This window comes from Vigna unguiculata, chromosome 9 (assembly GCF_004118075.2).
Source record: "Vigna unguiculata cultivar IT97K-499-35 chromosome 9, ASM411807v1, whole genome shotgun sequence".
In the NCBI taxonomy this organism is placed as follows: Eukaryota; Viridiplantae; Streptophyta; class Magnoliopsida; order Fabales; family Fabaceae; genus Vigna; species Vigna unguiculata.
This window is the reverse complement of record NC_040287.1, coordinates 20,686,049-20,758,137: the sequence shown is the minus strand read 5'-3', so window position 1 is coordinate 20,758,137 and position 72,089 is coordinate 20,686,049. Positions and strand designations below refer to the sequence as shown.

The following is a 72,089-nucleotide window of genomic DNA, read 5'->3' as shown; positions in this document are numbered from 1 at the left end:
TAATCACCCAACCACTCCCAAGGTAAGTCCCTTTCGCGTCTGTGACTGAATCGGGTCCACAGACTAGGACCTCCTGCTACTCCTCTCGACATAATCCATTATGCTCTACATGAGCCTTAATGGTTATTAGAGTGTCAGGATACCAACCAAAACTGAGTCCTTATGTCCTTACATACACTAAAACATTCCTCTAAGAATTTCCCTTAAAATCCTAATTCAACCACATCTTCTTCATATTCCAACTTCATGCAATTTCACCACACATATTACCAGTCATAACAATTCATGCATATCATAACTAAGTTCACATTTTAACATTCAAACATAGCTTCATCCATTAGAAATAGAGAAATAACACTCAACTGCAGGGGTTCTCGCCTAAGCTAGAAGGTCTCGCCCAGGCGAAAAGGCTCTCTCGCTTAGGCGAGTCATTCTCGCCTAAGCGAGGCTCAAAACAGAGAACAACCCAAACTCTGGGCGAATTCTCGCTCAGGCTAAGCTGTCTCGCTTAGACGAGAGTGACTCTCGCTCAAGCAAGACTGGCTCGCCTAGGCAAGATCTCGCATAGAGACAAGATCTCGCTTAGGCGAAAATACCAGATTCCCAATCTGTTCTCACATGCAACAATCCATGAATCTAGCATAATCGAATCATACTCTCAATTACATAGTTTAAGCACTCATACAACACTCAATCATGCAATTCAAAGTCATCAGAATGATTTCTATATGAAATTCAAGCAAAACAGTTAGCTTCCCTTACCTATTATCTTCTTTAGACAGCTTTATAATCGTCAACGCCTTAGAAACGTCAACGCCTTAAAAACGTCAACACCTCTAACTCCACAGGATGCTCTATCTACACATAGAAACATCACAAGAACGATCACGACATATCGTTATAATCACTTATCAGCAGAGACTCATACTGATGATTAAAACGTTGCATGCAAGCGGAAGAGGACTTGCATGCAACAGAAAATAGAAAAGACTAAAAAAGAGAGCAGAAACTTAACTTACGCGAATGGAGAAACTTATCAGTCCAATTTGAAGAGCTCGTCGAGAGGATCAATCCTATGGTCTCGGTTCTTCAATCAGACGACCAAAGAGACAGAACCTCTAGAGAGAAGTCAGAGAACTCTAGAAAAGTGGTTTCTAGAGAGATGGTGTGTTTTAAAATAATAAAACTCGTTTCTAACAATTCTATTTATACTAAAACCTTTTAATATTAAAATAATTGAGTCTCACTATTTTTAAACCACTATCACTATTAAAACGTCATTTTATAGGGTCTTACAGATGTATCATTTAATTTAATCTTTCAATGTTTATTACTTGACGTTATTGCATTACATTAATTGAATTTTATGTTCTAGTTATATTTTTCATCTTTTTACATCTTTAAAAGAATAACTTGTTATATCTTGAAAGAAAAAGAAAATCTTTTATCTTAAAAACATAATTTGATGAGTTTTAAATGATTTTTAATTGAAATCTTGTGCTATAGAAAAAAAAAAGTTAATAAAATATTACTAAAGTATCATTTTCTAAAATTTTAAAAATAGAATCAACTAAAAAGCTTATAGTATAATTATATTTCAAAAATGAGAAATATTTAAAAATAGATAAATATTTTAAAAATATTTTAAACTAAAAAATAAAAATAAAAAAGTTACTTTTTTTATTTTATTGGATAAAAATTTAAATTGTTTTAATTGAAATCTTGTGATATAGAAAGAAGATAAGAAAAAATATTAATAAAATCAAGTTTTCTAAAACACTCAAGGGAGAAATATTAAAAACAAAAGAAAAATCAAAAGTCTTATAATAGAATTATATTAAAAAATATGAGAAAAAATAAAAAAATACAGAAGTATTTTCAATATATTTTAAATTCAAAATAAAGAAAAAGTATCTTTTTTAATTGTTTTGATAAATTTTTTTAGTTTCATAATTGAAATATAATATAATAAAAGAAAAGATAATGAAATATTAGTAAAATTATCATTGTCTAAAAAATAAAATATATAAATATATAGAAATATTGAGAAATATTCAATCATAAATACATATTTAAAAAAGCATTTTAAATTAAAAATAGAAAAAATGATTATTTTTTATTAAATTTGATAACATTTTAAGTTTTCTAATTGAAATATTGTACTACAAGAAAGTCCTAATTACTTATAACTGATCAATTATTTAAAAGAAATTATTGTAGAGGTGGTTAAGCGTATATATTAGTTTTTAAAATGCTATATTTGATTTGTTCATTGTTAGGCTACGTCAATAATATTTTAACCTAATTGTACTTCAATCGTGGTAAGTTAGATTATAACACATTCTTTGCAATTGTTAAAAAATGAGAACAAAGTGGTGTATCATTTAGTTTAAATTTTTATTTTTTATTACTTGAAAATAATTTGTAATTTTATTGATAATTAAGAAAATATTATAGAATAAAATATTATTATAATAATGGTTGTGGTAATCATAATATATAAAACTTATTTATAAAATAAAATAAAAAATACCAAATTGGATGTATCTTTTAATTTAATTTTTCAATGTTTATTACTTGACGTTATTGCATTACATTGATTGAATTTTATGTTCTAGTTATATCTTTTATCTTTTTACATTTTTAAAACAATAACTTGTTATATTTTGAAACAAAAAGAAAATATTTTATCTTAAAAACACAATTTGATAAGTTTTAAATGATTTTTAATTGAAATCTTGTGCTATAGAAAAAAAAAAGTTAATAAAATATTACTAAAGTATCATTTTCTAAAATTTAAAAATTAGAATTAACTAAAAGGCTTATAGTATAATTATATTTAAAAAAATGAGAAATATTTAAAAATAGATAAATATTTTAAAAATATTTTAAACTAAAAAATAAAAATAAAAAAGTTACTTTTTTATTTTATTGGATAAAAATTTTAATTGCTTTAATTGAAATCTTGTGATATAGATAGAAGATAAGAAAAAATATTATTAACATCAAGTTTTCTAAAAATAATAAGGGAGAAATATTAAAAAAATAGAAAATTTAAAAATCTTATAATAGAATTATATTAAAAAATGAGAAAAATTTAAAATACATAAGCATTTTCAAAGTATTTTAAATTCAAAATAAAGAAAAAGTATCTTTTTTAATTGTTTTGATACATTTTTTTAGTTTCATAATTGATATATAATATAATAAAAAAAATAAGATAATGAAATATTAGTAAAATTATCATTGTCTAAAAAATAAAAAATATAAATATAGAAACATTGACAAATATTCAACGATAAATACATATTTAAAAAAGCATTTTAATTTAAAAATAGAAAAGATTATTATTTTTTATTAAATTTGATAACATTTTAAGTTTTCTAATTGAAATATTGTACTACAAGAAAGTCCTAATTACTTATGACTGACCAATTATTTAAAAGTAATTATTGAAGAGGTGGTTAAGCGTATATATTAGTTTTTGAAATGCTATATTTGATTTGTTCATTGTTAGGCTATGTCAATAATTTTTTAATCTAACTAGTCTCTGACCTGTGCATATGCACGGGTCTTTTTTTTTGTTTTTTGTTTTAAATAGTATAATTGATATTATATTTATTTTTTATAGAAAATGTGTAATTAATTTTTAAATAAAAATTTTTAAAACATAAGAAATAAAAAATACACATTTTTTAATAGTAACCTGTACGTTCCTTTTTTTATTTAAATATAATATAAAATTATCTCATAAAAATATGATATTATAGTTTTATAAATTTAATAATAATATTTATAGGTTATGGTCATTGTAATAGAAATATTTAAGTAAAATAAAAATAAATATTATCAATTTTGATTAAATAAATATTTAAAAGTAATACTATACTAATATTTATACTATTACTAATACTATCAATAAATTTAATAATAACAAACAATCATATATAATCATAATATTAATATATTATATATTAATATTGTTAATAATACTAAAATAATAATAACAATAAAAATATAGTAATAATTTTACTATTACTACTAATGTTAATAATTTTTACAATAACAAAATATAATAGTAATAATACTAATAGTAATACTAATAATTTTACTCCTAATTTAAGTATTAATTTTTGTATATTATAGTTAATAATTTTTCTAATTACTTCTTTACTCATAATAATAATAATAATAATAATAATAATAATAGGAGTAAATATTTTTTTTGATGTAATAATAAATCAACAACAAAAGGAATAAAAAAATGCAAGTAATTAGAACATAATCATGTAGTAAATATCAATAAAATGGATGTCTAACTATAATAATAATATCTCGTATTGATAAAAATTAATATAATAATACACAATTACATATATAAAGATACATGGTCTCCTATTTTGTTTTTACAATTTTACATCATCTCTTAATAAAAAAAATTAGTCTTTAGTTCTATTATTGTACTAATTTTAGTAACTACGTTTTTTAATTCAGCTAATTACTCAGATGTAAAGATAAATCAACAACAAAACAAATAAAAATGCAAGTAATTAATATATAATCCATAATAGATAAAAGTAAAATGTGTATCTAAATACTACAATTCAAATAATAACACTAAGATTGATATTAATATGATAATAATAATGTAAGGCCCGTTAAGATTGCTCCTTATCTTTCAGCCCTAAACTAAAAGGGTTGTCCTGGTAAGTGGGCCTAAGGGCTGGCCCAGTAGATAAAACCATCATTCGTTGCCCTAAGCCTCACTTTTCACTCATTTTCACACAACTTAGGACATAGTCTCAAGGGTGAATCATTTGTTTTCTCAATATCATCCTGATGAGCTGGGACAACCCACGAGGTGGTGTTCTTGGATTAAAAAGAGATGATTCCATGGTGGCGTGTGAGGTATGGACCAAGCTAAATAGTGGGGGCAGAGCTTCATGTGAATCAAAGACATCTGACGAGGGAAAGTGGATGATAGACGAAAAGGATCTCAGTGGTAAAGGAGTTATAGACGTGAGGTGAAACAAGTACCATAGTTTTGACCTTGGTGTGATAAAGTTTCCCTCTGCATTGGTGCCTGAAGAGGAACTTGAGGCAATAGTCCCTAATGGAATGGTTTCTACCGCGAGTCTGAAATAAATAAGGAGGTAGAGGAGATGTTGGAGAAGTAGTGGCTTATACTAAGTATAACCACAAGGATGATGGCAAAGTTGGTGAACATTGGAGGAGAGGTAGTGGTGGAATAGATTGTTCAAGGGAAAACGTTAGATAAGGGAGGATTGGCTTTTTGGACCTATGGTTGTAAAGAGTGGAAAACATGATGAAGGTAAGGCAATCTCAAACATGTTAGCTGTGTCGTCAAGGTTTAACGACGAGTATCCAAGTTCGAACAGAGTCTTTAAAATGTGCAAGAAAGGGTATTGACAAAGGTTGTAGTGCCTAACAGGACGCATAGTTAGGAAGGATGGATGCAATGTTGTGAAAATGGGACGCTAAGACTATAAAAAGGTGAGTCCAAAAGATTTTACAAGTTGCATAGAAGTTTTGAAAGAAGGTTTCTCGATGATGATTGATTCCTTGTCACGGCAGACATTAAAGGGGCGTCATTTTGAGTAAACAAATGAGTGGCCTTCTGTGGTGATCAGAGTAGCGCAGCAAGATGATGGCAAGTGATACTTATGAGGGGTAAAAGGTGCGCGGAAAGAACTATGTTACTTATGAACAACAAATGTGTCGTTCTTATGAGTATCAGTTAAGGATGTTCAGTGACCAGTTAAAGTTGGAATTATGGAGTTGCTCAAAGAAAGTTGTGCAAGAGAAGTAGGAGATGGTTTGAGTTATGATTTCAAGTTAGGGTGCCAACTTGGAAGTGGGGAAGTGAGAGTAGATGTTTAGCCAGAGAAGGGAATTCAAGATCCTTGATTTGACGAAGTAAGAGTGAGAGTTGGTTGAGAACCATAAGTGTTTGGGTTGGGAAGAGAATGTGTGAGCGGATTTCATTAGTCTCGTCATCTGACTAGCACTAGTGAATCTCTCAACAAGGTTCAGAAAAGCCGAATCGGAATATCTTAGTTTGAGGTGTATCGTGGAGTTGCGTGGTACGAACCAAACTAGAAATTTGAAGTCAATGGAAGTTATGGTTCTGAGGTTTTGTGGAATGTTGCCTATAAGTTAGGGGGGATTAAAGATGAAAATAGGATGCCGATGCGATATGGTGAAGGAAGCAGTTGAAGGTTTAAATGGGAAGAAGATGTAGGAGTCTCGATATACATAAAAGTGGTCAAAAGTGTTGATGGTGTGGCAGTAGGCCAGCACTCAAGAGTGATCAAGTCAGTGGAGTGATGCATAAAGGAGTGAACAAGGTGATGTGAAGTGATAACGAACGTGCTTTGGTTGGAGACTTAAGGTCATCTGAGACGTTGATAAAAACCTACAAGAGGTAGCGGAGAGCATATGGTAAGTGAGTCAGTATGTCAGATACAAGTTAGTGGGGCATGCATGGAGGAGCATTTCGATTTTAAGGCTGGAGGATTCAGAGTGCTTCGAGAGTAGTGACTAATTTAATCTACATAGTTGGACACATATCGCTTAGCACATAGGCAAAGTTTCCAGTGACTATAGGTGTGGGAGTCGTTATATATGTCGTGTTTGAGTAGTGGTTCCCAGAGGAGATAAGGAGAACATAGCTCCTTCCTATCTCATCGATGAATTTTCGAGGACGAAAATTTTTCTTGTTGGGGAGAATGTAAGGCCCGTTAAGATTGCCCCTTATCTTTCAGCCCTAAACTAAAAGGGTTGTCTTGGTAAGTGGGCCTAAGGGCTGGCCAGTAGATAAAACCATCATTCGTTGCCCTAAGCCTCACTTTTCACTCATTTTGACATAACCTAGGTCTACAGCCGTCAACCCCTCTGCTAGGGTTTGTTCACTGTCACGTTGAGCTAAGGGAGATTGCTATTCCATCCCCATAGTTCGTCTTTAGAGTTGTTGTAACCGTGGTCGTGCCGCCAGGATCTCTACTAAGCTTTTCCAGGTACGGGGAAGTTAGAGTTTACGAGTCTTGAACGATTTTCTTGCTGGTTTGATGTTTGTTGGGTATTGCAAGAACTGTATGTCTATGATGAATGTGTGAACGATCTTGGACTATTGCTTGGGTATGGATATGTGACTGTTGCAGGAAAGGCAGTGGCGAGATCTCTCTATCTCGCCTAGGCTAGGGTAACTCGCCCAGGCGGAGGACTCTGGTTTTGTGCCAGGCCAGTCTCGCTCAGGCGAGAGCCACTCGCCTCAGCGAGGAGGAGTGAAGGCCTGGAACGCTGTTGTGGTCTAGCTTAGGCGAGGGACGCCATTGTTAGACGAGAGGTTGTCTCGCCCAGGCGAGCCAGGACTCGCCTAAGCGAGCCTACGAGGAAATCCCAGCATTTGTCGCGATCTCGCCTAAGCGAGATACACCTCTCACTTGAGCGAGGGCTCTTGGCTTGAGCGAGATATGCTGCAGGTTGGATGACTCTCTTAAATTGGTAATTAGATTGTTGGTTATGATGTGTTATAAATTGTATAAATGATTATGCATGTTGGGAGGAGATTATATGTGGGGGAATTGTGAGCTTGGCATGATTTCTACATGAATTGTACATGAGAAGTTGGATACATATGTATGTGCGTGTGGTCACAAACCTGGCATGAGCAACAATAGATCTTGATGGTTGGTAAACCTTTGGTATGGTTTTGGTATGAGGAGAAACACTTTACTCATGATTGGGAATAACGAGTTGGTAATGATTCAACATATGGGAAATGAGGATTTGGTTATGGATTTTGGTTTGAAATCTTATGTGCAACGTATGTGTAAATTCTTGGCTGTTTATGTATGTTGGTTCGTGTCAGTGCTTAATTCCTTGGAGTCTCTAGGTGAGACTTTCGGGGTTGCGCCTCAGTGGTCGGGACGTAATTCCATGGCCCCTGTTAGTGGGTGTCCATGGTGGTACCCCATCTATATAACTAGGTAAGGATTCAAGGTAAGGTTGCATCCTGATGCTCTAAGGGGTCAGTTAGTCTCACTTAGAGCGGACTGACTCTTATGGTGAGAGTAGCAGGAGGCCTGAAATTCATTAAGGGCTAACCTTATGGTGAGGGAAAATTGATTCATCGTAACACTTGTAACACATAGCTTAGGGGTGAGCAGAGGAATCCACCACAAGTGCGGGCATCCGCTGAATCCGACCAAGTTATACGTATCCGGATGAGTCGAGTCGAGTCGTAGTGTATTGATTGAAAGTCATAACATGCCTGGTTGATGTATGGATAATGAATGGTGAGAAATATATTTTGACTGTATGATAAAAATGTTGTTGGCTCTAGCTTACCTGTTTATTGTATGGTTGTCTTGTATGTGGTTCTTCTTTCTTGCGATGATCATCAATCTAATTGATGGGAGCAGATGGGCGAGGTTCCAGAGGTCAGCAAGGAAATGGAGACTCCGCTGCATAGTCCGCGTGGACTAGTTTATATTTTCTGTATGAGTTCATCTAGGGTTGCGACCCACGAAATAGATGGTTTTAGATTTATATATTCTTAGTTAACTCTTTATCCCGTTTTCTTTTGGGCATCGTGGTGTGCCATGGATCGCTGGAGCTTGGTTTCAAACTCCCGGGCTGCGCTTGTATGTTATTTTATGCGACACTACATTTAATTTCGCTTATAAATTAAATGGGTTGTTACAAATAACACTAATATTATTTAAAATAAAAATACAAATAATAATAATTATTATTATCATATTAATATTAATACTAATGCTAATTATTATTTTTTAAATTTAAATGATTATTTATAATAAAAAACCACATTTTAGTTTTATTATTTTACTAATTTTAGTAACTACTTTTTTGGATTCAACTAATTACTCAAATGTAAAACAAACCAACAACAAAGCAAATAGCAATGCAAGTAATTAAAATATAATCTCGTAGTATATAAAATAAGATGTGTATCTAAATACTACAATCCAAATAATAAAAATATAATCTTGTGTCAAAACGGAAATAATATTAATAATACTAATATTATTTATGATAAGTATAATACTAATAACTGTAAATAATAATAATAGTACTAATACTAATAATTTCACTACTAATTTAAGTATTAATTTTCGTATATTATAGTTAATAATTTTTTTATTACTTCTTTACTCATAATAATAATAATATACAATAATAGTAATAACTATTTTTTTTGAATTAATTAATCCGATGTAATGATAAATCAACAACAAAAGGAACAAAAAAGTGCAAGTAGTTGCAACATGATTATGTAGTAAATATAAATAAAATGGGTGTCTAACTAAAATAATAGTATCCTGTATTGATAAAAATAATAATAATACACAACTACATATATAGAGATACATGGTCTCCTATTTTATTTTTACAATTATATTCTCTTAATTATTATTTTTTACATTTAGATGATTATTGATAATAAAAAAATTAGTCTTTAGTTCTATTATTTTACTAATTTTAGTAACTACTTTTTCTAATTCAACTAATTACTTGGATGTAAAGATAAATCAATAACAAAACAAATAAAAAAGCAAGTAATTAATATATAATCCTAGTACATAAAAGTAAAATGTGTATCTAAATACTACAATTCAAATAATAACACTAAGATTGATATTAATATAATAATAATAATAACACTAATATTATTTAAAATAAAAATACAAAAAATAATAATAATAATAATTATTATTATATTAATACTAATACTAATTATTATTTTTTAAATTTAAATGATTATTTATAATAAAAAAACTATATTTTAGTTTTATTATTTTACTAATTTTAGTAACTACTTTTTTGGATTCAACTAATTACTCAAATGTAGAGACAAACCAACAACAAAGCAAATAAAAATGCAAGTAAATAAAATATAATCTCGTAGTATATAAAAGTTAAATGTGTATCTAAATACTACAATCCAAATAATAAAATTGTACGTAATTAAAGTATAATCTTGTGTCAAAATTAAAATAATAGTAATAATACTGATATTATTTATGATAAGTATAGTACTAATAACCGTAAATAATAATAATAGTAATAATAATAATTTTATTAATAATATTAAAACTAATAATAATAATATCATTAATAATAATAAATTTTTCTAGTTTTTTTTTCATAATATATAAAAAGATTAATAAATTATATATTGATATTATAAGTAATACTATACTAACATTTTTACTAATACTAATATTATCAAAAAATTTAATAATAACAACAATCATATATAATCATAATATTAATATATTATATGTTAATATTGTTAGAAATACTAATAATAATAATAACAATAATAATAACAACAATAATTTTACTATTACTAATAATGTTAATAATTTTTATAATAACAAAATATAATAGTAACAATACTAATAGTAATATTAATAATTTCACTACTAATTTAAACATTAATTTTCGTATATTATAGTTAATATTTTTTCTAATTACTTCTTTACTCATAATAATAATAATAATATATAATAATAGTAGTAACTGTGAAACCCCTTAATTAAACCATCTTTTCTCTCTCACTGTAAACATCCAGTAACACAACAACTTCCACCCTCCATCTCTGCTCTCAAGTTCTCCTGTTCTGGTTCTCTTATTTGATCAATTCCCTCACTAAAATTCCTTGCATTCTGTGACCAAATTCTGGAAGATCAGACTCAACGGAACCCTCTGGTGCTTCATCCCTCAGCTCCTTTCCTCCTCGATAGGTTCCACTTTCCGTTGTAGTTCAACTCCAGCTAGAATCCCTCTTGTTGTCTCTGAATTTTGGGTTTAATTATGAGTTTCCCTGTTCTTTATGTCTTGATGATGAACTCCTAGGTTAATTTGAGATCTCTGCCTCCTTGGTACCCATTTCCAACTTCACCAAGCTCAAATCTTAGCAAAAGAGGTAAGGGAAGCTAACCTTCACTTAATTTTCAAGTAATTAGGATCCTTGTATGTTTGGATGGGATAATTCTTAGCTTAATTTCCTTTTTGAACTACCTGTGGTGTGAAATTGGATTGTGGTATGAATTTCGTAACTCTGCATGTGAAGAACAGTGTGGAAAACCTAATAATTTCACCTAGGCGAGTGGCTCTTGCCTAAGCGAAAGTATTAGGGAGTTGCCTCTGATTGTTGCGCGAAGTCTCGCCTAGGCGAGCTGGGGTCGCCTGAGCGAGATATCTTCTCGTCTAAGCGAACCAGCCTAGCCTGAGCGAGAACTCGCTCAGGTGTTCAAGTTGCCCACTGTAAGGGGTCTTGCCCAGGCGAGAGTAGTCCACCTAAGCGAGATTACTCCCTAGTCTAGGCAAGATTCACTAGCTTAAGCGAATTTCACTGCAGGGTTATGTTTTCTTCTCTGTTTTAAATGCACAATAGTTGTATTGATTGAGATAAGATGATGTTTGCTTACAGTATGTTGGATGATAATGATTTGTAGTATATACATATAATTGTATGATGAAAGTTTGAGGAATGAGAATTGTGAAGGGATGAGATGAACTAGGATTTCATGGGAAATCCTAGGAAAAGTACTTAGTGTGTGTAAGCATTTAAGGACTCAGATTTGGTTGGCATCCTGACGCTCCAATAATCCATTAAGACTCATGTAGAGTGTGATGGGTTATGTCGTGAGGAGTAGCAGGAGGTCCTAGTCTATGGACCCGATCAGTCATAGACGCGAATGGGACTTATTTTGGGAGTGGTTGGGTGATAACCCCTTGAGCCTAAACTCCGCAGAGTTTAGGAACCTTCACAGGTGCAAGCTACCAAGAGATCCAATGTGCTTACATAATCCGAATATTGAGTTAGCGTCGGGTACTGATGTGTCTTGTAGAGATGACTTGAATTAAATTGTGATATGTGTGAAATTGTTTATCTGTTTTATTCATGACATCTCTCATTGTATGAATTGTTAGCTTACCCTTCTTGCCTGGCATGTTTTTCCTTGAATGTCTTCTTTTGCGATGATCATCTACGACTTGGTGTGAGCAGAGAAGAATCCAGGTGATGGTACTCCTCCCTCGGACCGGATCTGAGCTGTGGCTCCCGGTGTTCATTTTGTTTTTGGACTCGTGCTTTTAGAATAGAGCATTTTGGGATGTATAAGTTATATCTTTCTTTAAGTTGCTTCTGGGAGTAGTACAAAGGTTTAAAATCAAGTTACTTGGGATGACTGTATTAAACTCTTGTATGGCTTTTCTGACTATCTGCTTTGCTCTATCATAATATGATATTTTGTTTAGTAGCTGAAAAGACTATTAAATGGGATGTTATAGTAACTATTTTTTTGAATTAATTACTCCAATGTAATGATAAATCAATAACAAAAAAAACAAAAAAGTGCAAGTAATTGGAACATGACCATGTAGTAAATATAAATAAAATGAGTGTCTAACTATAATAATAATATCCTGTATTGATAATAATAATAATAATAATAATAATAATAATAATACACAACTACATATATAGAGATAAATGGTCTCCTATTTTGTTTTTACAATTATATTCTCTTAATTATTATATTTTACATTTAAATGATTATTGATAATAAAAAAATTACTCTTTAGTTCTATTATTTTACTAATTTTAGTAATTACTTTTTTTAATTCAGTTTATGTTCCTACAGAGAACAAATAAGATAAGTCAGGCACAAGTGTCACTCTTCAGTTGGCCTCTCCCCGGTTGATACATGTCAGCTTGAACCCAGGAGGGGTTACCTGCAGAAGAGTCTCCGAAGCTCAAGTAAGTCAAAGCTCTCAGAGAGTCAAATCAGTGATTAATGAATGCGTACCTTTAATTACATGGGTCCACGCGCGTATTTATAGAGCATTAATGATGTCTGATTATCTCATGAGCCCGGCCTTGACTTGGGCTCTAGCTTGGGCTATGAGTGGGCCTAGGCCCTAACCCAGGCCCTTAAAACCTATTGAACGCGGGGGCTTCTATTTCACTAAGTTTATTGGAGTTGTCGGCCTGGGCTTTAATCTTACCGGGTTTGCTGGAGTAGCCGGCCTAGACGGGCTACCTACCTTGACGATGTGTGTAGGTTAGAAACGATACAAGTTAGGCTGACTCGGCCTAGGCTGAATGCTTGGCTGCCTTAGTACATGCATTGTTTACTTATTTGTTCGAGTCAGGCTAGGTGTGGTACACCAGTCCCCCAGCCTTGTCCGATGGGAGTTGTCGGTCAAGGGTGATATGTGTTGGTTGTGTTGGTATGCTAGCGGAACCGGCTAGGTGTGGTACACCAGTCCCCCAGCCTTTAAGTTTGATGAACAGTGTTAAGGCTAAAAAATGGTAACCGTCAGAAGGTAGGTGAATGGTGCCAGGGGTCCAATCAAGGAATTTTGGCGAAAGGCGGCTACAGGTGGGCGGTTGTTGACGTTCGTGATCAATCGTCTTTATTCAGGTGGTCCCATCTACTGAACTCTTGGTTAAACTGCACACCTGTTATCTCCAAGGGTGTTAGTGGGGACATTGTTTCTCTGGAGAGGGTTAGTGCTATCGACCGGGTATGCCATGGGCAGGAGGGGGCTACCGAAAAGTTTTTCTACATGTATATGTGCCACTTCTCTCAACTTCATGTGTGATTGCCGCTAGACGATTTTACTATGGGCGTATTGCGGGCATTGAATGTGGCACCTACACAGCTACATCCGAATAGTTGGGCCTATTTGCAGGCTTTCCGCATTTTGTGCCAGTCTTTATACTTGGAGCCCACTCCTTACGCTTTCTTGTATTTTTACGACACCAAACCTCGGCGACCGGCTACTTGGCTATCCTTGATAAGTCGCCCTAGCATCTACAAACTGGATGCCTTCTCCCAGTCTTTCAAGCATTTCAAGGATGGGTACTTCAAGGTCGTCGTCAAGGAAGGAGGCAAAGCTCACTTTTTGAATGCGGATGGGAGTACCAAGTTTCCCTTTAGTTGGACCAGCAATCCTTCCCGGTATAAAGACATGGGGATGGAGGAGTTGTCGGCTGGTGATAAGGAGGTGGTGGGAATGTTGTTGAAGTTTGTCGATAAGTTGCCCACTAAGTGCCTAGTTAGGGTTTATAATTCGGTGCACCCGATAATAGATATTCGAAGGTATCTGTTTATTACTTAAGTTGTGTTAATAATGCTAAGTTGTTTTGATTCGAGTTGTGATGTGTTATTGTAGGGCATATGGCGCAGTCTGGAAAGAAGAATATGGCGCTTTTTCAGACGTTGAGGAAAGAAATGGCCGCTAAGGCCAAGACGGCTGGGAAGACTGATGTTCCCAACTTACAAGAATCGGTGGTGAAGGTGCACGTCCACGGTGGGACAAAGAGGAAGGCTGAGCTTCCGCCTCGACCCGGGAAGGGAAAAGATGTGAAGAAAGTAAGGGCGGACCTACTTGGAACGGGGTCGGCTAGCGGGGCGGGGTCGGCTAGTGGGGAGAAGGGGCCGGAAGCTGGGTTGATCGAGCTGCCGGAGGTATTCGTGAGGAAGGATATCTCGATTACTGTAAGACCCGGGAAAATTAAATAGTTATTTAATTAATTATTTAAATAGGACGGGTAATGAGAACATTTAAAGTAATAAATGTGAGGAACTATGACGTGGAGAAGTACTAGCTCAAGTGGTTAAGAGTACTTTAATTGGGTGTAAGGACTTGGGTTCGAGTCCTATGTGTGCCACTTGGGTGTTATTTAAATTATGCGTTTTGTGTGTTTATATGTTGAATGCGTGGGGATGATGATAAATCCTTAGAATTATAGGAGTCATCATGAAACATGTGTTGGTTGAATGGTTTGGCATTGGTTTGCTATGTGCATGAGTATGGGTTCAAACCTTGTTGAGAATTAAATAATTCCTTTTTGCCAATTTTTCCTTTGGCATGAATGTGAAAGGGTTAGAAACCTAGCAGCCAATGGAGAGGTAACCTAAGGGCTGGAAAATAGAGGGATAATTAAACCTTGGTCTAGCCTTAAGTGTAATTTTTTTATTAAAATTTGTGTAAGGCACTAAAAGGGTAATTAAGAGAGAGTAATAGTGAGAGAGGAAAAGAAATTAGAGGGCAGAGACTGAGGGTTGAGTGTGAAGGTCTGGGAGAAGGTTTCAGAGGTCATTGTCACGGTGGAGAGCAAGGAGTGGAGTGCAGGCCATTGTGAGAGTGCAAGTAAAGGACAAGGGTGGTGGTGGAATTAAAAGTCATATCCAATCCGTGTTTGGAGCGAGGATCAAAGGTTAGGGGAGTTGCTTATTGTGTTTATATTTGTGATCGAATGATTTTATACTGCCATGTGTAAATGTATGAATTTTGACCTAAAAGTGTTGTTTCTGCTATGAACTGCCTGGCGGTGCGATTGAGCTGCCAGGCGATGTATGCTGTACTGACACTGTTTGATTGAACTGTGTTGTATGTTGTTTTGTGTTGATTGCAATTAACTGCTATAATTGCGAGGTTGTAAAAGACCCTGATGTTTCTGGTGTTGGCACGCATTAGATTGTCATTGGGGTAGAAATCGTGAGGTAAAGGAGGGAATTCGATGGCTATTGAATTTAGTATATGATGATATGTCTGGAAATCTAATGGGATATAATGAGTGATATGATGGAGAGCGGGTCTAATAAAATTATGCGAAACTGATGATCATTGTTAGAAGCAAAAGCGAAAATCAAATTCTGGAATTTTCGTGTTGAGCACGGGTGCAGAAATCTGGGTATGGTACCCATGATCTGATGCACCGCCTGGCGGTGGATAATTGGCCACCAGGCGACAGTGTTTTATCAGAGTGGTGTGAGAAATCTGGAGTGCGTTGGGTGGAAAATAAAACATGAGAGAAGTATAAAGGAAATGTAGGGTGGATTGATGATCGAATAGGGGAAAATGTGAGCAAGGGTTGGGATTAGGAAATGCTAGGTATTGGAATGTTAGTCAAGGATGAAGGGGGGATGGAAGAAGGCAAAAAGAGGGAAGAAGCATATGAATTGGGTATGAGAGAAGTATGAGACCGGGGAGTTAACAAGAGTATGCGGTATATTTAGGGGTGTGATAAAAGGTAATTGTAATGCTAGCAGTTTCCTAGGATGGAAGAAGTGGTAATTATATGTCTAAGATCTTGTTAAATTAAAGAGAACTTAAATGAGTGGATTGATCGGGGTAAAAGCACATGTATTTGGTTACATATGATAGTTGTAAATTCACCTATGCGAGGGCTTGATATTGGGGTTCTCATGTGAACTTTGTAAGTGAGTTAAATGGTAGATTGGATTAATGGGGTGTCATAAACCAGAAAAGTACTGTTCTGGTATGGTGCCTGGCGGTACACTGATACCCTCCAAGCGATGGATTTAACAGGAGAATGCACTATACTGAGGTGCGCCTGGCGGCACTTCGAGCTCCGCCAGGCGGTGACGAGGAAAAAGGGGCACTGGCACAACGTTGGCGCCTGGCGGTGAGTGGATACCGCCAGGCGGTTTGGGACAGTTTCGCCTGGCGGCGTGTGGGCCGAGCCAGGCAGAAATGCTGCTGTCCTTTGGTTGTTTGGTGTGTTGATTGAGCAATGCTTCTACACTTGGATCGGGAGATGCTGTGCCATGAGCGAGTAGGTTCATGGATGGTGTTTGACATGTGATGATATGAGCAGGGAGGTTCATATCCAGTTACTCTCACGTGGGGATACGAGTGAGGTAGGTTCGTGTGTTCCGTGCTCACGCTGAGAGATGCCACGTGCGGGGAGGTACGGGGCTGGTGGATCACATGTGTTGGACTACGAGCGGGGAGGTTCGTAGAGGCAGGACCACGAGCGGGCAGGTTCGTAGAGGCAAGACCACGAGCGGGCAGGTTCGTGTGAGCATCATGTTCCCGAGTCCAAGGCTAACAAATTGTATGATTTGAAGACTGATAAGTCTTGGGGTTAAGGTCTTGGCCAAGAATTATATATAATGAATAAGATGGGTATATGATCTATCTTGTGTTTTATATGCTTGTTATTTTATTTTCTCAGCTCACCCTTTCTGTTTGTGTGTGGCGATGATCATGTAATTCGTTACACGGGAGCAAATGTTGATACAGGTGGTGTTGAGGATGTTCCGATGGCGGAGTGAGGGCTAGCATGGGATTAGAGCTAGGATTTTCTCTTATATGTATTACTTTATGTTTTTATTATAAACACGAATAATGGGAACTTGTAACACTCGACTGATTATGTTATAAGTTTGGCGCGTGCGTTCATGAAATTAAATTTTCCCGCGTTGGGATTTTTATCGAGACGACTATTAATGTAATTATTTCTTTTATTATTTATTGTTTTAGTAATATTCCCTAGGGATGTTACAATTACCCTCCCAGATACCATTGTAAATTCTATTGACAACATGGATGTTGAGCACATTGTGAGAACAATGGTGGAATTTGGGAGCAAGGCTTTAGTTTTGAGCCGGCGTGTGGGGTCGCTTTATAGGAGGGATGTGAAGGAGGGTGGCCGGGAAAAAGTGGAGGAGTTTCAGGGGAAGGTGGGTAAGCTGGAGGAGGAAAAGGCTGCGTTGGAGAAGGCAAAGGAAAGTTGGGAAGTGGAGAGGAAAAGGTAGGCAACATGGAGGGTTCGTTGCTTGGATTCTGAAGAAAAGTTGAATAAACGGATAGGGGAATTGGAAGAGGACTATGATGACTTGAAGGAAAAGTATGATAGAGCTGTTGGTGAGCTTGATGATCTGAAGAACAGCATCATTCAGGAGCACATCAAAGGTTTTGAGAAGGGATTGCGGCAGGCGGCCTTCTTCCATCAGGATGTGGACGTCACGGATTCAAAGTTCGATGTGAATAAGGATGTTGTTGACGGAAAGTTGGTGAAGGAGGACGAGAGCAGTGCAGATGAGGAGGCGGAGGAGAAGGTGGTAGAGGGGGAGAAAAGAGCAGGCGATGCCGAGGAGGTGGCACATGATGCAACAGAATAGGATCTCGGTTTTAAATGATTCGAGAAAATTATTTGAGCCTATGTCTGTAATATTTGGTACATTGGTACATTCTTGCACTTATGTTTAAATGCGATCAAGGTTCTGTATGTTATTGTGTATGTCGGGTTTTAATGATATGTGGTGTACGTGTGATTTAACCGATTGTATGTTAGGGGTGTTCGACCCAGGCCGCTTACTTGTGGTAAGGGTGGGGAACTTAAACGAATTAAGCACAAGTTAAGGGTGTTCGATCCAAGCCGCTTACTTGTGGTAAGGGTGGGGAACTTAAACGAATTAAGCACAAGTTAAGGGTGTTCGACCCAGGCCGCTTACTTGTGGTAAGGGTGGGGAACTTAAACGAATTAAGCACAAGTTAAGGGTGTTCGACCCAGGCCGCTTACTTGTGGTAACTGTGGGGAACTTAAACGAATTAAGCACAAGTTAAGGGTGTTCGACCCAGGCCGCTTACTTGTGGTAAGGGTGGGGAACTTAAATGAATGCAAATGGAAAACACATAGAAAGTCGTATAGTTGGGAACCCTTCTTTTTATTTATTGAATAGGGGTGCCTCGTTAAAAGCTCCTTGGCCAAAACCCTCCTTAGGGAAAAAAGACCAAGTGAGGAAAAAGAGTACACCCGGGGTTACAAGTATTGGTTAGATTACAATACACATTAAGCTGAAGTAGAACTTGAGGTGGGATACATTCCAAGTGTTGGGAATCTCTTCCCCAGATAATTGTTCTAGGCGATAAGCTCCTCCTCCTGCATCTTCTCGTATGCGGTACAGGCCGTCCCAATTGGCGAAGAATTTGCCATCCTTCTTCCTGGCATTGTTGGCCATTCTCCATACTAGGTCCCCGATGACGAATGACCGTGGACATAGTTTTGCATTATACTTCTTGGCAGCTTGTTGTTTTGCAGATAAATTGCGTATCTGGGCTTCTTCTCTGAGTTCGGGTAGAAGGTCGAGATGTAAGGCCATGTTTTGGTGATTGTGGATTGGGTCGTATAGTTCTCGGCGCAGGGACGGTTCGCCAATTTCTACTAGTATCATGGCGTCTGCGCCGTAGACTAGGCTGAATGGGGATTCGTTTGTTGATGATTGGGGGGTGCATCTGTAAGCCCATAGTACTTCTATTAGTTCTTCGGGCCATCGGCCTTTGGCGGTATCCAATCTCTTGTGCAGCTCTACGAGGATGACTTTATTTGCCGCTTCTGCTTGCCCATTGGTTTGTGGATGTTCTACAGAACTTGTGATGTGTTTGATGCCTAGGCCAGTGTAGAATTTGGCTAACTTGTCAATAAATTGTCGGCCATTGTTTATGATAATGAAATGTGGTACGCCATATCTGCATATAATGTCCTTCCACACAAATTGTTGGACTTGTTGGACCGTGATGGTAGTTAGCGGCTTGGCTTCGATCCATTTAGTGAAATAATCGACGGCTACAATTAGGAATTTTACCTGCCCCTTGCCGGGTGAGAAGTGGCCGAGGATGTCCATTCCCCATTTAGCAAATGGCCATGGGGACAGTATGTGATGTAGTTGTTCCTGTTTCTGGTGAATAAGGTTGCCATGTTTCTGACATGGCTTGCATTTCCTGACATGATCCTGGCAGTCTGCTTCTATGGTCGGCCAGAAGTATCCGGCTCTGAGAACTCTGGTAGCCATGGTGCGTGCACCGGAATGATAACCACAAATTCCTTCGTGTAGCTCTTTGATGATATATTGGGCTTGCTCTGCCGTGACACATTTAAGTAGGGGTTGGCCATATCCGCGTTTGTAGAGGTCATCGCCTATCATGGTGTACCTAGCGACTTTAGCCAACCAAGTTTTGTCCGCGTCGAGGGGGGGTTGCTGGTTTTGAGGTATTGAATGTAGGGGGTGGTCTAGTTTTGGCTTTGGGAGGGGGTGACATTGTTGGTTGGGGTGTGGGTTAAATTTTGGCAAGTGTGTGTGATGGAAGGTGTGGACAGTGTTTGCTGTAGTAAGGATCGGTGACGGTTTTTAAGCTTGGTGCTGGCCAATTTGGAAAGGATGTCGGCCCTGACGTTGTCGGTTCTTGGGATGTGTTCGACGCAGGCTTGTTCGAAGGCGGATTGAATGACTGCACGGACCAAATGGTAATATTGTAGAAGGATGGGGTCTTTGATCTGAAATTTGTCATTTAGATGACCTACAGTGAGTTTGGAGTCGGTTTTGCACGTTAACTTCTTGACACCTACTTCGCGGGCTAGGGAAAGGTCGGCGAGGATGGCTTCGTATTCGGCTTGGTTATTTGACGTTTTGAAAGCAAAATGAAGTGATTTTTCGATGAGGATGTCGTTGGTGCCTTCTAAGACGATGTCGGCGCCGGCACCCCTTGGATTAGAGGAACCATCTACGTGAAGTGTCCACTGGTCCTCTATGGGTGTTTGTTGTAGGTCGTTGACGAAGTCTAAAAGACACTGGGCTTTGATGGGGTCGTGGGGTTCATAGCGGATGTCGAATTCTGACAGTTCCACGGCCCATGATGACATGCGTCCGGCTAGATCCGGTTTTTGTAATATTTTTTGGATTGGGTAGTCGGTCTTAACGGTTAGGTGTGGTTTTGGAAATATGGGAGGAGGCGGCGCGCCGCGTGGACCAAGGATAGGGCCAGTTTTTCTACCATTTGATATCTGGTCTCGGGATCTTGCAATGCTCTGCTCACGAAATACACAGGATGTTGTGTGCCTTCTATTTCTTGAACAAGCGCGGCGCTGATGGTATAGTCGGTGGCTGTGATGTATACCAGCAGGGGTTGACTGGTGTCCGGCTTGTAGAGGATAGGTGGGGAGGTTAGGGTTGTTTTTAGTTTTTGGAAGATTTGTTCACAATCATCAGTCCACCTGAACCGGGTGGATTTCTTTAGGAGTTGGATTATGGGTTGGGTTTGTTTGGCTAGTTTGGGTAGGAAACGAGAGATGGTTGTGAGACGGCCAATGAGACGTTGGACCTCCTTGACAGTAGTGGGGCTGCGCATTTCGATGATAGCTTTGCATTTTTCAGGGTTGGCTTCTATGCCGCGTTGGGTTAACATAAAACCAAGGAATTTACCCCGGTCAACGCCGAATATGCATTTGTCGGGATTGAGGCGAAGGTTATATTGGCGCAGCGCGGAGAACACTGCTGACAGGTCTTCAGCGTGTTGGTGATGACTTGGGGACTTGACAACCATATCGTCGACGTATACTTCGACACAGTGCCCTGTTAGGTGGTTGAACACCTTGTCCATTAGCCGTTGGTAAGTTGCCCCAGCATTTTTGAGGCCAAAGGGCATGACTCTATAGAAGTAGTTGGCATCGTCCGTGATGAAGGCGATTTTGTGCATATCTGCTGTGGCCATGGGAATTTGGTTATACCCTGAATACGCATCCAAAAAACTAAGCACCTTGTTTCCTGCCGCGCCGTCCGCAAGTCGATCAATGTTGGGTAAGGGGTAGGTGTCGCGAGGGCAAGCCTTGTTCAAGTCCGTGTAATCTACGCACATCCGCCATTTGCCATTGGTTTTCTTCACCAAGACAACGTTAGAAAGCCAAGTGGTGTATTGAGCTTCTTCTATAAATCCTGCGCTCAGTAGCTTGTCGGCTTCGACCTTGGCTGCTTGCCGACGCTCTTCACCAAGCTTGCGTTTTTTCTGGGATACATAGCGAGCTTCTTTATAAATGGATAGTTTGTGGGATGCCACTTGGGGGTCCACTCCAGGGAGGTCGGCTGCCGACCAAGCGAAAAGATCTGTGTTGTTGATAAGGATAGGTGTGATGGTGGCACGTTCGTCAGAGTTTAAACCGGTGTCTAGGTTAATAGAGTGACCATTGGGAAGTTCTAGAGGAGAGGTGTCCTCAACTGGTTTGAGGCGGACATCCCGGCCTATTCTAGGGTCAAGGTCCTCGCCTGATAGGGCTATGCTGGAACCAGGGGGTCGTTCAATATGGTTGGTTTGTTGGGTTGGGAGTTGTGGTCGCAAGCTGGCCATGTAGCATTCGCGTGCCAAGCGCTGGTCGCAGTGTATGGTCAGGATATCGCCGGATGGGGCAGGGAAATTCATGGCCAAGTGAGGGGTGGAGACGACTGCGCCAAGGGTGTTGAGGGAAGGACGACCCAGGAGGATGTTGTAGGGTGTTGACGCGTCGACGATAAGGAAGTGGATTGGGATGGTTTTGGTCTGGGTTCCATCCCGAAAGACGGTGTGGAGGTCAATGTAGCCCCGGGTGGATACCTGTTCGCCAGAAAAGCCATATATTGGCTCGTCAAATGGGACCATGGTGGTGTTAGGGAGTTGGAGTTTTTGAAAAGTGGCCCAGTAGAGGATATCAACAGAGCTGCCCTGATCAACTAGGACTTTCTTAACAGCGTAATTTTCGATTTCAACAGTGATGACCATGGGGTCATCTTGTTGGTGGTCGAGGCCGTGGAAGTCATCATCTGTGAATACGATAGGAGGCATATGGCGCTTGTGGTGGGAGTGGGTGATGTGGTTGATGGATTGTATATGGCGGAGGTGTCTTTTTCTGGCAGACGAGGTGGAGCCTCCGCTTGCGAAGCCACCAGAGATGGTGTTAATGGTGCCTCGTAAGGGGGGTCGGCAGGGGTGATGTCGGTGCGGGCGGGCTCTGGCTCTTGATTGTTGGGTTGGGTGGGGTGTCTGTTGTGATGGGAGTCATGTGGTGGACGTCTGTGGTCGGGTCGAGGGGGGTGACGAAAGTGGCCAGCACAGACCAGTTCTTCTATTTTATCCTGGAATGCTTTGCATTCTTTTGTAGTGTGGCCATGGTTGCGGTGGTAACGGCAGTATTTGGTCATGTCGGCGTTGGGGGGTGTAGTTGTCTTGCGTGGAGGAGGGATTAGATCAGCTTGGAGGGCTTCGTCAAGGATGCGGGAGTGGGCTACTGTAAGGGGGGCATACCTGGTGAAGCGAGGTTGGCGGGGTTCACGTGAGCGGGTATCAGGACGTGGGTTAGGATGTGGGGTATGATGTGGGGTGGGGTTGGCGGGGGTGGCTGCATAGTCGTTGCAGAATTTGGTGTGTAGGATTTGCATTTCCTCCATGCGGACATAGTCAGCTGCACGCAACTTGAGCTCGTGCATGGAGGCAGATGGGTGGAGATAGACGTTGTTGGCGAAGGGGCCGGGTTGTAGGGTAAGGGCCATGCACTGGAGGATCATTTCTTGATTGAGGTGTGGTGTGCGAAGTGTTGCCTTACTGAAACGATCTATGAACGCTCTGAGTGGTTCATTTTGTTCCTGTTTGATGCCTAGGAGGGATATGGTGGTAGTTTGATGTGGGCGGCTGCCGGCGAAATGGGTGGAGAACATGTGGGAGAGGACGTCGAAACTGGCGGAAGGGTTTTGAACCATTCTAGGGCAGGGCCCTTAAGGGTGGTGGGGAAAGCTTTGCAAAAGACTACGTCTTGAGATGTGTATAGGGCGACATGGGTGATGTAGACTTTAAGGTGTTCGTCAGGGTCGGTTTCGCCAGTATAGCGATCCAGAGTGAAAGGTTCCCACTAGGCTGGAAGTGGGGTGTTGGCGATAAAGTCCGTGAATGGGTAACGGTGTCTGGGCTGGTGAGGAGGGAGCAGGTGAGGTGGAACGGGGTGGTTGATCATAGCGGGAAAGGTAGAGGTGATGTTGTGAGGGGGAATGTGGGTTGTCAGAAGGTATTATGGGTTATAGGGTGGAATATGTGTGGTGTGTAGGGTGGTGAGTATGTTGTAGGGATCTGGGTGGTAGGGAGGGTAGCGGCGAGGGTTGGGGGTGCGGTAAGCCCCGGTTGACCAGATGGAAGGTGATGGGGATGGGTAGAGGGAACGGGTGTTTGTTGGGTGGTGGTGAAGGTGTGAGGGGTGGGATTGTATTCATTTTCTTCCTCTGTGGGCTGGAAAGCCAGAGACTTCACAGCTTCAGAATTTTCTTTGGCTTTTCCCTTCAGATTGGGATCAGCCTCGATCCTTCGCCTTAGGCGAGAGTTCTCTTGCCTTAATGCCTCAATTTCATCCGCGCTGCGTTTCTTCAAATCCGGGAGTTCCTGTTGCACCTTTGCTTGGCCATCTAGGATGGCAGCCAGATCAGGGGTGATGCTAGAAGGTCCAGAGGGACCAGTATTCGCTTGCTTGTTCACTCCAGCTCTGCTATGGGTGGAAACCATCTTCAGAGAGAAACGGATACTAAAGGTGTTCGTCTCGTGCCCCACGGTGGGTGCCAATTGTTCCTGCATAGAACAAATAAGATGAGTCAGGCACAAGTGTCACCTTACCATGTAGTCCGCTATCTCTTTAGTTGGCCTCTCCCCGGTTGATACATGTCAACTTGAACCGAGGAGGGGTTACCTGCAAAAGAGTCTCCGAAGCTCAAGTAAGTCAAAGCTCTCAGAGAGTCAAATCAGTGATTAATGAATGCGTACCTTTAATTACTGGGGTCCACGCGTATTTATAGAGCATTAATGATGTCTGATTATCTCATGGGCCCGACCTTGACTTGGGCTCTAGCTTGGGCTATGAGTGGGCCTGGGCCCTAACCCAAGCCCTTAAAACCTATTGAACGCGGGGGCTTCTATTTCACTAAGTTTGTTGGAGTTGTCGGCCTGGGCTTTAATCTTACCGGGTTTGCTGGAGTAGCCGGCCTATACCGGCTACCTACCTTGACGATGTGTGTAGGTTAGAAACGATACAAGTTAGGTTGACTCGTCCTAGGCTGAATGCTTGGCTGCCTTGGTACATGCATTGTTTACTTATTTGTTCGAGTCAGGCTAGGTGTGGTACAGTTTATTACTTTGATGTAAAGATAAATCAACAACAAAACAAATAAAAATGCAAGAAATTAATATATAATCCGTAGTAGATAAAAGTAAAATGTGTATCTAAATACTACGATTCAAATAATAACACTAAGATTGATATTAATATAATCATAATAACACTAATATTATTTAAAATAAAAATACAAATAATAATAATAATTATTATTATTATATTAATATTAATACTAATACTAATTATTATTTTTTAAATTTAAATGATTATTTATAATTAAAAAACTACATTTTAGTTTTATTATTTTACTAATTTTAGTAACTACTTTTTTGGATTCAACTAATTAGTCAAATGTAAAGACAAACCAACAACAGAGCAAATAAAAATGCAGGTAATTAAAATATAATCTTGTAGTATATAAAAGTAAAATGTGTATCTAAATACTACAATCCAAATAATAAAAATGTAAGTAATTAGAGTATAATCTTATGTCAAAATTGAAATAATAGTAATAATATTGATAATTTTATTAATAATAATATCATTAAAACTCATAAGAATAATATTATTAGTAATAATAAATATTTCTAGTTTTTTTTCATAATATATAAAATGATTAATATATTATATATTGATATTATAAGTAATACTATACTAATATTTTTACTACTACTAATATTATCAATAAATTTAATAATAACAACAATCATATATAATCATAATATTAATATATTATATGTTAATATTGTTGATAATACTAATAATAATAATAACAACAATAATTTTACTATTACTAATAATGTTAATAATTTTTATAATAGCAAAATATAATAATAATAATAATACTAATAGTAATATTAATAATTTCACTACTAATTTAAGTATTAATTTTCGTATATTATAGTTTAATAATTTTTCTAATTACTTTTTTATTAATAATAATAATATATAATAATAATGTTAATAATACCAATAAAAATATATAATAGTAACATATAATAATAATAATAATAATTATTATTATTATATTAATATTGGTTATAATTTTTTACTATCACTACAATTAATATTTACAATAATAATATTATAAATAATTACAAATAATAATACTTATAAAAATATTACAAATAATAATATAACTTATAGTTGAAATCATAAATAAATGAAAAAAAGAAAACAAATTGGTTTTCGTAGGATTTGAACCAGGATCCTTTTATTACACAGTTTTAAAATGACGAAAAAACTAAATTTTATGAAAAAAGACACTTGTCAATAAAAGAAAATGGGTAATGTAGTAATTGGTGGTATCTTCTTTTTTTAATATGTAATAGAATGTACTTCAATTGTGGTAAGTTAGATTATAACACATTCTTTTCAATTGTTAAAAAAGAAGAACAAAGTGCTGTATCATTTCATTTAAATTTTTATTTTTTATTACTTGAAAATAATTTGTAATTTTATTGATAATTAAGAAAATATTATAAAATAAAATATTATTATAATAATGGTTGTGGCAATCATAATATATAAAACTTATTCATAAAATAAAATAAAAAATATCAAATTGGATGTATCATTTAATTTAATTTTTCAATGTTTATTACTTGACGTTATTGCATTACATTGATTGAATTTTATGTTCTAGTTATATCTTTTATCTTTTTACATATTTAAAAGAATAACTTGTTATATCTTGAAAGAAAAAGAAAATCTTTTATCTTAAAAACACAATTTGATAAAAATTTAAATTGTTTTAATTGAAATCTTGTGATATAGAAAGAAGATAAGAAAAAATATTAATAACATCAAGTTTTATAAAAATCTTTAGGGATAAATATTAAAAAAATAGAAAATTTAAAAATCTTATAATAGAATTATATTAAAAAATGAGAAAAAATTAAAAAAATACAGAACCAATTTCAAAGTATTTTAAATTCAAAATAAAGAAAAATTATCTTTTTTAATTGTTTTGATAAATTTTTTTAGTTTCATAATTGAAATATAATATAATAAAAAAAATAAGATAATGAAATATTAGTAAAATTATCATTGTCTAAAAAATAAAAAATATAAATATATAGAAACATTGAGAAATATTCAACCATAAATACATATTTAAAAAAGCATGTTAAATTAAAAATATAAAAGATTATTATTTTTTATTAAATTTGATAACATTTTAAGTTTTCTAATTGAAATACTGTACTACAAGAAAGTCGTAATTACTTATGACTGACCAACTATTTAAAAGAAATTACTGTAGAGGTGGTTAAGCGTATATATTAGTTTTTAAAATGTTATATTTGATTTGTTCATTATTACGCTACGTCAATAATTTTTTAACATAATTGTACTTCAATTGTGGTAAGTTAGATTATAACACATTCTTTTCAATTTTTAAAAAAGAAGAACAAAGTGGTGTATCATTTAATTTAAATTTTTATTTTTTATTACTTGAAAATAATTTGTAATATTATGGATAATTAAGAAAATATTATAGAATAAAATATTATTATAATAATGGTTGTGGTAATCATAATATATAAAACTTATTCATAAAATAAAATAAAAAATACCAAATTGGATGTATCATTTAATTTAAGTTTTCAATGTTTATTACTTGACGTTATTGCATTACATTGATTGAATTTAATGTTCTAGTTATATCTTTTATCTTTTTACATCTTTAAAAGAATAACTTGTTATATCTTGAAAGAAAAAGAAAATCTTTTATCTTAAAAACATAATTTGATAAGTTTTAAATGATTTTTAATTGAAATCTTGTGCTATAGAAAAAAAAAGATAATAAAATATTACTAAAGTATCATTTTCTAAAATTTAAAAAATATAATTAACTAAAAAGCTTATAGTATAATTATATTTCAAAAACGAAAAATATTTAAAAATAGATAAATATTTGAAAAATATTTTAAACTAACAAATAAAAATAAGAAAGTTACTTTTTTTTATTTTATTGGATAAAAATTTAAATTGTTTTAATTGAAATATTGTGATATAGAAAGAAGATAAGAAAAAATATTAATAACACCAAGTTTTCTAAAAAACTTAAGGGAGAAATATTAGAAAAATAGAAAATTTAAAAATCTTATAATAGAATTATATTAAAAAATGAGAAAAAATTAAAAAATACAGAAGCATTTTCAATGTATTTTAAATTCAAAATAAAGAAAAAGAGTCTTTTTTAATTGTTTTGATAAATTTTTTTAGTTTCATAATTGAAATATAATATAATAAAAAGAAATCACATAATGAAATATTAGTAAAATTATCATTGTCTAAAAAATAAAAATATAAATATATAGAAACATTGAGAAATATTCAACCATAAATACATATTTAAAAGAGCATTTTAAATTAAATATAGAAAAGATTATTATTTTTTATTAAATTTGATAACATTTTAAGTTTTCTAATTGAAATATTGTACTACAAGAAAGTCCTAATTTCTTATGACTGACAACATTTAAAAGAAATTACTGTAGAGGTGGTTAAGCGTATATATTAGTTTTTAAAATGCTATATTTGATTTGTTCATTGTTAGGCTACGTCAATAATTTTTTAACCTAATTGTACTTCAATTGTGGTAAGTTAGATTATAACACATTCTTTTCAATTGTTAAAAAAGAAGAACAAAGTGGTGTATAATTTCAGTTAAATTTTTATTTTTTATTACTTGAAAATAATTTGTAATTTTATTGATAATTAAGTAAATATTATACAATAAAATATTATTATAATAATGGTTGTGGTAATCATAATATATAAAACTTATTCATAAAATAAAATAAAAAATACCACCTTGCATGTATCATTTAATATAATTTTTCAATGTTTATTACTTGACGTTATTGTATTACATTAATTGAATTTAATGTTCTAGTCATATCTTTTATCTTTTTACATCTTTAAAAGAATAACTTGTTATATTTTGAAAGAAAAAGAAAATCTTTTATCTTAAAAACATAATTTGATAAGTTTTAAATGATTTTTAATTGAAATCTTGTACTATAGAAAAAAAAAGTTAATAAAATATTTCTAAAGTATCATTTTCTAAAATTTAAAAAATACAATTAAATAATATTTAAAAATAGATAAATATTTTAAAAATATTTTAAACTAAAAAATAAAAATAAAAAAGTTACTTTTTTATTTTATTGGATAAAAATTTAAATTGTTTAAATTGAAATCTTGTGATATACAAAGAAGATAAGAAAAAATATTAGTAACATCAAGTTTTCTAAAAATCTTAAGGAAAAAATATTAAAAAAATAGAAAATTTAAAAATCTTATAATAGAAATATATTAAAAAATGAGAAAAAAAATACAGAAGCATTTTCAAAGTATTTTAAATTCAAAATAAACAAAAAAGTATCTTTTTTAATTGTTTTGATAAATATTTTGAGCTTCATAATTGAAATATAATATAATAAAAAAATAAGATAATGAAATATTAGGAAATTTATCATTGTCTAAAAAATAAAAAATAAAAACATATGAAAACTGTAAGGCCTAATTGTTTCTGCCCATTATTTTATAGGTTGTCTAATCTTATGGGCCTAAGGGGGTTTGGGCCAATTCGATTTCTGACCTAAAGTGCCCAAACCCTAACTTGTGCTCACTTTTCGTAAAAACGAATCCTTCACTTTTCTTTGAGGTGCTGCTGCCGCCTTTGCTAGGGTGCCATAGTGTGCCTAGTCTCACGCTCAACTTGACTGTTTTGGCTCACGTAAGTACTCCCAACCTACATTGTTCGATCTTTGGTCCTGTTTCCGTGTGTAGTGTTAGAGCTTCGGTATTAAAAAAGTAGCTCATTCCAGGTAAGGGAAGTTAGGGATTTTCATTCAAGTCTGTTTCTTGTATGGGTTGTCACTGTTTTATGTTTTGTATGAGTATGGTGCCTTTATGAAATGTTAAATGCATGTATACTACTGTTTGGGGTGTGGTTGGATGACTATGCAGGGTGATCAGTGACGAGACTTGTAGAGACTGACCCAGACTCGCGCTCGAGCTCTCGCTCAGGCGGAGAGCTTTCGTTTGAGCGAGGCACCGTCTCGCTCAGGCGAGAGAGGCTCGCCTAAGCGAGGACGAGTGGAGGTTTGAGGTTTGTGTTGTAGGCGTAGCTCAGGTGAGGAAGCCTTTCTTTTGGGCGAGGGACATGCTCACCCAGGCGAGTAGTGGCTCGCTTAAGTGATAATCCACGGGCCTCGCAGGGTTCCCTAATGACAATCTCGCCTAAGCAAGATCTTATGGCTTGAGCGAGACTGGCACGAGATTTCTTTATGCAACTGTACCTTTTATGTTGTTGGGGCCTTAATTGTTTGTTTGGCTTTTTATGCTTTACCTTGGGTATGAACTGTATGAATTGAGTGACCTTATATGAGGGAGAGGGAAATATGATTCATGAGTTTTAATATGAGTTGAGCATGTTGATGGTATGAGGTGATTCATGGAATTTGAAACTATGGGTTTGGTATGGCTTTGACAAGAGATATGAGTGAATGTGGATCAATGAATGTGGCATGGTGTTGGTAGGGAATACACTCCTACATTGATAATTAGTGAAGGATGAGTGGGATGGATTCAATATGAAACACAAGTGAGAATGGAATTGTGAAGATTGACGTGATGTATATACATAATTGTATATACCTGTGCATGTTAAATAGTATTGGTTTGATTATGATTGGTATGTGTCACTGTGTAATTCCTTGGAGCCTCTAGGTGAGACTTTCATGGTCGCGATTCAGTGGTCGGGACGTAATTCCATGGCCCCTGTTAGTGGGTGATAATGGTGGTGCCCCATCTATATGGTCTGGTAAGGATTCAAGGTAAGGTTGCATCCTAACACTCTAAGGAGTCAGTTAGTCTCACTTAGAGCGGACTAACTCTTGTGGTGAGAGTAGCAGGAGGCCTAAAACTCCTTAAAGGCTAACATTGTACGTGAGGGAATTGATTCATTGTAACATTTATAACACATAGCTCGGGGGTGAGCAAAGGTATCCACCACAAGTGCAAGCATCCGCTGAATCCAACCAGACTATATGTATCCGGATGAATCGAGTCAGAGTCTAGTGTATTATTTGAAATGTTAGAACATGTTTGAATGATATATGAAATGCTTGGATTGTGTATTGACATGTAACTACTTGTTGAACTGTTTTACTCTATCTTACCCTGTTTGTTGTATGGTTGTCTTGTATGTGGCTCTTCTCTTTTGCGATGATCATCAATTTAATTGATGGGAGCAGATATGTGAGGTCCTCGCGGTCAACAAGGGAACGGTGACTCCGCTGCTTAGCCATCTGGGCTGGATTTTCTATTCTGAGCTTTGTTTTGGGGCCACGGCCCATGTATTGGTTGTCCTTTAAACTTCCAATTTCATTTCAGTTAAATTTTTGTATCTGTTTAGTTTGATATCGTTGTATGCCTTGGTTTATCGTAAAGCGGTTTGTGGAAACTCTAAGACTACGCTACTATACTATTTTGTTGTGACATTTCCTTCAATTACGGCTATTAATTAAATGGGGTGCTACATTTATGGTATTACAGCAGTCATTCCTTAGTATACTATCAAAACTCTTCACCAAACCTTTCTTTTCTCTTTCCAAATCATAATAAATTATCTAAAAAAAAAATATTGATCCAATTGAGTGCTTGTGAACATTGTTAAAATTGTCAAAATATGTTTGTCAAAAAATCTTTTTCCTTTAAACATGTAATGTCCTATTCCTATCCCAGTTACATCACAGGCTAAACAAACTTCTAGGTCAATAAAAAAAAATAACAAGGCACTCACTGTTTGAGGTGATCTAGTCCCTCTTCTTTGCAGCATTCAAATGAAGGAGGTTTCCAGCAATAAGCAGCACACAATTCATACAGTCGTGATCTCGCAGTTCCTATTTGCAAAGAATATAAAAAAGTATTTAGGATTAACAAGACACACTCGGTGAGAATACAATGATTTTACACCACCTGTCCCTAATGATTCATTGCTGCAATGGTTTTCAAATATTTCACTGAGCTTTTCCCTCGCAGAAGATTGAAGCAGTTGGCCAATAGGTTTCATCTGTATCTTGGATAGGTCGAATTTCCGGGTTTGATTTGCTCTACAAGTCAGCAGTTACCATTATATTCTTGGCAATATTGGTATCTGTTACATCAATGGGAGTTTCATCATAGCCAATAAGTTTTGGTTCCATTTTAGAAGTTGATTCCAGAACTTCTTCCAAAGTTTTTGACTTTTCTTTCCAGCCTTGAGCCTGCACATCCATACCCATTACCGCTCAAATCAATTTTTAAAATCAAACAATATATAGCTCCTGGGCTTGCAGATGGGGAAGATAAAAATGCATCTCTCCAATTGTTTTTTATAACAACAACAATCCAAGACTAGGCTTCCGGACTTTGTATTTAACCCCCACCTCATTTATTACTACTTTCCATCAGTGCAAACTGAAGTATATAAAGAACAGAAATTGACAGACATAATAAAACAATTCACTAGATGACTCTACGGAATACCTAAAAAGAAAAAAATTGTAAGGAAATTTTCTCCATAGTAATGAACATCATTATTCCGAGAGTGTAAAGCTCCAAACGAAGAAACAAGAAACATCTTAAGACTTCAACACTTCTTTAAAAAAAAGTAGAGTATTTAATTGTTTCAATTGTACCCAGAATTTCTCATCTTCCATCACAATAAAGGTTTGACTCTCTTTTTATTCCTCTTTCTACATCTTCCCTTTTGCTTTTACTTATTACTCAGTCATTTTCTTTCATAAAAGTAGCTTCTTCAGTATTCCCTTTCCTTCATCATCTTAAAATATCCAAATCCCTATTCAATTGCCCCAAATAAACTGTGAATTTCTCAATCAGTATCTCAAAGCACTGTTAGATCAAGACATGATACAAAAAAAATAAACACTTTTAGTTTGTCTTTTGCACATAGTAAGTTTCATCTTTTAAGACTTATATTAGAATTTTCAGCATACTTTTCTCTACATGCAACAAAAATTTTCTAAGTTTTCACATAAATCCATTTTGACATTTCTTTTTACTTCCAAAACATTCTCTTTTCTCTCTTTATCATTTGTCAGTAGAATGGAGGAAGTGTAAGACATTTGATGCCAACCAAACATTTCCAAAAAAAGGGAGAATAACAGGTGATTGATGGAGAGCAATTCAATTTTACAAGTCCACCTCTATTAACCAGAAAAGTCTCCAGTTCTATTAATGATGGAGGTTAAATCATGGGAGAAATTGAACTAACCTGTATAAAATCTGTGATGCGTTGGATTAAGAAGTTTTGATACGCTTGGAGAGTGTAGCTCTTTCTTCGTAATGGTAGAGAAAAATAATTAAGAACGAAGTCATTTGTACCGGCACTGATGAAGTACGCAGCTTTCTTCACATGATCTTCAATTCTTGGCTTACCCACCACATCCTCCATCCTCGTTTTGCATTCTCTGAAATATTTCAACTGCTTTTCTATTGGAATTACATTCTGAAATTAATACAGAATTTCACCTTATGAGTTTTGTTCTAAACACAGATAGATGCATAAACGTAAACCTAGCCTACAACAAAACGCAACACAACACGAGAAACATTGCACAAACCTAACAACGCACACGAGAAACAGCTTTGAAGCAACATGAACTGAACAAATCTGAAGAAATCACGATTAAATTGGATTGAACCTGCAATCTCCAAAGCAACGCACAAAGTGAAAGAAAAATCGGAAGCCATTACCAATTTGAAGTTCTGATTGAGCGATTGGAGAAGAGAAAAGCAGAGAAATTGGAAGCAGAGATGAAGAGACGAAATCGATTGCTAAAAGAAAAACAGAAACGATTACTGAAATCGAGAGACAAAGCAGAATATAAAAAAATGCCCTCTGTTAGATCATCTGGGAGAATAGAATGTACCGAAAAGTGTTTAGCAAAAAGGACATGAAAGAGGGAAGAAATTTTCAGCGATTCGTTTAAAAAATCCCTAAGACTTCCCAGAGGTTGTAAAAATCTCTTGTGTATATAAATTACCAGAGGTTATAATAATCTCTCTTAATAAACCCCAACTAAAAATCAGAATTTTTGTAGTGAAATAAGAAAAATATTAATAACATTAAGTTTTCTAAAAATCTTAAAGAAGAAATATTAAAAAAATAAAAAATTTAAAAATCTTATAATAGAATTAGATTAAAAAATGAGAAACAATTAAAAAATAAATAAATATTTTCAAAGTATTTTAAATTTAAAATAAAGAAAAAGTATCGTTTATAATTATTTTGATAAATTTTTTTAGTTTCATAATTGAAATATAATATAATAAAAAAAATAAGATAATGAAATATTAGTAAAATTATCATTGTCTAAAAAATAAAGATATAAATATATAGAAACATTGAAAAATATTCAACCATAAATACATATTTAAAAAAGTATTTTAAATTAAAATAGAAAAGATTATTATTTTTTATTAAATTTGATAACATTTTAAGTTTTCTAATTGAAATATTGTACTACAAGAAAGTCCTAATAACTTAGTATAATTGAAATATATTTCAAAAATATAATTGAAATATTGAAATATAGTATAATTATATTTCAAAAATGAGAAATATTTCAAAATAGATAAATATTTTAAAAATATTTTAAACTAAAAAATAAAATAAAAAAAGTTACTTTTTTTATTTTATTGGATAAAAATTTAAATTGTTTTAATTGAAATGTTGTGATATAGAAAGAAGATAAGAAAAAATATTAATAACATCAAATTTTCTAAAAATTTCAAGGGAGAAATATTAAAAAAATAGAAAATTTAAAAATCTCATAATAGAATTATATTAAAAAATGAAAAAAAAATTAAAAAATACAAAAGTATTTTCAAAGTTTTTGAAATTCAAAGTAAAGAAAAAGTACCTTTTTTAATTGTTTTGATAATTTTTTTTAGTTTCATGACTATATAATATCATAAAAAAATAAGATAATGAAATATTAGTAAAATTATCATTGTCTAAAAAATAAAAAATATAAATATATAGAAACATCGAGAAATATTCAACTATAAATACATATTTAAAAAAGCATTTTAAATTAAGAATAGAAAAGATTATTATTTTTTATTAAATTTGATAACATTTTAAGTTTTCTAATTGAAATATTGCACTGCAAGAAATTCCTAATTACATATGACTGACCAATTATTTAAAAGAAATTACTGTAGAGGTGGTTAAGCTTATAAATTAGTTTTTAAAATGCTATATTTGATTTGTTCATTGTTAGGCTACGTCAATAATTTTTTTTTAACCTAATTGTACTTCAATTGTAGGAAGTTAAATTATACCACATTCTTTTCAACTGTTAAAAAAGAAGAACAAAGTGGTATATCATTTCATTTAAATTTTTATTTTTTATTACTTGAGAATAATTTGTAATTTTATTGATAATTAAGAAAATATGATAGAATAAAATATTATTATAATAATGGTTGTGGTAATCATAGCATATAAAACTTATTCATAAAGTAAAATAAAAAATACCAAATTGGATGAATCATTTAATTTAATTTTTCAATGTTTATTACTTGACGTTATTGCATTACATTGATTGAATTTTATGTTCTAGTTATACCTTTTATCTTTTTACATCTTTAAAAGAATAACTTGTTATATCTTGAAAGAAAAATAAAATCTTTTATCCTAAAAACATAATTTGATAAGTTTTAAATGATTTTTAATCGAAATCCCTTGCTATAGAAAAAAAAGTTAATAAAATATTACTAAAGTATCACTTTCTAAAATTTTAAAGAATTAACTAAAAAGCTTATAGTATAATTATATTTCAAAAATGAGAAATATTTCAAAATAGAGAAATATTTTAAAAATATTTTAAACTAAAAAAGAAAAATAAAAAAGTTACTTTTTTTATTTTATTGGATAAAAATTTAAATTGTTTTAATTGAAATCCTGTGATATAGAAATAACATAAGAAAAAATATTAATAACATCAAGTTTTCTAAAAATCTCAAAGGAGAAATATTAAAAAAATAGAAAATTTAAAAATCTCATAATATAATTATATTAAAAAATGAGAAAAAATTAAAAAATACAGAAGTATTTTCAATGTTTTTGAAATTCAAAGTAAAGAAAAAGTACCTTTTTAATTGTTTTGATAAAATTTTTTAGTTTCATGATTATATATTATCATAAAAAAAATAAGATAATGAAATATTAGTAAAATTATCATTGTCTAAAAAATAAAAAATATAAATATATAGAAACATTGAGAAATATTCAACTATAAATACATATTTAAAAAAGCATTTTAAATTAAGAATAGAAAAGATTATTATTTTTTATTAAATTTGATAACATTTTAAGTTTTCTAATTGAAATATTGCACTGCAAGAAAGTCCTAATTACTTATGACTGACCAATTATTTAAAAGAAATTACTGTAGAGGTGGTTAAGCTTATAAATTAGTTTTTAAAATGCTATATTTGATTTGTTCATTGTTAGGCTACGTCAATAATTTTTTAACCTAATTGTACTTCAATTGTGGGAAGTTAAATTATACCACATTCTTTTCAACTGTTAAAAAAGAAGGACAAAGTGGTATATCATTTCATTTAAATATTTTTTTTTATTACTTGAGAATAATTTGTAATTTTATTGATAATTAAGAAAATATGATAGAATAAAATATTATTATAATAATGGTTGTGGTAATCATAGCATATAAAACTTATTCATAAAGTAAAATAAAAAATACCAAATTGGATGAATCATTTAATTTAAGTTTTCAATGTTTATTACTTGACGTTATTGCATTACATTGATTGAATTTTATGTTCTAGTTATACCTTTTATCTTTTTACATCTTTAAAAGAATAACTTGTTATATCTTGAAAGAAAAAAAAATCTTTTATCTTAAAAACATAATTTGATAAGTTTTAAATGATTTTTAATCGAAATCCCTTGCTATAGAAAAAAAAGTTAATAAATTATTACTAAAGTATCACTTTCTAAAATTTTAAAAATAGAATTAACTAAAAAGCTTATAGTATAATTATATTTCAAAAATGAGAAATAGTTCAAAATAGAGAAATATTTTTAAAATATTTTAAACTAAAAAAGAAAAATAAAAAAGTTACTTTTTTTATTTTATTGGATAAAAATTTAAATTGTTTTAATTGAAATCCTGTGATATAGAAAGAAGATAAGAAAAATATTAATAACATCAAGTTTTCTAAAAATCTCAAAGGAGAAATATTCAAAAAATAGAAAATTTAAAAATCTCATAATAGAATTATCTTAAAAAATGAGAAAAAATTAAAAAATATAGAAGTATTTTCAAAGTTTTTGAAATTCAAAGTAAAGAAAAAGTACATTTTTTAATTGTTTTGATAATTTTTTTTAGTTTCATGATTATATAATATCATAAAAAAAATAAGATAATGAAATATTATTAAAATTATCATTGTCTAAAAAATAAAAAATATAAATATATAGAAACATTGAGAAATATTCAACTATAAATACATACTTAAAAAAGCATTTTAAATTAAGAATAGAAAAGATTATTATTTTTTATTAAATTTGATAACATTTTAAGTTTTCTAATTGAAATATTGCACTGCAAGAAAGTCCCAACCTAGATGCTGTTTTAGGATCCCAAAGGAGTGTGCTGAATAAAGAGGGAATTGGTTATAGTGGCAACCCTAATCGATTATCGTGCAAGAATTTTCTCGACATCAGTAAGCCATCCTCCATTATCTGCACCTATTGTTCTGAACCTGGTCACTTTTCTACTTCCTGCTACTTTAAAAGCAGTGGGGTTCCTAGAGGAAAATTCAAATGGGTGCCCAAAAGAACTGCAACACAGTCTAACACAAGAGGACCCAAGTTTGTTTGGGTACCTGCTTCATCAAAATAATCTGTTTTGCAGGACAATGCTAAAGCTAAGGAGTCAATGTGGTATCTGGACAATGGTTGCTCTAGACACATGATAGGTGACAGCTCGAAATTCAGCAAAATTTCACACAAAGTAAGTGGACATGTCACTTAGGGTGACAACAACAGAGGTAAGATTCTTGTATCTAGTAAGGTAAAGTCATCATCAGCTGTGGAAATTGAGGATGTTTTGTTGGTGGATGGACTCAAGCATAATTTACTTAGCATTAGCCAACTGTGTGATAAGAATCTGAAAGTAACCTTTGAAGCCCATCATTGTTTAATCTGTCATGCATCCACAAATGAACTGGTTTTTGTAGGAAAAAGGATTAAGAACATATACATGGTGGACTTTGAAAACACTTTTTTTGATTCAATTGCTTGCCTTTTTGCTAAAAATGATGAACCTTGGATTTGGCATAAAAGACTTGCACACATACATATGGGTCACCTAAATAAGCTTGTGTCAAAGAAGTTAGTCACTAGGTTGCCTGATATAAAGTTCAAGTCAGACAAGTTGTGTGACGCATGCCAAAAAGGTAAACAAGTAAAGACATCCTTTAAGTCAATACAACATATCTCCACCTCTAATCCATTAGAACTGATACATATGGACCTGTTTGGACCTTCTAGAACCAGAAGCTTAGGAGGAAATTATTATGCACTTGTTCATGTGGATGACTATTCTCGCTTTACTTGTACCTTCTTTATCTCATCTAAGAGTGACACCTTCTCAGTTTTTAGGAAATTTGCCAAAATTGTTGAAAATGAGAAAGATTTGAAAATCAAATCTATTCGAAGTGATCATGGGGGTGAGTTTCAAAATGAATCTTTTGAAAAGTTTTGTGAACATCATGGTATCTCACATAGTTTCTCAGCCCCTAGAACGCCACAACAAAATGGTGTGGTTGAGAGAAAAAATCGATCTTTGGAAGAGTTGGCAAGGACAATGCTCAATGACAACTCTTTACCAAAATACTTTTGGGCAGATGCTGTAAGTATAGCTTGCCACGTGCTGAACAGAGTTTTAATCAGACCTGTTTTGAAACTTACACCCTATGAGATCTTCAAAGGTAGAAAACCTAATATATCTTATTTCAAAGCCTTTGGTTGCAAGTGTTTCATACTAAATAATGGTAAATCCAATCTTGGCAAGTTTGATCCTAAGGCTGATGAAGGCATCTTCTTAGGTTACTCCTCCTCTAGTAAAGCCTATCGAGTCTATAACAAGCGAACATTAACTATGCTCCTGTAGCATGACTTGAGGCCATCCGAATCCTCCTTGCCATTTCCTCCTTACTACAATTCAAGCTCTTCCAAATGGATGTGAAGAGCGCTTTCCTAAATGGCTTTATTAAGGAAGAAGTCTATGTGGCACAACCCCCTGGATTCACAGACTATGAGTTTCCAGATCATGTATATAAGCTAAAAAAGGCACTCTATGGACTTAAGCAAGCTCCTCACTCATGGTATGAAAGGCTAAGTGAATTCTTGATTCAAAATGGTTTTCGAAGAGGGCAGGTGAACTCTACACTCTTCATCAAGAAAGCTAAAAATGATCTACTATTTGTACAAATCTATGTGGATGACATCATTTTTGGTTCAACAAATTCTCTTCTATGCAAAGAATTCTCCCAAAACATGCAAGATGAGTTTGAAATGTCCATGATGGGGGAGCTGCACTTCTTTTTAGGGCTCCAAATTAAGCAAGGACAGCATGGACTCTTTATCCATCAATCTAAATACTACACTGAGCTACTGAAAAAATTTCACATGGAAGCTTGCAAGGAATCATCAACTCCTATGGCTACAAATTGTTATCTAGACATTGATGAAACAGGGCCTGCAGTGGATCAGACTAAATATCGTGGAATGATAGGATCACTTCTCTATCTCACAGCTAGCCGTCCAGATATTATGCACAGTGTGTGTGTATGCGCCAGATTCCAGTCCTGTCCCAAAGAATCTCACCTAACTGTTGTTAAACACATCTTTAAATACCTTAAAGGCACTAGAAATTTAGGTCTGTGGTATCCTCATGGCTCAAATATCTCCTTAGTAGGGTACAACGATTCAGATTTTGGTGGTTGCAAAACTGACAAGAAGAGCACTAGGGGAACCTGCCATCTCTTAGGTGGTTCTCTAATCTCTTGGCACTCAAAAAAACAGGCCTGTGTTGCTCTGTCCACTACTGAAGCAGAGTATATAGCTGCTGGCAGCTGCTGTGCCCAATCTATCTAGATTAGGAACCAACTTGATGATTATGGCATCCACCTTGATCACATTCCTTTAAAATGTGACAACACCAGTGCAATTAATCTTACAAAAAATCCAGTACTGCACTCTAAGACCAAGCATATTGAAATCTGGCACCACTTTATCAGAGATCATGTGTCCAAGGGAGAGTGCAAGGTTGAGTACATTGACACACAACATCAACTAGCAGACATCTTTACTAAACCTCTGGACAGAGATAGGTTTTACATTCTTCGAAATGAATTGGGTATTTTGGACATCACTTGCTCTCATTAACTATGCTTACCTAACTACTGTTTTGTGTGTGTGTGCCATTTTGTGTTTTTGCTGTATGTGTGTTGTCTGTCACACTCCTCCTATCTAAACCATTAGGTTCAATTTCAAGTTACATGCATACTTCATACATGTTTAGCATTCTTTTTTTTCTGGTTTCTGCATCTACTTGTATGCCTACTGTGTTCAAACTGTGTAGCTGCTTGCCTAACCTTGGCCTTCATCCATTATCGTGTTCTATCTGAAGCCTAGTCTGTGTTAAGTTCTGCATCACATAATTGCTACTTAATTTCTCTAAAGGAGCCCGCTAATCCATTAGGTAAGTACATCCCTGCTCTTAATAGCAGTCTTAATCTCTGCTCCAGACCCTGGTACTTCCTAATCTCTCAAAAACCCTAGGTTTCCCCTTTCCATTTCCACCTCTGCTCCGCCGTCACCCAGCACCCTACACCACTCCGCCATGGCATCCTCCTCTTCCTCTCGCAAGCGTGTCAAGCGCATGGCAACCAAGCAACGAGATCCAGATATTGATGGCTGGATTAGTGATCGCGACGCTCAAGAAAATTTCAATGACTCCTTCCGCAATTGCAAAATCATCAATCATAATGATGAGTTCAAATTTTTGCCCTCATTTAATATTTAAATTTGGGGATTTAATTGAATTTTCTGTGCTTAAAGATTGATTTAATTAGGATTTGTGATTATTGGATTTATTGAGTAAGTTTGGTAAAAGTGGCGTAAAAATTGATTTTAGTTGCATAAAATATTATTGGATATTCTAACGTTTGTTGATGCAGCTGGAATTTATTTTTGGTCAATTAATAGTGTGATTTTAAAATATTCAAAGTTACAAAATAAGTCCAAAATCAAGAAATTCTGAAAAAGAATAAATCAGGAGCTAAATGCACCCCCAGTTTTTATTTGCACACTCCTTGCTCAAGTGGACCACAAAAACCTTTCTGCACCCCCAGTTTTCACTAAGTTGCACCCCTCCTACCACTTAAACTCCACTCAACCAGATCATGCCATGTGGCAATCCTCACCTCTTAAAATTAGCCAACCAGAACAAGCCACGTGTCATAATCCTACCCTCACCAAATTAACCAATCAGATTCTGCCACGTCATCATCTTCATCTCCCAAAACCCTAACCCTAGTTTCCCTACCACCTTCCATCACCATGGCAGCCGCTGCCGCCATCTCCGGCCGCCACAGTTCGCGCACCTACCACCATCGCGCCTCCGTCTTCTTCGCGCCACCATCTTCTCCCGCGGCCACCACCGTCAACTCGCCGGAGTTCCACCACAAATCGCGTGCTCCATTTCCGCGGCCACTCGCGCAGAACGCCACCATCTTCCTCCATTCGCGCCTCCGTCTTCTCCGCAGTTCCGTCAAACTTCCTCGCGCACCACCGCACACAGCACCATCTTCTCGCCTTCGCGCCGCCGTCACGAACCATCCTCTCCATTCTCGCAACCTTCTGCAACAATGTCCACGCAGCCACCGCGCTTACACCTGCATCTGCGCAGCTTCACGCCACCTCCATGAACACCATCGCGCACCACCATGGCAGCTCTGCAGCGCACACGAACAACCTCCGCGAAGCTTCTCCGCAGCTCCGTCGCGCCTCCGACCGCCACCACCGCGAGTTCTTCTTCCCGCGAGCGCGTCAGCCACCGCTGCGACAACGAACACCACCTCGCCGGAGAAGAAGCCGGAGCAGCCGCCGTCAGCCGCGCAGCCAAGGAGAAGAGTGTGAGAGTGAAACCCTAGTTCTGGAGAGAGACACTCTGCGCCACGTGTCAGGCTGCTATTGGACAGTCAAACTTGTCAACTGGTCAACTCTGGTCAACTGGTCAAAGTCAGCAGTCAAATTCTGGTCAATTTTGTAAAAATGCTTAAATAAGAGGGGCAGAATTGGAAATTGGACAGAAATTGAGTTGTTAATTAATTAAATAAAAATAAAAGATTTTAGCAACTGACAGATAAAGCCCAAAGTCCAGTGGAAGCCTATATAAAGAGACTTAAGGGAGCAGAAAAGGGGAACTGACAATTTTACAACTCACAGCTTAGACACTTAGAACTCTCTGGTTTTGGCAGATACCGTCTCCACCACATCTCTCATTCTTTCTTTTATTTTCTTTCTTTCATATCATCATGTATTCCATCAAAGCCATGGAGGGCTAAGCTTTTAAGGGTTGATTCCACTGTAATTTCTTAAATGGATTCTGAGGTTAGATGAATTTATATGTTTTGTTATTTTGATTATTGTTGTGGTTTTTGTTTATCTATGTCCTTTGCTTCTTAATCGAATAGAGAATAATGATTTTAAATCTACATGCATGCTAATCATATGAGTTAAGAGGTTTTTAAATAAAATTGAGACTTTACTTTGATTTTGTTTAGAAACTTTCATTTGATTAAATAAGTTTTTGCCAATAATTGAGACTTTAATTTGATTAGAGGTAATTACTTTAACTAAAATTAGTCAAGACTCTACTTTGATTAATTAAGTTTTCTATTTGGTAAAGAAACAAAGGAATAGACATGATTAGGCATAGTAAAATTTATTGAGACTGTACTTTGATTGAATTTACTATGGACAATCTAACAATTCTCACTTTTAATTGAGACTGTACTTTGATTAAAAGTGAGGATGCCAACAAATGAATTGAGTCTTTACATTGATTGATTTGTAAATCAACAACAATAATTAATTTAACAATAATCTCTAGATAACCAATGAAGAATCTTATTTAGAAAAAGCAGTGGAATTGACCTATTTACTATTACTGTGTTTACAATCTTCCGTGTCATTTTCTTTGCATAACAAAACCCCCCCTATTTTTATAGTTGCTAGTTTTAAATTGCATTTTTGAGAATCAAATATTTGAGATCAATTCCGTATTCGTTGTGAGACGACTCAGGGTTATCTTAACCCTAACTATTTTCTTCACTACAAACTTGCAATACTGAAGTTGCTAAAGTAGTGGTAATTTGATCGCCTAACGACAGCGATATCACATAAAAAATCAAAAAATAAGATAATGAAATATTAGTAAAATTATCATTGTCTAAAAAATAAAAAATATAAATATATAGAAACATTGAGAAATAATCCACCATAAATACATATTTAAAAAGCATTTTAAATTAAAAATAGAAAATATTATTATTTTTTATTAAATTTGATAACATTTTATGTTTTCTAATTGAAATATTGTACTACAAGAAAGTCCTAATTACTTATGACTGACCAATTATTTAAAAGAAATTACTGTAGAGGTGGTTAAGCGTATATATTAGTTTTTAAAATGCTATATTTGATTTGTTCATTGTTAGGCTACATCAATAATTTTTTAACCTAATTGTACTTACAATTGTGGTAAGTTAGATTATAACACATTCTTTTCAACTGTTAAAAAAGAACACAATGGTGTATCATTTCATTTAAATTTTTATTTTTTATTACTTGAAAATAATTTGTAATTTTATTGATAATTAATAAAATATTATAGTATAAAATATTATTATAATAATGGTTGTGGTAATCATAATATATAAAACTTATTCATAAAATAAAATGAAAAATACCAAATTGGATGTATCATTTAATTTAATTTTTCAATGTTTATTATTTGACGTTATTGCATTACATTGATTGAATTTTATGTTCTAGTTATATCTTTTATCTTTTTTACATCTTTAAAAGAATAACTTGTTATATCTTGAAAGAAAAAGAAAATCTTTTATCTTAAAAAGACAATTTGATAAGTTTTAAATGATTTTTAATTGAAATCTTGTGCTATAGAAAAAAAAAGTTAATAAAATATGACTAAAGTAACATTTTCTAAAATTTAAAAAAAAGAATTCACTAGAAAGCTTATAGTATAATTCTATTTCAAAAACGAGAAATATTTAAAAATAGATAAATATTTTAAAAATATTTTAAACTTAAAAATAAAAATAAAAGAATTACTTTTTTTATTTTACTGGATAAAAATTTAAATTTTTTTAATTGAAATCTTATGATATAGAAAGAAGATAAGACAAAATATTAATAACATCAAGTTTTCTAAAAATCTTAAGGGAGAAGTATTAAAAAAATAGAAAATTTAAAAATCTTATAATAGAATTATATTAAAAAATGAGAAACAATTAAACAATACAAAAGTATTTTCAAAGTATTTTAAATTCAAAGTAAAGAAAAAGTATCTTTTTTTAATTGTTTTGATAAATTTTTTTAGTTTCATAATTATATAATATATAAAAAAATAAGATAATGAAATATTAGTAAAATTATCAATGTCTAAAAAATAAAAAATATAAATATATAGAAACATTGAGAAATATTCAACTATAAATACATATTTAAAAAAACATTTTAAATTAAGAATAGAAAACATTATTATTTTTTATTAAATTTGATAACATTTTAAGTTTTCTAATTGAAATATTGTACTACAAGAAAGTCCTAATTACTTATGACTGACCAATTATTTAAAAGAAATTAATGTAGAGGTGGTTAAGCGTATATATTAGTTTTTAAAATGCTATATTTGATTTGTTCATTGTTACGCTACGTCAATAATTTTTTATCCTAATTGTACTTACAATTGTGGTAATTTAGATTATAACACATTCTTTTCAATTGTTAAAAAAGAAGAAGAAAGTGGTGTATCATTTCATTTTATTTTTTATTTTTTATTACTTGAAAATAATTTGTAATTTTATTGATAATTAAGAAAATATTATAGAAAAAATATTATTATAATAATGGTTTTGTTAATCATAATATATAAAACTTATTCATAAAATAAAATGAAAAATACCAAATTGGATGTATCATTTAATTTAATTTTTCAATGTTTATTACTTGACATTAGTGCATTACATTGATTGAATTTTATGTTCTTGTTATATCTTTTATCTTTTTAGATCTTTAAAAGAATAACTTGTTGCATCTTGAAAGAAAAAGAAAATCTTTTATCTTAAAAACACAATTTGATAAGTTTTAAATGATTTTTAATTGAAATCTTGTGCTACAGAAAAAAAAAAGTTAATAAAATATGACTAAAGTATCATTTTCTAAAATTTAAAAAATAGAATTAACTAAAAAGCTTATAGTATAATTATATTTCAAAAATGAGAAATTTTTAAAAATAGATAAATATTTTAAAAATATTTTAAACTAAAAAATAAAAATAAAAAAGTTACTTTTTTATTTTATTGGATAAAAATTTAAATTGTTTTAATTGAAATCTTGTGATATAGAAAGAAGATAAGAAAAATATTAATAACATCAAGTTTTCTAAAAATCTCAAGGGAGAAATATAAAAAAAAATAGAAAATTTAAAAATCTTATAATAGAATTTGTGAGCCCCTTTTTACAGCTTATATTTTTGATTGGGCCTGGTCTTTTCGTAGGCCCAAGGCCAGCCCAAAAAGGGATCCCAATACCCCATTCCAGCTACTCATAGTTCCACTTGTCTCCTTTTTCAGAAGTTGTCTCCCTCTCTCAAACCCCCAAGACTCTAGATAAAGCTCTGCTAGGAACATAGATTGTTTCATCTTCAAGCTAGATACAACGGTTCTGTCTCCAAGTAAGTTACTCCGCAAGGCTGCCATAGCCTTCCTTTCCCTTTCTAGTTGGGTGCTTTAGTTGCGTTAGAGTTCATCTTCTTATAATCGTTTTGGGTCCTGGGGTTTCTGTTTCAGCTCACTATCTTAGCACGTGGAGCTGTTGTGCCTGGGTTACATTCTTTGTGTTACTGCTCCCTTCTTTTACACCTAAAAAGGTAAGGGAAGCTAGTATTTTAACTATTTAAAGTATTTCTCCTTGTTTTTGGTTTGTTGAATGCTTTTAGATGCTGAATGATGTTTTGGATGGTATGAAAACTGTCTTGCTTGCATTTTGTATGTTCTCTTGAGTGTGTGTTCCTGCTGCATGCATGAAACAGTGGCGAGTATTGTCATTCTCGCCTAAGCGAGCTCGTCTCGCCTAGGCGAGAGTGTCTGAGACTCGCCTAGGTTCTGCTCGAGTGTCTCGCTCAGGCGGAGGGATCCTGCTTTGAGCGACACATCGTCTCGCTCAAGCGAGAGTGACTCGCCCAAGCGAGTTCTCGAGGAAAACCTGATGTATTGTGCTCGCGTTCTTGTCCAGGTGAGGGATCTGCGTTTTGGGCGAAGGGCGGTCTCGCCTAGGCGAGGTGGGTCTGCTTAGGCGAGGATTCGCAGAGTGCTCACAGTGCTTCTGTTTCAAGTCTCGCTCAGGCGACAATGCCTAGCTTAGGCGAGATCATTGAGGTCGCGTAGGCAAAGGCGTTTAGCCTAAGCGAGAACAGTGCAAAATTTCACTTTTATTCCCTGTTACTGTTGTGGTTGAATGTTATTATGAGTATGCATGTGTTATTGAAGTTGTATGAAATGAAAGTGGCATGATTGGATTAAGGTATGGCTTGAAACTATTGGATGGTGGAAATGTGGCATGAGAATTGGATGTATGAAATAAAGGTGGTGGTTATGGTATAAAAGACATGAAATTTGTATGTGATAGGCATAATTCCATGAGTCTCGTGGGGAGATGTCATGGTGGTGTGTAGTGTATATATATTAAGATATGGATTCAAGTAAGGACCGCATCTCGAAACTCTATAGGGTCAGTGAGTCTCATGTAGAGCAAACTGACCCAAGTGGTGAGAGTAGCGGGAGGCCCTAGTCTCTGGCAGGATAATGGCCTGAGACGCTTAAAGGCTAACCTTGTGTGTGGTAAGGTGAAACCCATTGGCAATGGCTCTGCAGAGCAGTAGAGGCCACCACAAGTGCAAACGTCTAGTGAATCCGATCTTAGTATATGTATCCGGATAATTGAGTCATAGTGTCCTCTTTGCTTGCTATAACATGATTTATACCCTCTATGTTGCCTGTTTGGGATTGCTTTAAATTCTTGCCTACTGTAGTATGTCAAAGTTATTTCATAATAAGCTTACCCTTTCCTTTTTGTGGGTGCCCTTGTTTTGATTTCTCTTTTGTGATGATCACCTTATGGTGGGAGTAGATGGAAATACTTCTGGAGGTAGGCCTGATGGTCGTAGCGGTGCAGCTTAGTGAGTCTATTGTTGTGGCCCTTGGAAGCAGTTCTATGGCCCTAGTGCCTTTGTAATTCCTTGCTCTAGGAGCCTTTCATTTGCATAACTATTGAATCTTTAGATTCTGTTTTGGTTATGGCATGGTTGTATGCCTAGGATTCCTTTCAAGTACTCTTATGGATGACTGTAAAAGCGCATTCCTTGATTATGGTTTTTCACCTGTTAGCTTTGCTCTTCGTTATTATAAATATGAAATGTTTTATTTAGTAGATTAATCTATTTAAATGGGATGTCACATTTTTATGGTATCAGAGCCTTCGTTCCTTAGTTTCTATGGGCTATGTGTTTGCTTAGCTTTCGTTGTGCCCTTCTTGTCGTGTTCAGATGAGTTTCTAGCCTAACCAAGTTTCTAATGGTTCTTTCTGTGTGTCCAGTGTTATGACACCCGCTCGTATAGCTCCTCCTCCACCCCCACAAGGCGATGGGCAAGATCTGGCTAGGGCGATCGAGGCTATGGCTGCAACCTTGACACAATAGAGCAATGCCATGTTGCAACAGCATGAGGCGGCTATGCAACGCCAAGAGGCCTCCCTTGAGCAGCAACACCTGGTGATGTAGCAGATGGCGGTTGCGAGACAGGCTGCTGAGGCTACCTAGAGGCAACATATGGATGCTCTCCGCCAGTTAGGGGAGAATGCTGCCGGTGCCCCGATGTATGGTCCTCATCCCCAACCTCCACCCCCTGAATGGAGTTTGGAAGATTTCTTGAAGTACCAACCCGCCAAGTTTGATGGCAAGACAAGTCTCGACCAGGCGGACCAACGAATGAAGGATATGGAGCGCATCTTCGATGCTAAGAGATGCCCCAATGAGAGCAGGCTTGCTTTCATTCTCTACATGCTCATAGGAGAGGCTAAGCATTGGTGGCCCAGCATGAGGCTGGTTATGGAAGAAAGGCAGGAGGAGATCATCTAGGAGGCCTTCAATAGGAGGTTTTTATCTGAGTACTTCCCATACAACGTGAGATACGCAAAGGAGGTGGAATTCCTCCAGTTGACGCAAGGAAACAAGTCTGTAGCAGAGTATGCGGAAAGGTTCAAGCATTTGGGACGCTTCTATACCATGCCGCTCGATGAGGAGTGGCACTGTAGGAAGTTTGAGAATGGTCTCCGAGGAGACATTTGCTTGATGGCAGCTCCACTTTCCATCAAAGACTTCGCTGCCTTGGTGGAAAAGGCCAGGGTTATGGAGAGAATTAAAATGGAGGTCGAGGCCCAGCAGCAGCCACAACAGAGGGTTATCAGACCATCTGAGTCCAGGCCAAGAGTTGAAGAGAAGAAGAAGCCTTATTCCAGGCCCCATCCACAGCCACGGGAGTCTATAGGCTTTTCTTCCCCACCCAGCAGGATCCAGTGCCATCATTGCGGAGGACCGCATGTGAAGAGTTTTTGCCCGCAACTATCCGGGTTCCGCAAGTGCAACCATTATGGCATGGAGGGTCACTTTGGCAGGGATTGTCCTACTTTGAGGAGGGCAGTGGCACGACCTCCATCACAAACTCCGAGCCAGACTCAGCAAAGGAAGGGAGGCGGCAGGCCTCAAGCTACAGGCATGGTTTATGCGATGATTGGGTCAGAGGCAACGGGTGTAGGTAACCTCGTCATTGGTTGTTGTGTGATGTCTGGCAAGGCTTGTTGTGTTCTTTTTGATTCTGGAGCGACACACTCTTTTGTGTTAGAGTCGTGTGTGCGGGAGTTGGGTCTGCCAGTGTGTGAACTACAGTTTGATCTCGTGGTATATACTCCGACATCTGGGTTGGTTAGGACTTCTACTGTGTGTGCTAGATGTAAAGTTGAGGTAGAGGGACGCGTATACAAAGTCAATCTTATATGCCTCCCTCTGTAACGGCTAAATGTGATCTTGGGGATGGATTGGCTCTTCGCCAATCGCATTCTCATCGACTGCAGAAAGAAGAAGTTGTTGTTCTCCAACTCAGAGGAGCCTAAGTTGTTGTCTTCCCATGGGGTTATGAAGGAAATCCAAGACAATGCACAATGCTATATGATCTTTGCGAGGATGGAGGTTGAGAAGGAAGAAAGGATAACAGTGATATCGGTGGTCAAGGAATTTGAAGATGTGTTCCTTGAAGAGGTACCAGGTTTACCTCCAAAGAGAGAGGTCGAGTTCTCCATAGACTTGGTACCAGGAGCGGGCCCCATGTCGATAGCCCCTTATCGGATGGCTCTTGCAGAGTTGGCGGAGCTAAAGAAGCAAATAGAGGAATTGCTTGAGAAGTAGTTTATACGGCCAAGTGTGTCGCCGTGGGGAGCGCCAGTTTTGTTGGTAAAGAAGAAAGATGGCGGCTCGAGATTGTGTGTGGATTACAGGCAACTATATAAGCTGACTATCAAAAATAAGTATCACTTGCCAAGAATATGATTTGATGGATCAACTACATGGGGCGTCGGTGTTCTCCAAGATTGACCTTCGGTTGGGTTATCACCAGATTCTGGTGAAAGCAGAGGATGTGGAGAAGACTACTTTTAGATCTAGGTATGGGCACTACGAGTATGTGGTTATGCCGTTTGGTGTGACCAATGTTCTAGCCTTGTTCATGGATTATATGAACAAGATCTTCTGCCCGTTTCTAGATAAGTTTGTCATGGTCTTTATAGATGACATACTCATCTACTCCAGGACGCATGAGGAGCATGCCGAGCATCTGAGGATAATGCTTGGTATCTTGAGGGAGAAGCAGTTGTTTGCCAAGTTATCGAAGTGTGACTTTTGGATGAGAGAGGTGCAGTTCTTGGGGCACGTAATATCAGCTCAGGGTATAGTTGTGGATCCAGCTAAGGTGGAGGCTGTGGTACAGTGGGAGTGTCCCAAGTCAGTGACGGAGATTCGGAGTTTCGTGGGTCTAGTTGGCTACTACAGGAGGTTTATAGAGGGGTTCTCCAAGATAGTGGCACCCCTGAATAGCTAACCAGGAAGGACCAACTGTTTGCATGGACTAATAGGTGTGAAGAGAGCTTCAGAGAGCTTAAGCAGAGGTTGACGAGTGCTCCAGTTTTGATCATTTTGGATGTGAGCAAACCCTTCGTGGTTTACTATGATGCCTTTCATCAGGGTCTGGGTTGCGTCTTGATGCAAGAAAGGAAGGTGGTGGCCTATGCTTCTAGGCAGTTGAAGGTTCATGAGAAGAACTACCCCACTCATGACCTAGAACTAGCAGCAATGGTCTTTGCTTTGAAAATCTGTAGGCACTACCTATTTGGTGCGTAGTTCCGTGTGTTTAGTGATCACAAGAGCTTGAAGTACCTCTTTAATAAAAAATAGTTGAATATGAGGCAAAGGCGGTGGATAGAATTCTTGAAGGACTATGACTTTGAGCTTCTCTACCACCCAGGGAAGGTGAATGTGGTGGCAGACGCACTGAGTAGGAAGATAGTACATGTGGCTCACTTGATGATAAAAGAGATGGAGTTGCTTGAGAGCTTTAGAGACATGAAGCTACAATTTGAGTTGGTGCCGGAATTCATTAGGTGTAGCACCTTGGTTATATCTAGTGACTTCCTGAGCTTGATCAAGGAAAGGCAAGCAAGGGATGTTAGTGTACAGAAGGTGAAAGAGCTGTTGGGATCGGATCAGGCCAAGGAGTTTGCCTTGGGTAGTGATGGTGTGTTGAGGTTCAGAGGCAGAGTCTGTGTGCGAGATGATGCTGAGATGAGGAGATTGGTTCTTGAGGAGGGACACAAGAGTCGTCTGAGTCTACATCCTGGCATGACTAAGATGTACCAAGACCTCAAGGAGAACTTTTGGTGGCAAGGCATGAAAAAGGAAGTTGCACAGTTCGTATTGGCTTGTTTGACTTGTCAAAAGGCTAAGGTGGAGCATCAGAAACCTGGTGGAACGCTCCAGCCCTTGGATATTCCGGTGTGGAAGTGGGATAGCATAGTTATGGATTTTGTTACCCACTTGCCTTGCACCATGAGAGGACATAATGCTATATGGGTGGTGGTGGACCGGTTGACGAAGAGTGCTCAATTTTTGGAGCTAAAACTTAGAATGTCTATGGCTAAATTGGCCTAGCTCTACATCCGAGAGATAGTGAGACTTCATGGGGTGCCTAGTAGCATAGTGTCTAACAAAGACCCCCGGTTCACTTCGAGGTTCTGGCAGACGCTACAAGAGGCTATGGGTAGCAGGCTGAGGATGAGTTCTGCCTATCATCCTCAAACGGATGGCCAATCAGAGAGGGTGATTCAGTCCTTGGAGGGCTTGTTGAGGACGTGTATCTTGGACCTCCTTGGCAGTTGGGATGAGGTGTTACCGCTGGTGGAGTTCACTTATAACAATAGTTACCAAGCGAGTATAGGGATGGCACCTTATGAAGCTTTATATGGGAGGAGGTGTAGGATTCCCTTATGTTGGTACCAGGATGGTGAATCGGTTTTTATGGGACCTGAGTTGTTGCAACAGACCACGAAGAAGGTGCAGTTAGTGAGAGACAAGTTGCAAGCATCTCAAAGTCGACAGAAAGCATATGCAGATCGGAGGAGAAGACCCTGAGAGTTTGAGGCTGGAGAACATGTGTTCTTAAGGGTGACACGAACCACTGGTGTGGGGATGGCTATCCGCTCAAGGAAGCTGTCTCCTAAGTTCTTGGGTCCTTATCAGATCTTGAGAAGGATAGGACCTGTGGCTTATGAAATAACATTGCGACCCCAATTGCCTAATCTCCACCCAATTTTCCATGTCTCCCAACTGAGAAAGTACGTGTTTGACCCGTCACATGTGTTGGAGGCGGAGGATCTGCAAGTCAGGGAAGATCTTTGAGTAGAAGTACAACCAGTGGCTATAGAGGACCGCCAAGTTAAAGAGCGGAAGGGAAGAGCCACCAGTCTTGTTAAGGTCATCTGGGACCGAAGGACAGGCGACTCTACCTGGGAGCTAGAGGAGGACATGAGGAGTTCATACCCACATCTTTTCTGGTAAGTCTTATTTTTAGGGGACGAAAAATTTTGTTGTTAGGGAGATTGTGAGCCCCCTTTTTCCAGCTTATATTTTTGATTGGGCCTGGTCTTTTCGTAGGCCCAAGGCCAGCCCAAAAAGGGACCCCAATACCCCTTCCAGCTACTCACAGTTCCACTTGTCTCCTTTTTCAGAAGTTTTCTCCCTCTCTCAAACCCCCAAGACTCCAGATAGAGCTTTGCTAGGGCACATAGATTGTTTCATCTTCGAGCTAGATACAACTGTTCTGTCTCCAAGTAAGTTACTCCTCAAGGCTGCCATAGCCTTCCTTTCCCTTTCTAGTTAGGTGCTTTAGTTGCGATAGAGTTCATCTTCTTATACTCGTTTTGGGTCTTGGGGTTTCTGTTTTAGCTCACTCACTATCTTAGCTCGTGGAGCTATTGTGCCTGGGTTACATTCTTTGTGTTACTGCTCCCTTCTCTTGCACCTAAAAAGGTAAGGGAAGCTAGTATTTTAACTATTTAAAGTATTTCTCCTTGTTTTTGGTTTGTTGAATGCTTTTAGATGCTGAATGATGTTTTGGATGGTATGAAAACTGTCTTGCTTGCATTTTGTATGTTCTCTTGAGTGTGTGTTCCTGCTACATGCGTGAAACAGTGGCGAGTACTGTCATTCTCGCCTAAACGAGTTCGTCTCTCCTAGGCGTGAGTGTCTGAGACTTGCCCAGGTTCTGCTCGAGTGTCTCGCTCAAGCGGAGGGCTCCTGCTTTGAGCGACGCATCATCTCATTCGGGCAAGAGTGACTCGTCCAAACGAGTTCTCGAGGAAAACCTGATGTATTGTGCTCGCATTCTCGTCTAGGCGAGGGATCTGCGTTTTGGGCGAAGGACGGTCTCGCCCAAGCTAGGTGGGTTCGCTTAGGTGAGGATTCGCAGAGTGCTCACAATGCTTCTGTTTCAAGTCTCGCTCAGGCGAGAATGCCTAGCTTAGGTGAGATCATTGAGGTCACCTAGGCGAAGGCGTTTAGCCTAAGCGAGAACAGTGTGAATTTCACTTTTATTCCCTATTACTGTTGTGGTTGAATGTTATTATGAGTATGCATGTGTTATTGAAGTTGTATGAAATGAAAGTGGCATGATTGGATTAAGGTATGGCTTGAAATTGTTGGATGGTGGAAATGTGGCATGAGAATTGGATGTATGAAATAAAGGTGGTGGTTATTGATGAAGGATTATCTTGTTCCTTTTTAAGATTATTGAATATGGTGTGAGTTGATTAAGAAAGCTAAGTGAAATCCTCACTGGACATTAAGATAGCAAGCTATCTAGATGTGAAGGTTCATTTCACAAAGCTCAAGAGAAGAAGATGATGGATTGATTCAAAACAAAAAGGAAATGGAAAGCACATAAACCATAGAAAACCAAGAATAATTAAAGGAAGAAGAACACATAAAATGGAAAGGAAAGAAATGGTAAAAATGTGAGAAGCACGCCACTACAAGGCTAGGCTAGAAGACATGGCAACCTTGAAGATGAGTGGATGTGTGCCACCACTTGCTATGCAAGATAAAGCTTAAGAGTATTCACTCCCAAGGGAGGAAACTCTCACAAATGGTTGAGACACAAGAGTGTTTTTACTTTAAAATGTTCAACCCTTTTACATGTCTAGGAGGACCCCTTATATAGAAGAATTTAGGGGCCTCTAAGCAAATAAAAGATACCTAAGGATGTCTCTACAAAAACCTACCCTAGCTTCTAGAAACTAGGTCAAATAAGGTTACAAAAATGAGAGACAAAAGACCTAACTATGGTGTGTGCAAGGCTAATTTCGTTCTAGCACAAAAGGAGATAAATAATGTGTCTCATATGTCTCCAAAAAGTGGCCAAAGTGTGCTAAAAATAAAGGAGACCAAAGGTACATAGATACACTTGCTTCATGCCTTTTACTTTATGCTTTATGCCTTTGCTTTACTCTCTCCTCCACATCATTTATGCTCCCCAATCACCATGCGCCACCTTGCATTGCTTTCTTACTCCTAATTAACCTACAAAGCAAATAAACATAAATTAGCATGTTGGCTTAAGTCAAGTCAACTATAGTCAACAAGTCAAACCTAGTCAAAGGTCAACAAGTCAACTAAAGTTGATTCAACTAAGTCAACTTTGGGAATCAAAAATAACAAACACAAATGAAAGGGATGAAGGATTAGTGAACTTCCTTTCTAAACATGCTTAGTCTTCTTAAGCATGTGCCTCCATCCTTGGTGTGGGTCAATCCTTCATCAGTTATGGTATAAGAGACATGAAATTTGTAGAACAAACTGACCCAAGTGGTGAAAGTAGCGGGAGACCCTAGTCTCTGGCAGGATAATGGCCTTAAACGCTTAAAGGCTAACCTTGTGTGTGGTAGGGTGAAACCCATTGGCAATGGCTCTGTAGAGCAGTAGAGGCCACCATAAGTGCAAGCGTCCAGTGAATCCGATCTTAGTATATGTATCCGGATAATTGAGTCATAGTGTCCTGTTTGCTTGTTATAACATGATTTGTACCTTCTGTGTTGCACGTTTGGGATTGTTTTAAATTCTTGCTTGTTGTAGTATGTCAAAGTTATTTCATAATAAGCTTACCCTTTCCTTTTTGTGGGTGCCCTTTTTTTGATTTCTCTTTTGCGATGATCACCTTATGGTGGGAGCAGATGGAAATACTTCTGGAGGTTGGCTTGATGGTGGTAGCGGTGCATCTTAGTGGGTCTGTTGTTGTGGCCCTCAGAAGCAGTTCTATGGCCCTAGTGCCTTTGTAATTCCTTGCTCTAGGAGCCTTTCTTTTGCATAACTGTTGAATCTTTAGATTCTGTTTTGGTTATGGCATGGTTGTATGCCTAGGATTCCTTTAAAGTACTCCTATGGATGATTGTAAAAGCGCATTCCTTGATTATGGTTTTTCATCTGTTAGCTTTGCTCTTCGTTATTATAAATATGAGATGTTTTATTTAGTAGATTAATCTATTTAAATGGGATGTCACATTTTTATGGTATCAGAGCCTTCGTTCCTTAGTTTCTGTGGGCTATGTGTTTGCTTAGCTTTCGTTGTGCCCTTTTTGTCGTGTTTAGATGAGTTTCTAGCCTAACTAAGTTTCTAATGGTTTTTTTTTGTGTGTCCAGTGTTATGGCACCCCCTCGTATAGCTCCTCCTCCACCCTCACAAGGCGATGGGCAAGATCTGGCTAAGGCGATCGAGGCTATGGCTGCAGCTTTGACGCAACAGAGCAACGCCATGTTGCAACAGCATGAGGCGGCTATGCAACGCCAAGAGGCCTCCCTTGAGCAGCAACACCTGGTGATGTAACAGATGGAGGCTGCGAGACAGGCTGCTGAGGCTGCCCAGAAGCAACATATGGATGCTCTCTGCCAGTTAGGGGAGAATGCTGCCGGTGCCCCGATGTATGGTCCTCATCCCCAACCTCCACCACCTGAATGAAGTTCGGAAGATTTCTTGAAGCACTAATAACATAATTTGATAAGTTTTAAATGATTTTTAATTGAAATCCTGTGCTATAGAACAAAAACAGTTAAAAAAATATTAATGTAGTATCATTTTCTAAAATTTAAAAAATAGAAATAACTAATATTTAAAAATAGATAAATATTTTAAAAATATTTTAAACTAAAAAATAAAAATAAAAAGTTATTTATTTTATTTTATTAGATTAAAATTTAAATTGTTTTAATTGAAATCTTGTGATATAGAAAGAAGATAAGAAAAAATATTAATAACATCAAGTTTTCTAAAAATCTTAAGGGAGAAATATTAAAAAAATAGAAAATTTAAAAATGAGAAAAAATTAAAAAATACAAAAGCATTTTCAAAGTATTTTAAATTCAAAATAAAGAAAAAGTATCTTTTTTAATTGTTTTGATAAATTTTTTTAGTTTCATAATTGAAATATAATATAATAAAAAAAATAAGATAATGAAATATTAGTAAAATTATCATTGTCTAAAAAATAAAAAATATAAATATATAGAAACATTGAGAAATATTCAACCATAAATACATATTTAAAAAAGCATTTTAAATTAAAAATAGAACAAATTATTATTTTATTAAATTTGATAACATTTTAAGTTTTCTAATTGAAATATTGTACTACAAGAAAGTCCTAATTACTTATGACTGACCAATTATTTAAAAGAAATTACTGTAGAGGTGGTTAAGCGTATATATTAGTTTTTAAAATGCTATATTTGATTTGTTCATTGTTTGTCTACGTCAATAATTATTGGGTTAAATATGTTTTTGATCCCTCAAGTTTCAGTGAATTTTGGAATTAGTCCCTCTTCGAAACTTGATACCAATTTAGTCCTTCATCTTTAGAAATGTGTGGATTTAGTCCTTTTTACCAAATTTTTTTAAGTTTATTTGACATTTTAAATGCATTTTATGATAATATTTAAGTTAATATTGAAGTAAAAGTGTGTCAAACGGTGTAAACAATTTAAATAATAATAATAACAATAATAATATTGTAATAATTTTACTATTACTACTAATGTTAATAATTTTTACAATAACAAAATATAATAGTAATAATACTAATAGTAATACTAATAATTTCACTCCTAATTTAAGTATTAATTTTTGTATATTATAGTTAATAATTTTTCTAATTACTTCTTTACTCATAATAATAATAATAATAATAATAATAATAATAATAGTAACTATTTTTTTGAATTAATTGCTTCGATGTAATGATAAATCAACAACAAACGGAATAAAAAAAATGCAAGTAATTGGAACATGATCATGTGGTAAATATCAATAAAATGGGTATCTAACTATAATAATAATATCCCGTATTGATAAAAATAAAAATAATAATAATAATACACAAGTACATATATAAAGATACATGGTCTCCTATTTTGTTTTTACAATTATATCCTGTTAATTATTATGTTTTAAATTTAAATTATTATTGATAATAAAAAAAATTAGTCTTTAGTTCTATTATTTTACTAATTTTAGTAACTACTTTTTTTAATTCAACTAATTACTCAGATGTAAAGATAAATCAACAACAAAACAAATAAAAATGCAAGTAATTAATATATAATCCATAATAGATAAAAGTAAGATGTGTATCTAAATACTATAATTCAAATAATAACACTAAGATTGATATTAATATGATAATAATAACACTAATATTATTTAAAATAAAAATACAAATAATAATAATAATTATTATTATTATATTAATATTAATACTAATGCTAATTATTATTTTTTAAATTTAAATGATTATTTATAATAAAAAAACTATATTTTAGTTTTATTATTTTACTAATTTTAGTAACTACTTTTTTGGATTCAACTAATTACTCAAATGTAAAACAAACCAACAACAAAGCAAATAACAATGCAAGTAATTAAAATATAATCTCGTAGTATATAAAATAAGATGTGTATCTAAATACTACAATCCAAATAATAAAAATATAATCTTGTGTCAAAATAGAAATAATATTAATAATACTAATATTATTTATGATAATTATAGTACTAATAACCGTAAATAATAATAATAGTACTAATACTAATAATTTCACTACTAATTTAAGTATTAATTTTCGTATATTATAGTTAATAATTTTTCTAATTACTTCTTTAATCATAATAATAATAATAATATATAATAATAGTAATAACTATTTTTTTTAATTAATTAATCCGATGTAATGATAAATCAACAAAAAAAGGAACAAAAAAAGTGCAAGTAGTTGGAACATGATTATGTAGTAAATATAAATAAAATGGGTGTCTAACTAAAATAATAATATCCTGTATTGATAAAAATACATGGTCTCCTATTTTGTTTTTCCAATTATATTCTCTTAATTATTATTTTTTGCATTTAGATGGTTATTGATAATAAAAAAATTTGTCTTTAGTTCTATTATTTTACTAATTTTAGTAACTAATTTTTCTAATTCAACTAATTACTCGGATGTAAAGATAAATCAATAACAAAACAAATAAAAATGCAAGTAATTAATATATAATCCTAATAGATAAAAATAAAATGTGTATCTAAATACTACAATTCAAATAATAACACTAAGATTGATATTAATATAATAATAATAACACTAATATTATTTAAAATAAAAATAATAATAATTATTATTATTATGTTATTATTAATACTAATACTAATTCTTATTTTTTAAATTTAAATGATTATTTATAATAAAAAAACTACATTTTAGTTTTATTATTTTACTAATTTTAGTAACTACTTTTTTGGATTCAACTAATTACTCAGATGTAAAGACAAACCAACAACAAAGTAAATAAAAATGCAAGTAAATAAAATATAATCTCGTAGTATATAAAAGTTAAATGTGTATCTAAATACTACAATCCAAATAATAAAATTGTAAGTAATTAAAGTATAATCTTGTGTCAAAATTGAAATAATAGTAATAATACTGATATTATTTATGTATTATGTATTATTCACAATCACTACTATGATGCATGTAGGGTAATGTCATACCTGCTTTTGTTAAGAAGGAAGATGTAGGGCTGTGGGAGGATAAATTGATCGAGGGTCAAACTTATGTTATGCACAATTTCAAAATCCTAAAGAACCAATGACAATATAGAGTGTGTGAACACCCCTATAAATTAATGTTCATTGGTGCAACAGTTATTAAGCCGCAAAAATTGCAAATGTGCCTATCAGAGTGTACAATTTCAAAAGTATAAAGGAAATTGTAGATGGAACCTACTCTACTACTGATATCTTGATTGGTAAGCCTATATTATATTTCTCTACTTATTACCCATTACTCTAAACATGATTATGTTATGCTAACTAATGAGTTTGGTGTCATGATTCTAAGATATAATTGGGGCTGTGGACAATGTTAAAAATAGACTCGACTCAAACTGTGTGTTCTTTAATGTCATGGATCTAAGGTAATTAATATTAGGTTTTTCAGAAATTGGAGTTGCAACAATAATTATTTAATGTGGTTTACTTCATGAATTTGTAGTGGTAGTGTAATTGGATGCACCCTATGGGATAACTATGCAACCAAATTTTTAAGCCATTGGAACGAAAAACAAAATTCTGATACAACAATAGTCATTTTGACTCAAGCAAAGATCAAAGCACCATCAGGTAATTCAATGTTTCATTCACTTATATATGAACAATGTTTCAATTACTTAAATAATTATTGAATTATAACATATGTTTAGGAACATGGTCTGTTTCAATATCTAACTCATGGCATGGGTCTAAGTTGTTTACGGATGATGATATACCAGAGATAAGGGAATTCAAGGAGAAATATATAGAGTATGTGTGAATTTTTATTCTTATATTTATATTTATTGTACATGGGTCAAATTAACATAATGAAAGGTGATAATTATATATATATATATATATATATATATATATATATATATATATATATATATATGTTAATGTATAATTATTTGTATGATATTTGGTAGAATGCCTTTGTTCGAGATTAGTCAAAGTCAGCATCAAACTCAAATGCCTACATCTTCCCAGTATAGCAAACAAGAAAGATTTATGTTTAAAGCGACAGTGAAAAGTATCTCAGAGATCAATGCCATAAAATAGGTGTGTATGAAGTACATATTAATTATGATACATGATTTCAAATAATTAAGATTATTCTGACTTTTCTATTGGCTTATTTTAATAGGAGATGACTTGTGTTACTGTGGGTACTACAATTAAATTTAATTTAGGTGATAATGGTTGGAGTTATTTTGCATGCACGCACTGTAACAAAAAAACTAATCAAGTAAGTGCTTTCAAGTGCAATAAATGTGACAAATACAATGACAATCATGTTCTCAAGTTAGTACATTAATATATTATGACAATTACTGATGAAGGATTATCTTGTTCCTTTTTAAGATTATTGAATATGGTGTGAGTTGATTACGAAAGCTAAGCGAAATCCCCACTGGACATTAAGATAGCAAGCTATCTAGATGTGAAGGCTCCTTTCACAAAGCTCAAGAGAAGAAGATGATGGATTGATTCAAAACAAAAAGGAAATGGAAAGCACATAAACCATAGAAAACCAAGAACAATTAAAGGAAGAAGAAAACATAAAATGGAAAGGAAAGAAATGGTAAAAATGTGAGAAGCACGCCACTACAAGGCTAGGCTAGAAGCCATGGCAACCTTGAAGATGAGTGGATGTGTGCCGCCACTTGCTATGCAAGATAAGGCTTAAAAGTATTCACTCCCAAGGGAGGAAACTCTCACAAATGGTTGAGACACAAGAGTGTTTTTACTTCAAAATGTTCAACCCTTTTACATGTCTAGGAGCACCCCTTATATAGAAGAGTTTAGGGGCCTCTAAGCAAATAAAAGATACCTAAGGATGTCTCTACAAAAACCTAACCCTAGCTTCTAGAAACTAGGTCAAATAAGGTTACAAAAAATGAGAGACAAAAGAGCTAGCTATGGTGTGTGCAAGGCTAATTTCGTTCTAGCACAAAAGGAGACAAAGAATGTGTCTCATATGTCTCCAAAAAGTGGCCAAAGTGTGCTAAAAACAAAGGAGACCAAAGGTACATAGGTACACTTGCTTTATGGCTTTTACTTTATGCTTTATGCCTTTGCTTTACTCTCTCCTCCACATCATTTATGCTACCCAATCACCATGCGCCACCTAGCATTGCTTTCTTACTCCTAATTAACCTACAAAGCAAATAAACATAGATTAGCATGTTGGCTTAAGTCAAGTCAACTATAGTCAACAAGTCAACCCTAGTCAAAAGTCAACAAGTCAACTAAAGTTGATTCAACTAAGTCAACTTAGGGAATCAAAAATAACCACAAATGAAAGGGATGAAAGATTAGTGAACTTCCTTTCTAAACATGCTTAGTCTTCTTAAGCATGTGCCTCCATCCTTGGTTGGGGTCAATCCTTCATCACTTACTTAATTTAAAATCATATTTAAATACTATCATGTGAAATTAAATGTTATTAATAAATTTTACTCTTTAGGTACAAGTTGGAAGTTCAAGTTTGTTATAGAAAGGATTATGCTAACTTTGTTCTTTGGGATCAAGATTGTGCATCGATTATTGGAATGTCAGCTGCAAATTTGAGAAAGTCTATGATTGAGGTTATTAGCCTACCTTTTAACTTTTGTTGTTTATATATAAATATTTACAATATACTAAAACTATTTCTATTTACTAACATCTTCATATTTTAACTTTAGGTTGGTGAGGATGATCCTAAATGCTTTCCAAATGATTTAGATGTAATTTTAGGGTGTACTTTGGCATTTAAGGTTAAAGTTCAATCACGGAGCAAATCTATGTCAGTTATGAAAGTTTCTAATGATGTTGAAATTATTGAGGAAATTAAAGGTCAACTCCAACCTGAACAGGTATAATGACTATCACATTTCTATCATAACATTTTATGAAATATATATCATATATAATATTATTTTAATTCTATACTGCCATTAGTATATGTATTATGTGCATCTAATATAATAATTTCTTCTTCTAATTTCAGCATAGTGGACAATTGAGTGAAAATATCATTTATGATTTAGGAGCTGATACAGAAACCTGTATTGTAAGTATATTGATATATCATTTTTATTTCCTCTTTATTACATCATATAATAGGACCTTATATATATTCTTTACTTTTGTAGGAAAGTTTTTGTGGATCAACAAATCATGATCCAAATACATCATTTTCTGTAACTCCATGTAAGAGATTGTGTTCAGATATTGACAATGATAATCAATTATCACAAGAATTAAAAAATGCTCAAATGTCAACTACCAAGATGAGCAAGACAGTCAAAAAGGAGAAAAATTAAATTATGAGAAGGGTTATCTTTGTTATGGTTATGTTTTATACTTTTTAAATTATGAGTAAGATTATCTTTGTTATGGTTGTGTGATGAGTGCGTATTTTTGCCCTCATTCAGTGTTTAATTCAGGGTATTTAATTGAATTTGTGTGTTTAAAGATTGATTTAATTGAGATTTCCTATAATTGGGTTTATTGAGCATGAGATATAAAAACATGTTAAAAATAACTTTTTAGTTGCATAAATGTTCTTTGGATATTTTGAGGTGTGTTAGTGCAGCTGTAGCTATGTTGAGCTCATGGAGGTGTGGAAATAAATTGATTAAAGCTTCATGACACCTTAAAGATAAATCCAAGAATAAGAAATTATTAAAAGCACAAAAATCCAAGCCAAACATTGCATGAAGACGTAAGAAAAGCTTGAAAAAGTGAATAAGTTTAGCTAAACCAAGAAGAGAGGAAAGAAAAATTGGACCTTGCGGTTTTCTTTATCTTTATGATAGAACATAATTTGGGAAAATATATCTTTAGATATTTTATTTGATATTTTTAAATAATTATCTTATTTAATTATATCATAAAATAATAAAAGATAATAACTACCAAATCTTTTTAAATATGACAAGATCTTCTTGAATCTTTTTAGTTCCACAACAAACAAATATATCTTGAAGATATTGGATTATTTAGAAGATAATTTAAGGAGATTGCAAAGGGTTGATTTGGAAAATTAATACAAATACTAATTGGTGATAATTTATCATATATCTTTAATTAATTAATTAATTTAATTATATTAGATATTGATATTATCAACCAATTATATTTGTCAAATAGTCTATATCTCTCCAAATATTTTTAAATATTTATCTTTATCTTTATTTTAAAAGATATTTGAGAGATTTTAGCAACAGAAAAGCCCAGTCCAATTCTTATATAAAGATACCAAGGGAGAAGCAGAAAGGACAAGCTCGGGACTTCGGAGTTTTGGACCCCTTAGGGGTGCCTAATTTCGTTTCCTTTCTCTCTCTTTTCTTCTCTCTATTCTTCTTTTGTATTCCATGGATTGCTAAACTTCTTAGGTTGATTCCATTGTAATTTCATTATGGATTTTGAGGTTAGAATGAATTAATTTCTTTGTTCTTTTTATTATTGTTGAGATTTTAATTCATCTATGTGTTTTATCTTTGAATCTCGTAAAAAGTAATGATTTTAAATCTATATGCATGTTGATCATATGAGTTCAAGGGTTTTTAAATTTAATTGAGACTTTACTTAGATTTTATTTAGAAACTTTCATGTGATTAAATGAGTTTTTACCAATAATTGAGACTTTACTTTGGTTAAAGGTATTTACTCTAATGAAAATTAATCGAGACTTTACTTTGATTAGTTAAGCTTTTTATTTGGTAAGTAGATAAAAGAATAGACATGATTAAGCATAGTAAAATTAAATTTGATTGAGACTGTACTTTGATTGAATTTACTATGGATAATCTAAAAGTTCTCACTTTTAATTGAGACTGTACTTTGGTTAAAAGTGAGAACGCCAACAAATTAATTGAGACTTTACATTGATTAATTTGCAAATCTACAACAATAATTAATTGAGCAAAAATCAATTCCGTGTTCGTTGGGAGACGACTTTAGGTTACTTTACCCTTTCTATTTTGTTGACTACTATCGTAGCAATACTGACGTTGCTATAGTTTAGTAGTATTAATTTGATTGCGTCAATGACAGCGTTATCAAATTTGATACTTTTTGAATGACCAACATATTATTTTAAATACAAGTATTTTGTGGATAAAATATTAGTCGTTTATTCTTGAATGGTAAAAATACAACAAGATTGATTGCAAGTATTAGTCATGAATAAAGTTTAAAATTAAAAAAAATAATTACCTTTTAACAAGATATTTTATTTGACACAGAATGTATTCTTTTAGCAAGATATTTTATTTGACACGGAAGGAGATTTAATAATTAGCAAAGTAAATTTCCTTTCCAGCTAATAGGGGTGCAAAAAGATAATATTCATTCCAGCGTTGCACACAACAGTTGTTACTTAATCAATCATAATCTTAAGTATTAAACTGCACACATAATCTTAAGTATACCCGGAGCATAAGCTTCCTAATTCCCAGAACAAAACCAACATCATTGTTTCCAATCCCAGTAGCAAATTCACCAAATGCTCCCGCAATACATGTTTAAGAATCAGTACATAAGAGAATCAATACACATCTCACGACAAAAACATGATATAAACTAGGCTAAATCAATACACATCTCACTCATAAAGAGAATCATCGATATAAAAAATGTTATAGGTGTTTATAAATTAAATGTAATTATCAACCATGTGTAACGATCTATGTGTAATAGTCATAAAATTGTATACCAGTTCTGCATTCCTTAAACTCAATATTAGCCTCTAGAGTCACTTCTCATGAAATTAAATTGCAATTCAATATCAATATCGTTAAGAAAGTGGAGAAAGATCATTTATTAGCAACTTAATAATAACCACCAACAAACTCGCTTCTTTGAATAAAATAATAATTATAGAAACACTAAATCAAACGACAATAGTGACCTTCAACTGCCCATACTTATGAACTGCCATACTTATCAACTGCCTATACTTTTAGCATCTTCTCACAAATTGGTCATATTATCAACTGCCATATTCAGTTATACAAGAGTGACCTCTACAAAAAGTTCACAATTCCTATATTCACTTTTTTTAATTAGTATTCAATCCACTATCAACTATCATATGGAGAGAAGAAGAGTTACCTTTTTTCCTTTGTCCATTCAAAGAGTTTCAGATTTCAAATTCATCTTCTCTACCATTGTGAATTACAAAAATCAAAGAAAATTTGGGTAAGCATTTTTTCTCTCTTTGTTCAGAACAACAATTTCAAATTTTAGCTATCAATCAACATTGAATTATAAATTTATAATGCAAATATAAAAATTTCAGACATTTTCAACTCTCTATGGACGCCATAAATAACATAAAGAAGCAATTATCTGCAAAGGCAAGGTTGAAAAGAAAGAATATTCTAATTGAAAAGAAAAATACAACTAAGAATGCGACAAAGTGTCCCAAACAATAAAAAATGAATTTGGACCGATCTCCTACAGAAAATGCATCTCAAGAAACAAAAACAGAAAACACTACAACATTTATTGGAGAAAGTCAATCAAATGCTTTTAATGGATTAAATGAAGTTCATAAATTTCAAAATTATCTTACTCCAACTGTCAGTCCTCAATCCCAAGGTAACTTACTCATATACATTAATTGTCATATGCATTATTATTTCTATGATTACATTTATTATATATGTATAATTTTATCTCATGATGATGTTTTCACATATGAATAGATGAGACATTTGACAATAATTCTGGTGATGATGAAGAAGAAATACTTTCAAGAGAACAAATACAAAGCATAACAAATTCAAGTAAAAAATAAATTATTAGTTCATTACTTTGAAGTTAAGTTATATTCAATCTTTTAGTATAATTAGCTAAAACAAATTTCAAATCCTTTAAAGGTTATTCAGATATAGGCAATCCTATTTTCCAATGCCATCATTGCAAAGCTTATATGTGGTACCAGGAAAGAATAATGAAACATAGAAATGCTGTTAATCCAAAGTTTCAACTATGTTGTGGTAATGGCAAAGTTCAACTCCCACTCTTAAAAGAACCTCCATCTCTACTACAACATCTTCTATTTAGTAGTAACTTTGCAGATAGTAAGAATTACCAGCAAAACATCCGAGCATACAACATGATGTTTGCATTCACTTCCCTTGGGGCAAAGCTTGATAACTCATTCAACAATGGAAAAGGACTTCCAAATTTGAGAATACAAGGACAATCATGTCACAGAATAGGAAGCTTATTACCACTGCCAGGACAACTACCTAAGTTTGCTCAACTATACATATATGACATTGAGAATGAAATACATAACAGAATGAAATTTTTAAGGTAAAATGCTCTTTTTAATTCTATACTTCTTCTAACCATTTCTCACTTTGTACATTATATGCTTAACACATAATGGTAAACAAAATAAAAGCATTAACTTTCGTCATAGTATGGTTGTTAACTATATTTTTATTTATCAATTCATATGTGTAATGGCAGGAACGAAAACAAGGTTAATGTTGAAATTGTAAGAAAGTTAAGAGATATGTTGGATGCTCATAATGTACATACAAAATCATTTCGGATGGCTAGAGATAGATATAAAGATCAACCATATCAAGATTTGAAACTAAGATTGATATCTGACAGGGCTAAAGATGGTCGTATATATAATATACCAAAGGTTTCGGAAGTAGCTGCACTGATAGTAGGTGATGTTGATACAACATCTCCTAGGGATATAATACTGGAAAATAGAAGTGGCAAGCTTCAAAGAATAAACGAATTGCATCCAAGTTACTTAGGATATCAATATCCCTTATTGTTTCCCTATGGAGAAGATGGATATAGAGAATATGTTTCCCATCGTGACCGCACACATAAAAAAAGAAATTGACTCACTATAAGAGAATGGTTTTGTTTTCGAATTCAAATTAGACAATCCGAGGCAAGCATTGTGTTAAGATCTAAAAGGTTGTTCCAACAATTTGTGGTAGATGGATATATAATGGTAGAATCTGAGAGACTATCATTTGTCAGAAACAATCAATCTAAGTTGAGGGTTGATAAATATATTAATCTTTCCCAACCAACAACCAGTTCACATAATGAAGGAGCGGACAAAGGAAAAAGGGTTGTGCTTCCATCAACTTTTGTTGGTAGTAGAAGATTTATGGACCAACTGTATTTCGATGGAATGACAATTTGTAGCCATGTTGGTTTTCCAGATCTATTTCTAACTTTTACTTGCAATCCAAATTGGCCAAAAATAACAAGATTATTGGAGGAATTGACTTTGACACCATCAGACCGTCCAGATATAATATCTAGAATTTTCAAAATTAAGTTTGATAAATTTCTGGAAGATTTGACTAAAAAACACGTGATGGGTAGAGTTATAGCATGCAAGTTTCAATGTTATATGTTATTCAAAGTAATTATTATAATGCATAATGTTTCTAACTAGAGCGTGTAATTTTCTTTGCAGACATGTATACCATTGAGTTCCAAAAACGTGGATTACCACATGCTCATCTACTTATTTTTTTGCATCCATCTATCAAATATCCAAATGCAGAGGACATAGATAAAGTGATATCAGGTGAAATACCATGTTCCAAACAAAATCCCCAGTTGTATAATTGTGTGAAAGATCATATGCTTCACGGACCTTGTGGTATGTCTAATAAATCATCACCTTGCATGAAAAACGGAAGATGTTCTCGATTTTTTCCAAAAAAATTTCAAGAAATAACCGTTATAAACCAAGATGGTTTTGTTCATTATAGAAGAAGAGACAATGGTTGTAACATTGTTAAGAATGATATCACATTAGACAATTGTTTTGTAGTTCCTTATAATCCCATGTTGTTACTAAAGTATCAAGCACATATTAATGTTGAATGGTGTAATCAAAGTACTTCAATCAAGTACTTATTCAAATATATCAACAAAGGATATGACAGGATAATAACTGCTATTGTTCCTAATGACACTCAAGCCAACTCATTATCTCAACCATTAGATGAGATCAAGCAATATTTAGATTGTAGATACATCTCTCCATGTGAAGCATGTTGGCGAATATTTTCTTTTCCTATTCATGGAAGAAATCCAGCAGTGGAAAGACTTTTTTTCCATCTTGAAGGTGAGCACGGTGTATATTTTAAAGATGAAGATGACATTGATGACATAATTTCTAAACCAAGCGTTTCACAATCAATGTTTACAGCTTGGATGGAGTGCAACAAAACATTCCAAGAGGCAAGAAATTTAACATACACACAATTTGCTTCCAAGTTTGTTTATGTCAAGAAGAATAGATGTTGGAAACCTAAACAAAGAGGAAATACAATAGGAAGACTTATTTGGGTACCACCAAGTACTGGGGAGCTTTTTTATTTACGGAGGATGCTAACAGTCGTAAAGGGACCTTCGTCCTATGATGACATCAAAACTGTTTATAACATAACATATCCCACATTTAGAGAAGCATGCTTTGCATCAGGATTCTTAGCCGATGATAGAGAATATATTGAAGCTATTAAAGAAGCAAAGGACTGGGGTTCAGGACATTATCTTAGAAAGTTGTTTGTAACTATATTATTGTCTAATTGTGTCAATAATCCACAACTATTTTGGCAAAAGACTTGGGAATGGCTTTCAGATGACATTCAATATAATCAAAGAAAAATAGCCAGATTGCCAGGTACAAAAACTCTTATACTCTTGAGTTAAACATTTTTATATATTCCATGTACTAACCTATAACTTTTTTCTTTTATGTAGAATTGCATCTAACTATTGACCAACTACAAAATTTAACGTTGTTGGAGATAGAAAACATTCTCCAAATAAATAGAAAGAGCTTGAAGGACTACCTATACATGCCTTATCCTAATGACTATGTTACAAGTCATTTAGGAAATAGATTAATTTATGCTGAACTTGATTATAACATTGAGGATCAAAAACATCAGTTTCAATCAAACTTCAACTTGCTTACTGGTAATAATAATACATTGCAAATATCCTATATTACCTACTAAATTACTTTATTATAGTAATATAGACTAATATTAATTTACTTTTCACAAACTATATAGATTAGCAACGACAAATTTTTGAGAAGATAATGCATGCAATGATAAGTAAAAAAGGAGCTATGTTCTTCCTATATGGCTATGGTGGGACAGGAAAAACATTCATGTGGAAAACATTAGCTTCAGCTTTGCATAGTCAACGAAAAATTGTCTTAACAGTCGCATCAAGTGGAATTGCATCTCTATTGTTACTAGGAGGAAGAACGGCGCATTCAAAATTTAAGATTCCAGTACCAACACTAGATACCTCAGTTTGTAATATCCAACAAGGAAGTGAGGTTTCTAAATTATTAGAGAAGGCTGAGTTAATTATATGGGATGAGGCACCAATGACACATAAATTCTGTTTCGAAGCACTAGACAGAACATTGAATGATATAATGAGAAAAGAAAATAAATCTAACTTTGTATTTGGTGGAAAAGTAATAGTTCTTAGAGGTGATTTCAGGCAAATTCTACCTGTTATTCCTAGAGGAAACAGATAAGATATTGTTCATGCAACAATTAATGCTTCCTACCTTTAGGACTAATGTCAGATATTAACACTGACAAAGAATATGCGTTTATTGCAAAACGGGTTACAAAAATCCGATGCAAGACAAATTCAAGAATTCTCTGAATGGATAGTGAAACTCGGAGATGGTAAATTATTTGAACCTAATGATGGTATAGCTGAAATACAAATCCCGCCAGAATTGCTAATCAAAAACTTTGTTGATCTTGTTGAAGCGATAGTTGCAAGTACTTATCCAGAATTAATTGAAAACTTCAGAGATCTTAATTTCTTATAATGCAGGGCAATATTGGCTAGTAGAATTGAAACAATTGATCAAATCAATGACTATGTTTTATCATTAATACCTGGTACTTTTACATGACATATCCTAAAATTTATTTTATTTAATGATATACATATTTATAAAATAGTATTCCATATCAATAACTTTTATTGACTATTTTTGCAGGAGAACAAAAGGAGTATCTTAGCTCTGATATAATAGAAAATTCTGAAGGAATAGAAGCCGATGCTTTTGATCAAATTACTCCAGAGTTTTTAAATTCATTAACCACATCAGGTATTCCAAACCATAAACTTAAGTTGAAAATTGGAACACCAATAATGCTCTTGAGGAACTTGGATCAAACTCAAGGTTTATGTAATGGAAGTAGATTGATAATAACAAGGCTAGCAAATCATGTTATTGGTGCAAAAGTTATCACAAGAAGCACAAGTGGTGATGAAATATATATTCTGCGAATGTCTATGTCTCCATCACAATCACCATGGCCTTTTAAACTTATTAGAAGACAATTTCCTATCATGGTATCATATGCTATGACAATAAACAAATCCCAAGGTCAATCTTTAGCTTCAGTGGGACTATATTTACCAACACCAGTTTTTAGCCATGGACAATTGTATGTTGCTGTGTCTAGGGTTCAAAGCAAATCTGGATTAAAGATTCTTATTCATGACAACAAAAGGGCTTTGGACTCTACAACTAATGTGGTTTTCAAAGAAGTTCTCCAAAATTTATAGCAAGTAAGTACACACCAATAACTAAACTAATCTTGCATAGTGTAACACCAATATAACTTGATTGACATTTTCTGTTCTACAGGTACAGGATTTTAAACAACTTCAACATTTACCAACATCCAACAAACACTACATGATACTCTTCTATTCAACCTTAGGTTATTTTATTCACATCATTAGACTATTTATGGTTGTCTTTCAAATCTCTTGCTTTTGTTTGGTTTATATATACTTACCATTTACCATGTCTTATGCCTATACAAACTTAAAGATCCCCTTATTCTAATATGTGTAAAATATTAAATAAAAATTAATATAATTATTGTCAATAAAATAACAGTAATATAGTAATAAAATAAAAATAAAATATATTAATAAGTGAAAATTATGTTTTTTATACCTACCAACATCTTAATATTTTCTGAAAATTTGGAAAAAGTAGATTGATCGAAGCATATTAAAAATATATGAAAAGAACTTTACCAAAAAGAAACGATGAGAAGAATCAAGTAAATCAGAAATCAAAACCTGAGAATCCAATATAATAGACTTGCTTCCATTTATGATGCATTCCCAGTTGCTGAAATCCAGATTTTTTGGTTTGGGTGATTCTTTCAGCGACGTTTATTCGAGCAAGATGGGGGAGGTGTTTTTCTTTTTACCTTTTTGAAGGGAGACCAAAGGATGCGTATGATACGTAATTTGAATCTTTCAATTTTAATAATGAGATTTGAAAGCTGTTTATATATATATATATATATATATATATATATATATATATATATATATATATTTTAAATTTACTATTTCACTTTTTATACAATTACTTTTATATACTTATACACTTAAATGTTTATATACCGTGACTTATTTTTATACACTTACAAATTATAATTCTTAATGTAATATAAACTAAATTTAACGTAGTGTTATACAGATTTTAAGTAATATGAAGATTATTATGTCACAAATTATTATTATTTTTTATTTCTTTCCAAAATCTCATTTAATAAAATATATATTATAAACAGAATTTAATATAATACAATACAAATTTTCATATAAATAATTATTCCTAAAATTACTAATACCAAATTAGTATTATTAAATTATAACAAATATTTACTATTAATATCAACTAAATTACTCTTAATAAAAACTAGCGAACACACAATCAATGTTGTGTTCGCATTTTTTAATTTTTAAGAAATTTAAGTTAAGATTAATAATAAATATATAATTAATTTTTAAAATAGTTGTTAAATATAAAATTAAAAAAATATATATGTATAAAAAAATTAAAATAATGGTTTAAAACAAAAGAGTGTTTTAGAATAAAAGTTAAAAGTAAATTATTTATAAAATAATTAATTTTTAAAATAATTAAGGATAAAACTGATATTATAAGACGTGGACACAAAAGAGGGAATCTTTTATATATTATTATAGATTATAACATACAAAGCCTATATCATACAACTAAAACTCACATATTAAAGTTATCAACAGGATTGACTGTTCTAACTCCTCTTAAAA

The 72,089-nt window shown here is 33.9% G+C and overlaps 2 protein-coding genes, 1 long non-coding RNA gene and 1 pseudogene across 4 annotated transcripts in view; 2 read left to right on the top strand and 2 right to left on the bottom strand.

Moving 5' to 3' along the window:
* Positions 1 to 31,436: 31,436 nt before the first annotated feature.
* On the bottom strand, positions 31,437 to 33,805 carry LOC114162514 (annotated as a pseudogene).
* A 14,675-nt stretch (positions 33,806 to 48,480) lies between these two features.
* Positions 48,481 to 49,263, top strand: LOC114163545. The gene has a single exon (XM_028047849.1). It carries the CDS (start codon positions 48,481 to 48,483, stop codon positions 49,261 to 49,263), a length of 783 nt encoding a protein of 260 aa, XP_027903650.1.
* Positions 49,264 to 49,284: 21 nt separating this feature from the next.
* Positions 49,285 to 49,656, top strand: LOC114163544. The gene has a single exon (XM_028047848.1). It carries the CDS (start codon positions 49,285 to 49,287, stop codon positions 49,654 to 49,656), a length of 372 nt encoding a protein of 123 aa, XP_027903649.1.
* A 14,559-nt stretch (positions 49,657 to 64,215) lies between these two features.
* Positions 64,216 to 72,089, bottom strand: part of LOC114162202 — a 9,258-nt gene continuing 1,384 nt past the window's right edge. Inside the window, exons 3-4 of one of the 2 annotated variants that reach the window (XR_003599165.1) lie at positions 65,040 to 65,089; positions 64,216 to 64,434 (exon numbers count right to left, since the gene is read on the bottom strand). This is a non-coding gene — a long non-coding RNA (uncharacterized LOC114162202). Of the gene's footprint in view, positions 64,435 to 64,464; positions 65,090 to 72,089 lie in introns of those variants that run through there. The other variant, XR_003599164.1, reaches the window with a different exon arrangement.

What these genes read in the sequence shown, in the direction of transcription:
- LOC114163545 (XM_028047849.1), top strand. Translation starts at nt 48,481, where the DNA reads ATGCCGCTCGATGAGGAGTGGCACTGTAGGAAGTTTGAGAATGGTCTC.
- LOC114163544 (XM_028047848.1), top strand. Translation starts at nt 49,285, where the DNA reads ATGGATTGGCTCTTCGCCAATCGCATTCTCATCGACTGCAGAAAGAAG.